The sequence below is a fragment of the Pinus tabuliformis genome, chromosome 5_2, assembly GCF_031772625.1.
Source record: "Pinus tabuliformis cultivar Carrire ecotype Pingquan chromosome 5_2, CPIR1, whole genome shotgun sequence".
NCBI classification, from domain to species: Eukaryota; Viridiplantae; Streptophyta; class Pinopsida; order Pinales; family Pinaceae; genus Pinus; species Pinus tabuliformis.
Window position 1 is genome coordinate 405,359,095 of NC_142306.1, and position 72,089 is coordinate 405,431,183.

A 72,089-nucleotide genomic window follows, 5' to 3' on the forward strand; every position below is an offset into this window, starting at 1 on the left:
ACACATTTCCTCCTTTTGCTGCAAAACATAAGTGACTTTTCATACACAATATGGTTGGATGCTAAGTAAAATTACAATTTTTGTCATTGCATTACATAAATCCTTCAAATGAGGTGAGGTGTCCCAGCAATTAGAGGACCAATTTGACAAAAGGCAGCCCCAATTGACCTAAGAATACAATGTTCCATCAAATAATGGCTTGACTTGTTTGAAAAAGTATCTTGAGTGCTTAGGAATTCAAACTTTCCACTTTTCTTGCACAACGTTACTTGATTGAGGGCTTGGACATTTGTAACGACTAGTATAATGTGGACAACCTGTTGAATTTTCCACGACGCTTAAGAATCAAGTTTGAGTCTAATATCACGATCACAAACACACTCAAATGCCACAACAAAAGCACTTTGCACAATGGAATAACAAATAACAATGAATCAAGTTGTACACAAGACAATTTTTCAGACTACAACTTGTTATATACAAACTTTAACACAACAATATTAGGGCTCCCATATGATGGATCACGACCCTAACATGGAAGCCTAATACAAGACACAAATAGGGCTTGGTGTCAACAACTATGACCACCAATCTTTCCCTGAACAACGTACACTTGACCTACTTGATCATAACAATTCTTTCAATCCACGTACCTTGAACACATCTAGCAGGTACTTTGCCTCCTCTTTTGCTGATCACTGCAACTTATGCAACATCAAAATGCTTGCATTTCCATCCGCCAATCTACTACTATCAACCACTCTTGGCTGCTGGAAGATGACTGAATTTGGCTTTGTGATCTTCCTACTAACAATGTCCTCTACTGCTCAAAAGGATCAAGTTCTTAGGGTCTTTACAATATGCCCTATTATGAATGATTTTTCCTTCCTGCAACCCACTGAACTAGGGCTCACAAATCTTCCTCCTAATAGTTCATTAGCTGCTCCAATGAACACTGTACATGATGTCTTCTAGGGCTCCATTAAACTACCCTCTTAATAGTACCAAGCTTGCACTTGTATCATTTTACTAGGGCTCCACAAAACAACCCTCTTAACTATCACACTTTTTCTTCTTGTTGATAGCACTAGGGAATCTCAAATTTGTGTTCCTAAGGCCTTTAGGACAATATTATCCAACCACTTCGGAGCAACTCTCCCTTCCAATGAATCTGCTCCACGTTAACCCTATTTTCCTTCATTGTATTAGCCCTATACTATGCGCATAGACTCGCACTTCTGTACAACAACCTGAGGTTGGATGTAGTCCACATCAGGAGAGTCATATGCATAGTATCTTTGCGCAATACACCCAGAATTTGCGGCCCAGATCACAGTCCATATGTCCTTCTTAGGGTCTCTTTCCTCTCTCCCATGTACAAAAAATTAGAGTGAAACTTATCATACTTCTGAGCAAACTCTTAAGGGCAACATACCATAATGGGAGGACTAACTAGGGCGCAAAGACTGTTGTTCAAAACCTTGAACAACCCTTCCATCACCTAACAACAAGTTATCTCCACAGATGTCAACCTTGTTTACAGCGCTACCACAGACCTAAACATCTCGGCCTCTCTGTATCACTTTAGTTACTTCATACAGACTGATGGCATCCCTGAAAACGACCAAACATACCTCTATTCTCCTACACTGGTAGCTGGGATAGGTCGACTCTTTCATGCAATAACACCCGCATTCATACTTGTAATCATGAACCCTTTCTTGTTTATACTTCTTTACTTCTTAATCAACTTGGGGAATTCCTCCTATATCCTCTCTTTTTGTTTCATTTATTTCCCCTTTCCTAGGTTACATCACCTCTAATGGGCCTCTCTAGGTCGTCTTCTCTGGTAGGGCACGATCTGGGATGGCTTCTCCTTAGATGGGACCAATCACCATGCCTCTCCTTTTCCAATTAGGGACTTTGGTCTTGGTGGTCGCATCCTGTAGACTGCAGCTATGGGATCGCATCTCCAACCATTGTTCCAGTGGTTGCTTCCACTCTTTTATTGCATTCCCTAGTTCAACACTAGCATTGCCAACTTTTTCTTCTTTCCTTCACTATTTGTGGTCTAGAGTTGTCAATTCTCACCTCTTTCATTTGTTATCTCAACTAGCGTTCCCACCTCTTACTTCTTGGCTTCAATTGTTCATATTTATTGTCTTCCCCTCTTGTGTATTTGGGTCAATTTTTTGGTCCTGGCTTCAGTAACTTTGATCTCTCTTTCCTCCACTCATTCATCCCTACTTTTGCCGCCTCTTCTTCCTTCTCCTCTTGTCACCTTCACTTGCTTCCCAGCATTCATTAATATTTTCTATTGTTATCACCTCCTTGTATGTGGCAAGCCATTTACTTTAATGTTGTAGGTTGTATTACCACACAATCTAGAAGGCCCTAAGGAAGGAAAGCCTAAGGGTCAAAGAGCTAGACTAAGAGATAACAATGGGACAATGTCCCACTGTCACCACAATAAGTATCCCCTTCTCTTTACGGACCTTCTCCGATGGGAGGATTCCCAGTAGATAAACAATCACCTTTAATTGATGTTCTAGGGTTTGAGGTACTATGTGATGAGGTAGGACTTCTTAAGGGAAGCTTTATGTGATGGTATGGCACTTTAAAAGGGTTTTCATTACCTATTAGAGACCTAGAAGAAATTTGCACAAGATCTAGGGTTTTGTGAATTATCGTGGTTAAAGGTACTCCCCAAGGTCAAGGCAAGGTGAAGAAAGGGCTTCTTATGATTTGTTCCAATGAACACAGCTCATAAAACCCTCGAAGAAGTCCCCAAGTCGAGGAAATGCAAACTAGGGTCTCCCTTCTAGGGCACACCCGGGGCAAGAGTTTTCGTGGATGAAAACACAACGGATGCTTGTCAAACATTGAGGAGGTGCGATAAGGCCCTAAGTCTTTTATCTCGGAATCCACCCTTTCACTCTAGAGAATTTCGCTCGATGCCCTAAGCTAGTCGTCCAAGAAGAGGTGACCAAAACTTCGGGAGAAGACAATATGGAGAAAGAAGTATTTGATCACGAAATGGTTTGGACCAGTGCTTTCTCCTTTGGGCTTATGGAATCCTTGATGCTTCAGATTTGCCATAATTGTCCTTAAAGAGGTCAAGAATTGATGCCCTAGCTACCAAACCTCAATAATTACCCACTGAAAATTTATGGAGTTTTATGGAGGAAAAACAAAATTTTATCCACAAGGAACATTCATCACATGTCATGCTATGAGTAGCATGTACAATTTCCAACCAAATGGCTTTCAAAATAAATCTTCAACAATTAGGGCATAATATAATACTAATCTAATTGCATAAATTTCATACATTAGACATTTTTCAAGATTGAAACTTCAACAATAGGCACTTACAAGATGACAATATGATATATCCATCCACAATTCAAGGGATAGCTCCAAAAAAAATCGAATTTCATCTCCAAATATCAAAATGCATCCAAGACATCCAATAGCTAATCCAAAGAAAAAGTTCGGATTTGCCAAGAAGGCCGAAGTTCCCAAGTGTGATGATGATCCAAAACAAATGAAGTTGAGTTTTATTTATATGAGACCTAGTAGGTCGAATTATTAGCCCAAGGCCCCTAACATTATAAAAATGTGCAAAATACATGCCTTGGTCACAAGCTGACCAAGTAACGTTTACAAATTATGAAATAACCATCCAACTGCTAGTCGAATTGATGACATCGTGTTGATGTAGGGCTGTTTGAGGGCCGCGTTGAGTCCTCTTGGTGCCAAAGTGTGTGAGAGGGCTCCATAAATTATGAACAAGGGGATGGCTCTTTACTCTCCATGCAATTCATCGTGTGGTCCCCAAAATTAGTTTGGGGCACAAAAGTTGGTCCCATGGGTCTCTTGATGATAAAATAACCTGTGATTCCCCAATAACGAGGGCTTCGACGATTGTGCTTGCCCTCCCATGTCTCAAGGGATGAGACAAACCTCTTCTGGGCCTTGGATCAACTACCATATAATGTTAACTTGGTCAAGGCACATTGGTCCAAGCATATCTTTTCGTGAATAATGTAGGGCAATGAGCAAACTGGTAAAGGTGTTGAGTGTTCCCATGGCATGGAATGATGCTCTATACATGATGAGAGTCTAATGGCTCTCAATCCTTCATCCATGGGTGTCAATATGATCCTCTGGTGGACCTGGGCCCCGCTTAAGTTTCCCAACCCATGATGAAACCACCTACCAATCACATATAATATCCAATGTGCATCCTCACAATTAAGTACAATAATTCATTAGTACATATAAGTGAATCAATATTATTTATCAAGGGCACATTGAGACTTCATAGTGGGCTTCCTTTCCAAATTAAGTGTTACCTCCATAGGTAGGAGTGGGTAATAAACAACCCTATTAGGTGTTCCCAGTCCCCAAGGGGAAAGACAGGTCACTGGTACATCATTTAATTGATAGGTGTCATGTGAATGATGATGAATGGATGGGGACATGGGGGTCACAAGGCCGAATGCCATGGGTTCAAGGATGGCAATGATGATTATTTGGGTGTATAGATGTAGGAGGGAGCAATCGTTGATGCATGAGTTAACTTGTACTTTGTTTTACCAACCTTCTTTACTATCCTTTTTCTATTCTTGATTTTTCTTTGTATTACTGATCCGGGCTCCAGGAAATGAGAGCATGTTGTGTATGATATAAGTAGTTATCGACCCCTTAAGGTAGAGTAGTTCATCACCCAGGGGTTGGGACGTTCATGGGTTCCTCAATGATTTGGGGGCACTCATAGGGCCCTAGGATCTAGGGTAATGACCATAATAAGGGGTAGAGCTCATGCTTGACTTTTTCCCATGTGCTATATTAAATGTCCCAACCATATTTTGCATTTTATAATATTTTTTCCTTTTGTTTCTTGCTTGTGGCTAGGACATGATTTTAACATTGTTTTAGTTGCATCAACATCTCAAGAAACATTTCCAGGCGTGACCTAGACATGTGGACAAGGGGAGTGGGGGTGTGAGTGCCTTGTGGACCCAGAGAAGGAATATGATGAAATAGGGGTTGTAATGTGCGGAGGGGAGGGAAAAATGTGGATGGAGAAAACGCGACCGCGCTACCAAAATCAAGGTTTCCCAAATAGTGCCCTTCCTAAAGCCACAGGCCAATAAGGGACATCACACAGGATTAGGATTGAGGATTAACCTACCCCATTTGAGGTGAGGGAACAAAACTATGGTCAAAACCCTTCATTTTTTCCAAGTCACTCAATAATCCATTCCCAGGATGCCCAAGGAAAAAAGGCATAAGCAACTGAGTGCACAATGAAGAACATAGCTTTTCTGTTGGATATCCCACCTTCAAAAATATGTTCTCTAAAGATGGGTGAGGGGACATATGGCTAATGCAGGGAGGGAAGATCAAATGGCACAATGTATTAGCTACATTGATGGTTGTCAGGGGCTATTAGCGATTTTCTGAAGAGAGATCTAGGAGAAATTTTTCTCATATGGGGTCACCCACTTTTGGTGGGTGACATGCATTTTTGGCATTGAGATTACCACACTCGCATACTTTCCGTATCTCAACAAGCTCCTACATCATCAACTACCATCAAGTACAAGTATGGATATTCTAATTCTTCTCGCTTTCCTTTCTATTTTCATTTATATTTTTGATATTTCACATTCTAGTTATGAATTTGTATTACCACCCAAACCCCCCCTTTAAATGACAATGCCTTATATATACATGTAAGAGCCTAGGGCTAATAAGAGGTACAAGATAGTCCTTAGGGATAATGGCAGAGTGATACCTAGTGTAACATTGGTATCTTCTTCACACGTTGTATGTAAATTGTTCTCTGACATAGGGGGAAATACATAAAAGAAACTAAGTCTAATGAATCATAATAATGTCAAAGTGTTGTAGACTTATGATTAATATGATTTGTGCTATTTCATGATCTATATTGCAAATTTATGCAAATAGAAAATAAAAGGATGGGATATTTTGTATTTGAGAGTGGTTGAAAGGAAACAATAATGTTTAAACTAGAATTATGATTATGGGGTCTAAAATCCAGATTTGGAGGGCTCCTTGTTTAAGAATGATTGGGACCAACAAAATTGCAAATTGCGTATTGTCTCCAACCCTTTCTTGTTTTCAATTGATGCAAAAAATTTCTTTGAAAGGGCATGTTACCACAAAATTTTTCAGGCCTAGTGCAAATCCTCACTAGGAATATCCAAACCTCGTGGCAACAGGAGAATGGCCACCACTGTCACCTAAACAACCTTTCCCCAGCTATATAGTGGTATATTGCACCACATGAAAGAATTCTCTGTATGTGTATCACCTAGAGTATATTTAACCTGGAATGCTTAAACGATGTGGCATGTTTTCATAGAAACGAGTCTAGAATCAAGATGTAATCGGTCAAATCTTATATAAACATAAAAGTGAAGAAATTCACTAGTTTACTTTTTATTTTTATGGTTACATTTTTCGATATATTATTTTATGTATATATTTTCCTCTTCTCAGGGCTTGTGGATTATGGCCAGAGTTGGAATCCCAAAAGTTAAATGAGCTCACGCTTAATCAAGAACAAGTTTTGAAACCAAGCCCTACTAGAAGGATTATACTTAGGGAAAATCCTTCAACAAATAGCTCTATTATGATGCAAAATAAACTGAAGCCCTTGGTGAGGAGCATGAGGGCATTGCCTAACAAGAAGAATTAAACTCTACCTTACACCAACAAGAGAGGTGTGAGAGTAAAACCCTAGACATTCCTAAGAAAGTGATAAATATTCCTTTCAAATGGATTGATCTAGTTAGTTTTTGTAGTATCCTTTAGTTATCCACAAAGCACCTTAAGAAATACCTGAAATTAACGAAGAAAGATAATTGATGATGAAATATGTGAAATCAAGCTCAAATCACCTTAAGAAATATGTGAAATCAACCACGAAAGATAATTCATGATGAACACCAAAGATTTCATGAAAATATTTCACATTATGGAAAAGCGATCTCAACAATTCACAACAATCTACAAAGGAGGGAGATTTCTCTTTTTTAGATTAGGATCTCAACATCTTTCCTCCTTTTGCTTTAAAAAACAAGCAACTTTTCATCCACAATATGCTTCACGATTAAGTCAAACTACAAGTTATTTCATTACATTACTTAAATCTTAAAATAGGTGAGACATCCCACCAATTAGAGGTTTGATTTGACAAAAGGAGGTTCTAATTGGTCTAAGGGTACAACGTTACATCAAGAAATAGCTTAACATTCCTTTAAAAATTAACCCGAGCGCTTAGGAAGTCAAAAATTCCATTTTGTTTGCACAATGTTGCTTGAATTAAGACGTTGGCCTTTCCAACGACTAGTTTAATGTGGACGACCTAACTTTCCTTGGTGCAAATGTTGAAGTTTTTAAGTTTACTTTGTTTAGAAGCCCTTCATGCAATTTTTTTGATTTATTCCTAGCTACTTGTTATTTTTCTTTAACATGTTATTTACAAAGTAAATACTGAAAATAAACACCAGTGCATGCTCAACATATTACATATTAACAACTAAAAGAAACAAGAACAAACACACCACATGACACCATTATTTTTGGACCAATGTCCCCGGAAAAACCCATTGCGGGAAAACCGGTGCAGCGATCTGAGGGTTTTCTTATTAAGCAATATCAGAGTACAGTCTGGGTGCCGAAATTGGCCTACCCAACAGAGAATTTCCTTAGCAGCTATACCTCAGAACTTCCTTCTCTGCCCGTGCTGGTGCTGCCTTAGTCTCGAAAGACTCTCAGAGTACAGTCTGGGTGCCGAAATTGGCGTGTGTGCGCTCATGGCACAGTCATCGTCTGTCAAAACTTCCTTCTCTGCCCGTGCTGGTGCTGCCTTAGTCTCGAAAGACTCTCAGAGTACAGTCTGGGTGCCGAAATTGGCCTACCCAACAGAGAATTTCCTTAGCAGCTATACCTCAGAGTTTGAGAGAAATCTCTTGGCTGAAACCTCGGAAATTCCTTCCGGCAGCTCTTCAGCACAAAACTATTGCTGCAACCCCAACATTTGCCCAATCTAGACTACGTCAGCCCCTTTTTGTCTCACGCTAGCCCTGCGTCAGCCCCAGGAGGCCCTGCGTTAGCTCTGGGAGCCTCTGTGTCAGTTGCGTTGGCCCCTTTGGTGCTCTGCGCAACACTTGGCTGCCTCTGCGTGGCCCTATGTGAGCCCTTGCTGGCTCTGCGTCATCCTCCTTGGTTGCTGCGTTGCTTACCCGACACAATCTTTGCCTTCTTTGTTTCTCTATACTCAGTGCCCCTCAGCTGCTCTCCCGATCACTGATTCTATCTCTCTTAGCAAACACCGCTCTAGAGAATAGAATGACTGATCATTTGGTGTACTCTCCAAGTGACCCTCAAGCCTCCTCTTATACTTTTCCTGTTGACATCACAACGACCGAGATTAAGTCCCTAATCAACGGCTAAGATTAGATCTGGCTTGATCCATTTCTTTTGGACCAACACAGATTCATATTAATAGACATTAATATTTTATTTTCCCTAAGTTTAGACTTAGGGACTCCATTAAAAATATTAATTATTTTAATATCTCCTGATCTGTTTAGAATTTGCCCAAACCCTTTCTATGTATTGGAGATCTCATGTGCCCCAACCTTTCCACCAAATTTCATGGCTAGAGCACATCCCATGCTACCCTAAATCAACACTCCCTCTTAGCGAGGACTGTGCTCTAGCAATACTCCTCACTGAGTATTACTTTGATCATACGACATCGATACTTGTGCTGATGCTAGGCCTTCCTGCCCAACATCCTCTGCACTGTTGCCTCCTGTACTTCTGCCCATGGTTCTGCCATTACCACTGGTGCATCTGTACGACAGTGCCCTTTGCACCCGTGTTGCTGCTGGTCCTTTCTCCTAGCACTGCATCTGCACTGCACCTCCTCTCATTATGCTGCATCATGCTGCCCACTGCTGCACTGCAACTCAGTTACTGAGAAGTAAGTAACTGATTTCCCAACTGACCTCCCTGTTGGGCTAGAAACACCCTCTGATGCTGAAGCTCCCTCTGCCGCTGACAAGTGCTCCCTCGCTGACCTCTGCACTGCTACAACAACTCCCTGCATCTCGCACCGTTGCACACCTCGCTACGCCTTCCTGCACTGGTGCAACACTTCTGTGCCTCTCGCATTACTGCAGCCTGCTAGCTCTGCGTTGTCTCGGGACTCCTGCACTGTATCTCTCTCTGCCGCTCCATCAGCATCCGTCTCTACCCACTCAGCTAGTCTTGCTACTCCTCGTTGGGGCTCCTGTAGCAAGGTCTAATCCAAGAGGCTGGGTACCTCAAGGATCCTGCCCCTCATTGCCTGTAGTCCACCTGACTACAACTCGATATCTCCCCACTTCCGCTCAAGTGGCGTGTGTGCACTCATGGCACAGTCATCGTCTGTCAAAACTTCCTTCTCTGCCCGTGCTGGTGCTGCCATAGTCTCGAAAGACTCTCCCTTACCCTTCTTCCTTGGGCACTCGGTCGCATAATGACCCATCTCCCCGCAGTGGAAGCACTTGATGTTGGAGACATATTTCTTCTTCCGCTTCTCCTGCTTTCGCTCAGATGCAAGGGCCACATCCTCCTCCTCCTGCTTGACCTTGATCCCTTTGCTGCTGCTACTTGTCTTCGACTGTTGTCTGATCTCTTCCTGGCGAAGCGTTGCCCACATCTCTTCCCAAGGTGGGAGAGTCTCTCTGCCCAGGATACTCTAGACAGACACTTTCCAATCTTCTGAGACAGCATTCAGGGCTGTCCTCCAATAAGATCCTGATCCGGTGTCACTCCTATAGCAGTAAACTAGTCTTGGATCTCATTCAGTCCTCCGAGGAAGGTGTGAATTGATTGACCCTTCTTCATCTGATACGACCTCATCTGGTTCTCGAGTAGCATTCTTCTTTGTACAAAAGTATGCTGGTACAGGTTCTTGAGAGCCTCCCACATCTGAACTTCCGTTTCCTTCTCAGCTATATGTGGTACCACATGATCTGTCAAGGATAATGCACTTGGCCCTCGCCATTGCCTATTTGTACTTGTCGTTATCATTGGGGTCGACTGGGATAGCTATAACCTTCAAGGCGGAGTTCTTGACACGATTCCTGTTAAACTCTGATAAGATATTGGCCTTCTAGACTGCAAAGTTCGATGCTTCGTCTAGTCTATCCTGGTCTCTTACCCCGTGTAGTGCCATGACGCTCCTCTACTTCCCTCTTGGAAGTTCTCTGTTCGACTCCTCTGAGTCTCTACTTCCCGTTTAGAAGTTCTCTTCTGGACTCACTCTGAGTCCTGATTTCCCTCCTGGAAATCCTTCTGCCACTTGTTGAGATGCCCCCTACTCTGATCGTCTTGTGCAACTGCACTACTGATCTAGGTTCCTCGGCTAGAAACCCTTGGTAACAACTCCTCTGGCCCTGCTCTGTCAGTGACTGTTCTGACTACAGTACCTCACCAACTTCACTCTGCAATATTTCTACAGCCTTCTAGACTCCAGCAAATGCCTCTCTGCGAACTGCGTCAGGCCCTCTATGCCTCACGCTAGCTCTGCGTCACCCCAGATGGGTCTTCGTCAGCCCTGGGATGCCCTGCGTCAACCCTCTGGCCCTCTGCGTCAGCAACGCTGGCCTCTCTGAAGCTCTGCGCAGCTCCTGACATCTTCTGGGTGGCTCTGCGTCACACTTATTGGCTTCTGTGCTACTAGAAACAACTTCTGTCACCTCGGGACAACTGTTTTCTACTGCTATTGCTCCGCTTGGCTGATGTCTTTTAGTCCTCCTGTGATCTGCAATCACGCTCTGATACCATGTTGAAGTTTCTAAGTTTACTTAGTTTAGAAATCCTTCATGCACTTTTTTTTATTTATTCCTACCTACTTGTTATTTTTCTTTAACAAGTTATTTACAAAGTAAATACTGAAAATAAACACCAGTGCATGCTCAACATATTACAGATCAACAACTAAAAGAAACAAGAACAAACACACCACATGACACCATTATTCTTGGACCAATGTCCTTGGAAAAACCCAATGCGGGAAAACCGGTGCAGCTATCTGAGGGTTTTCTTATTAAGCAATATCAGAGTGCAATTTGAGTGCCGAAACTAGCCTACCCAATAGAGAATCTCCTTAGCAACTATACCTCACAGTTTGAGAGAAATCTCCTGGCTGAAACCCTAGAAATTCCTTCTGGCAACTCTTCAGCACAAAACTGCTCCTGTAACCCCAGCGTCTGCCCAATCTGGATTGCGTCAGCCCCTCTCTGTCTCACACTGGCCCTGCGTGCACATTTCTTGGCCTGCGTTAGCCCCAGGAGGCGTGCGTCAGCATTGGGAGCCTCTGTGTCAGCTGCGCTGGCCCCTCTGGTGCTCAGCACATCACTTGTGTGCCTCTGCGTGGCCCTGCGTGAGCCCTTGCTGGCTCTACGTCACCCTCCTTGGCTGCTGCGCTACTCTCCCGACACAATCTCTGCCTTCTCTGTACTCAATGCCCCTCAGCTGCTCTCCCGATCACTGATTCTATCTCTCTTAGCAAACCTCCCTCTAGAGAATAGAATGGTTGATTATCTGGTCTACTTTCCAAGTGACCCTCAAGCCTCCTCTTATACTTTTCATGTTGACATCTCAACGGCCGAGATTAAGTCCCTAATCAACGGCTAAGATTAGATCTGGCTTGATCCATGTCTTTTGTACCATTCTAACACAGATTCATATTAATACACATTAATATTTTAGTTTCCCTAAGTTTAGACTTAGGGACTCCATTAAAAATATTAATTATTTTAATATCTCCTAATCTGTTTAGAATATGCCCAAACCCTTTCTGGGTATTGGAGATTTCATGTGCCCAATCCTCTCCACCAAATTTTGTGGCTAGAGCACATTCAATGCTACCCTAAATCAACAACAAAGATGATTCAAACCATGCTTTTAGGCTCCTTGCTTGTTTTTTACTTGAAATGTACTTTGGATTGCTTGGAGACCTATATGGCCTTATGTTTTTCCTCAACATTCCTCCAAATTGACCTTTACATGATCCAATGGGTAGAAAGGGTGGACGACACTCCTTGTCTAGGTCCATTTGCCCGATTTTTGTGTGGTTTAAGGCTTGAACTTTCCTGAACATGAGTTGTCCTTGGTCCATGATGTGTCCTTGACTTGCTTTGACATATTTCTTACTCAACACATTTGCCATGATAAGTATTTTAACCTCACGGTTCCACCAAAAGTAGAATTTGACTCGTTTTGAGGGTACCTCATCAATGCAAATGGGACATTAAAGGGGGTGTTAGTAGTGCCTTGACTTGGAGTTGATTACGCTTGAATTGGAGGTCACAAGAGATCTTTTCACTGCCTTGGAGGATGTGGGTCACTGCATTAGGGGGAGCCCAAATGTATCGCAAACGGTGAGACTTCAATGAAGAATGATGGTCATGGCCAAATAGGTGTGCATACATATGGATATGGTTGATTTGGGGAACAAAGAGTGCATTAAGATAATGGGAAATTGAGGGGAAAATTACAATAAGCGATCACCTTTATAGGGCTACTCGACAAGTGCACCATAAATCATCAGTCATAGTATATCCACCTCTTGAAGCTCGCATATCACCGTAGGAGATAAGAATGTTGCGTGATGCTTTCTTTCCTATACTATTTCTCTTTTCCTTACCCATCGAATGTTGAATGAAAACATTTCCTTCTAGTACTAACCTTTCTCTAGTGGCTTGTGAATTATGCTAGCCTCATAAGGTGTCGATAATTAATATGTTGTACCAAGTTGAGTGATGCTTTGTTTTTGGGAGGGTCCATTGTGAGAGAAACCTAGGCCTTATATGTTGAGGGTTTCTCAATAAATTAATAGCACCCCCATTCATACTTTTACTAATGAAGCCTTTTTCTTATATCCTCTCTCTCTCTGTTTGTTTTGCTTGCCCCTTTCCTACGCTGCATCACCACAAATGGGTCTCTCTGGGTCGTCTTCTTAGGTAGGGTCCGACCTGAGATGGCTTCTCCTTAGATGGGACCAATTTCCGTTCCTCTCCTTTGCCTATTAGGGAATTTGGTCTTGGTTGTCACATCCTATAGACTGCAGCTATGGGATCACATCTCCAACCATTGCTCCAATGCTTGCTTCCACTCATCTATTGCATTCTGCAGTTCAAAACTAGGATTGTCAACTTTTTCTTCTTTCCTTCACTATTTGTGCTACGCAGTTGTCAATTCTCACCTCTTTCATCCGCTATCTCAACTAGTGGTTCCATCTCTTACTTCTTGGCTTTAGTTTTTCATCTCTATTTTAGCCCCTTCTTGCTTATTTGGTTTAGTGTTTTGATTTTGGATTTAGTAACATTGATCTCTCTTTCCTCCACTAGTTCATCCCTACCTTTTCCACCTCTCCTTCCTTCTCCTTTTCTCATCTTCGCTCGCTTCTCACCCTCATTGAGATTTGCTATTGTTATTGCTTCCCTGTATGTGGAAAGACATTTACTTTTATGTTGTAGGTTTTGTTACCACAATCTAGCAGGCCTTAAGGAGGGAAAGCCTACGGGTCAAAGAGCTAAACTAAGTGATAACAATGGGATAATGTCCCATTGTCACCACAACCTGTGTCCGCTGCTCTTTATGGAATTTCACCAATAGGAGGAGTCCCGGTAGATAAGAAATCATATTTTATTGATGTTCTAGGGTTTGAGGTACTAGGTGATGAGGTAGGACTTCTTAAGGGAAGCTCTATGTGATAATATTGAACTTCAAAAGGGTTTTTGCTCCCTATTAGAGACTTAGAAAAAAGTTGCACGAGATCTATGATTTTGTGAATTATTGTGTTTAAAGGTATTCCTGAGATCAAGGCAAGGAGAAGAAAGGGCTTCTTATGATTTATTCCAGTGAATATTAATCTCATACAACCATCGAAGAAGTCCCCAAGTCAAGGAATTTCAAACTAGGGTTTTCGTTCTAGGGCACACGTCTAGTGTGCTTTTTACTTTTTCATCATAATGATTTTTATTTTGGGTGCATAACTTAAGGGTTAGAGCTTGCTCTTATTATTTAGTATTCGATTTTACCCTTTTAGACGAGATAATTTATTGCTCATTAGGGTTGGGACATAAAAGGTTTCCTTTTAATGAAATGGAGTATCAAGTGCTCAGGAACTGGGGTGATGACTAATGAGGAGGGTAGAGCTCATGTTAAGATTTTTCCCATGTGCTAACTTCTATCCTAACCTTCTTTTACATTTTGATTTTCTTCTTTTTCTTTCATTTTGACCATAATATGCTTTTCCATTCTTTTAGTTGCATTAACCTCGAGGACAACATTTCTCCTACTATAGGAGTGTGGACAAGAGTGTGCCAAATCTCAATGAACCAATGACAAGTTAGACCCAAAGAATGGAGGTGGTATAAGGGGCTTGTAATGTGGTATGGAAAGTGGGAAGTATGATGTAGGGAAAGATGAACATGCTATTTCAATCCGTATTTCCCAAGTGCCCCTCCGACAACCCTAAGGCCTTAAGGGAGGTCCCACTAGACTGGGGCTAAAGATTAACTCCCCTAGTAAGGTGAGAGAACAAATTTATAGTCAAGATCGATCAATTTTCTAAATCACCCATTTATCAATACTAAATGCACAAAGCAAAATGATCAAAGTACATTTTGAATAGAAGCTCACTTTCATCCAAGAGGAAATGTTGGATGGCGAGAGGTATGTGGTTGATGCAGATGGCAAAGGTATATGGCATATAATCATCAAGAAATGGATATAAAAGGTTGATGGCTAGTTGGTTGTCTGAATGGCTATCAAATGTTGGAGAAAAGTTTTCTCCTATGGGGTTACGTTTTTCGGTGGGTAACAGACACATTATCAAATATTTCAACGCCCAAGATTTCAAGCTCAACATTTCAGCATATGGAGGATCATCAATAGGTGCAATATCACGTGGAAGTTGCTCAAATCCCAACGATCATCTCTGTTGGGGCAACAAGGTTAGATTGTTTTGGTTTTCCTCTCTTTCATATCTAGCACTTAGGTTAGTTATCTCATCAAAGGAGATTGATGAGATAACCCCATGTTAGTTTGGTTTCGTTTTTTAATTGGTTGTTATGTACATATTGTGAGTTGTAATTAATCTATGGCACTAGACATTTAATGAAGGATAAAATCCTAGTGGACCTATTAACATTCCCATTTCTTGTTCGCTTCCTCTTTTCTTTACTTAATTTTCTCTAAAATCGAGTTGTAACACCTCTATCCTTCTTCCCTGTGTTTGCATATTGCCTCACTTTTACAATCATGCCACATTTTGCTCATTTTACTAATGAGTTGTCATTAACTCTTCTATATCCCAACTGGCCCCCAACACAATGATTGTGACTCATCTTGAATCACTCTGTTGGTGCGGTGATCTTTGCATGGAGCCCCTCCAATTGGTCCCATACTGCCCGGAGGTCTGCGACGCACTGTTCTGCGATTTGCTGGACCTGTTGCATGCGCTCTTTCGATGCTTCTTTGTGAGGATCCGCTATCTGCCTTAGCGCATATAGATCCTGAATCTGTGCGAGCTTTCCCTCAATCTCGGCCGTAATGGTGAAGGCCTCATCAATTTAAGGTTGCCTCATCAATCCAAGGCTGGACGTGCGCTTTGAGAAGTACCTCTTTCTATCTTACAACATCCACTTGTTCCTTCAGTGCCCTTGCTTGCTGTATCTTTGCCAGCCGTTGGGTGAGGACGACTGTCTGCACAATTCCCCTTACACTGTCATACTGCTCCTGTAATTCGCGCGCCTCTGTTTCCAGGTGCTGTATGTTGGGGTCCTCCTGCAAGGATGTGAGGACGTTAAAAGCTTGGTCCAACATACCGATACAATCTTGCACGGCTCGTCCAATTTCTTCCAGTCCTGTTTGAATCGTGCTAACACGCTGTTCTTTAACTTTCGGAGGAGTGGAAGGTTGCGCTTTCAACCGCAACTCAACAATCTAGAGGTTCAGCTCCAGCTGCACTCGTGTTGTTTCCTCACGCGAACTTCAGACTCCACTTGACAGACAATGGATCTGCATCTTTGTGGGTAGGTCTGCGGCGATGGACAATTCTGGAATGCACCAGCATGCTTCATCAATTGTTTGCACGATTTGCTAGTTCTGTGACACTAATTCGTCACGCTGTAGGCTGAGCTGTTCGATGTTGATCTTTTGCTCACTCCTTACCTGGATCACGCGGCCCTCCTTGGCGCGGAGCTCTGCTATTATGCCATCCTGCAGCTGGTACAGTTTGTCTCGCAGAAGGGCAGCCAAATTAAGGCCCATTCCCTTAATCTTGCTTACTGCGGCTCTGTCATCCTCGTTCTCCGCTGTTGGCGCTCCTCCCGGTAGCGCTATGGTGTTGGCCATCTTTGCACGCAGCAGCTGCTCCGCTGCTGATGTACCTGCAGCGTCGTAGGCAGCCACTGCTCCTTCCTGTGGGGCCGCACCTGAAGTTCCTGCAGCTGCGCCCTTAGGGCCGATGTTGTAGAGGTCGCCTTCTGTTAGTGTAATCGGTTTGATGTCCGATTTGGATGCCTTGACCTTTTTTCGTGGACCTGATCTCTCTGTGACGCGCAGCCGTTTTAGCTGGGTGGACGTTGTGCTTGGGTTTGCGCCTTCTGCTGTGTCCTCTGCTCCCTGTCCTGTAGACAAGTTCTGGTCCCCTTCCTCCTGCGTCGTGGTGGCTCTTGTTGCCTGCACTGCTGTTGCTTTTTCGGCGGCCTTTGCTTGCTCTGCGGCTGCTTTCGCTACCTCGCGGATAGCCCTTACCTCCACGGCCGCTTGTTCGTTGCGCTTTTGCTGGGCCAACTGGGTGATACGCAACTTGGTTGCAGCGTTCTGCTTTTGTGCTGCTGTTCTATGATTCTATCCTTCTCCGCCCGATCCACGGCGTGCCACTTGTGAGGCCATGATTCCAGCACTGAGAAGATCACATCATCAATGGCGATAAAGGGGAGCTTGGTCCATGTCTGCGCCGGATCCTTACGCGCCTTGATATACACATTATGCATGTTTGCCTTGAAGTTTGCAAAGCTCCACAGACTGTTGTACATTGTGGGGGACAGGCACGGCCTCCTGTTGATCCACATCCGGATGCTCACCTCCATGAGCACCCAGAAGATCTTTGTTTCGCGGATCCACATGGCGTCCTTAGTAGCCTAGAGCGACGCATACTTTGCGGCCTCTGGTAAGTCCTGTTCAATATTAGGGAACTGACTGTCCTCAGGCAGTTCCCCTGTTACCAGTAAAATAGACAAGAGAAACCACGCGTAGTGGAAGGTCTTGCCCTGCTCCTGGGCTTCCTTGCAGTTAGTTAGGAACTCCTCGCAGAGGAACTCGGCCCAGTTGAATTGGACCCCCTCGGCGCATTGTTCTGCCAGCACAACTACTGGTGCTGGTACCTCATCTCCACGGCATTTTCGCATTACCTTCCCGGCCAGGAGTTGGGTGGCTACACACACCCCTTTATCTTTAATGCTGCTGATTGCGTAACCCCTCTTCTTCTTTTCCAGTTTGTATTTCTTCTTCATGGCCTCTACGAGCACCAAATCTTCGCTTTTTTCAGCTATCTCCGCGGGGTCCTTTCCCTTATAGGGGAGCTGGGAAATCTTGTGGATAAGATCCGCCGTGATGGGAATAAGCTTCTCCAGCCATAAGTACCCATCGGGCAGCAGGCAAAGTAGCTGCCTGATGACGAAAATTGTGATAGGTGCAGAATGAAACTGTGGAATCCATAGTAGCTTAAGTAGTCCGACCTTCTCCACACCGTAGCCATTTCTGTGGCTCTAGTGTTGTAACGGACCCCTCCGTGCTCTGCTTCATGAGGTTCTCAGTCTCTAAATGTGGGAACTTCTCGCTGTCTGTGAGGTCCCACTCTTCAAACTTCATTGTGGGCACGCGGCCCAGGGCCGAGCCCTCAAACACAATTCCATCTGGGAGGAGTGGGGTTTGGAGTGCGCTCTTAGCGACATCCAAATCTTTGGGTATCTTAGCTTTCCCTTTCCTCAGAGGGACGTACTTGGGCAATTTCGCTGCAGCGTGCACTGGCTGGATGTCTTCCTCCATGTCTTCGGTTGCCTTTATCTCATCGACGAGAGCCTACAGGTCCTCCTCCTCATCGTTTGTCTCAATGGTGACAACCTTGCCCTTTTATTCCACGGAGAGTTTACCGAATTGCGGATTCCGTGGGGACATGCGGATTGGTCCGCCGCTTGTTTATCTTTCTTAGGCCTTGACGTCCGAGGTGATTTCGGGATTTCTGGTGTGACCCTAGTGTCTCCGGGAACATCATGCACCATGGGGTTCTGCGCGGCCTCGTCGGTGGTTCCTTCGGCATAGCCCAAACCTCTCCTGGTAGTTGTCATCTTGCTTGAGCTGTCTGTGGTTGTTCGCGAACTTCGGGGCTCAAATCTCGCTTGGCGCTCAACACTCTGTGCTCTACATAATTGCTCAAATCTCAAATGAACAAGTGTTGTCTCGTGGCTAGCCCTTGGAGTTTTATAGCGCCTTTTGAATTCAAATCCGACCGTTCCCCCCAATTCTGAGCCATCAATGCTTTCTTGGCGGCAGATTGCCCTAAATCTAGCTCTTAATTCGTGTCTTAAATGCCCGCCGCCTGCTCCCTTTTGCCTTAAATTGGACATCTCGTCATGAATAGTGACACCAACGGTTACTTCCCAGCCTACCTGCGCGGCAGCGCAACCCCCCCGTGCACGGGCGCGAACCTTGTGTCCTGCTGATTCTACGCGCATGTCCCTCATCACGCAGCCCCCAAACAGACTCTTTTAGAGTCCCGTGCTCTCTTTCAATTGTCTGGAGCACTGAGACTGTACTCTCTACGGCTGGTCAGGTGGTCGCATCACCTGTGCGAGGCTTCAACTCGCCTTCCAGCATAGTCTGCGGAAACTCCTCAATTGTCTGTGCGACCGCTGGCGCCACGCGTTCTACTGTATGTAGTGCACTCCCCTGGTTACTGCGTTTGGTGAGGTGCGGTCGTAGCCATGGTAGCAGAGTCATAAATTCTCGGCGACACTCTTCTAATGTAGTGGTATGATCATCTGTATCTTGCCTTGTCATCCTTGGTTTATCGATGAGACATGCCTGCGTGATCTTGTTTTCCAGCCTCTTGATCTCAGCGTCCATCAAAATATTTTTCTTCCTTAATCTTACCCGGTCCTTTTTGAGTTCGCGAAGTCTAAGGTTCTCTTACTGGATGGCCTCCTGAATCCTTAGATGTTCGTCCTCGCGTAGATGTGTGATTTCTTCCTCCTTGCCATTGCGCACTATCACCACTACAGGGTCCAGTACGTGCGGATTCCTTTTTGTATTTTCTTCAGTAATTATGGTCTCCACTCTGTTCCGCACCTTTGGGATCGTCTCCGCGTTTAGGGTTTTGCACATGGTCTAGTAGGCCCATCAAACCACTGGCATGCGCAGGTCCCAATCAGTCCGTTTTGCCTGGTCAACCTTGTTTAGTACCCTGCACACCCTATCAAATGCTTCAACGTGGATACTTGGTAGCGCACATTGCCTTTCCTGCTGCTGCGATTTGTTCCGATTCTCTATTTTGGGGTTGGTGTGCACTTGTGTGGGCTTTACAGCATATGTCTGTACCCATCGAGAAAGGTGGGCGTGCAAGTTGTTTCGCCCCTGCTGATTGGCTTTCGTTCGGAACTGGGGTTTTCCAAAACGTAGGCACATCATCCTTCTGCATCCGTGCCAATCCTCAAAATTTCCTTGATGCGTACCCCACCATCGTGCAAGTGTTGTGCACAGTGCTCACTTCAACGCATCGAACCGCTGCTGTTCTGGTACTGTGCTTTCAAATTTGCTTAGAAATTAATCCAACACTGACAATCCATCATATGTCGGCAGCTCCCTTGCCTCTATTGTCACGCAACATAGTGATCTAACCATCATGTTGCAATTAAGCGTTGTTATTTCGTGCAGCTGATTCTGCCATCGCTCTATCTCTTCGTCTGAATCCAAAATGCAGGAGCTTTTGCACTCCCACGAAATCCTTCCATCTGCAGTTGGATTCACCCAATCTTCTCCTTGCGCAGTTATCTTGTAGATACAGTCGAGATCGTCATCACTATCGTCGTCGCGCACCGGTTCGGTGTATCCCGCTCCTTCGGCTGGATCTAGCGGTACTACCACACAGTGACTTTTTCTCAAAGATCATTTTGCATTTCTTCAGATTTATGACTCTGTTCATATCGGTAGCCCAGTCTATTCGCAGTAGCGCGGGATAGGGATTACTGTCATCGACAATCTCTATCACTTCAAAATCCGCTTGCGCGCTTGCATGTTCAATATCGAGTGTTACCCCTTGTGATCTCCCCATGGGCAAAATCTTCTGTTGGTTCACCATTCGTAACTGAATAGGGGACCATTGTAGCATGGGTCTGCCCATGCGTTCCCATGTTTGCTTTGGTAGTACATTCGCGTCCGAACCCAGATCCAGGATTACCTGATCCATTTCGTACTCACCTATTTGCGCAGTCAACCTCATTTCCCTTCCTGTGCGCAATGCATGCTTTCCAAGTTTCCGAACCATGCGCGGTTCTCCTGACCCCGTGCACCTAGTGATAAGTTCCTGTAGTCCTTTGACTGCCTTGCTGTTGCGCAACAGTTTCATGCATGTCTCTAGAAAGGTAGTGAGCATTGAAGGATCCATCCCTGGTTCTAGTTGATCCTTACTACCTGAAGTGGAGGCCTCCGTGAAGCTCTTCTTAGCTTCCATGAATGTCTCCTTCGCGTGTTCTAAATCAAACTCAGGTTCCTTTGTAGGAGCCTTGCAAACCCACGCACTTTCTTCTGGTTGCTTCCCTTTATCATCTCTCGTGATCGTACCGCTCCTGAGCATCATGTTTACATTCGGGTCTTTTTCGCGCGACTCAGACGTCATCATTTGTAATTTATGGGTCGGAGGGGGCTGGAGTACCCCCTTTTCACGCATCCTCGCTATCAACGAAGGGCAGTCTTTTGCCTTACCTTATGATCAAACTGAGTACAATACCAACATGATATTCTTGTCGGGTTTGTACAATCGTGGGCATAATGCCCTAGCCTTCCGCAATTGTAACAAATTATTTGTCCGTGACCCCTTCCTGGTCCCATTCCTCCTCGACCCCGACCGCGCCCCTAAAACCCAGCTCGCGCCATCCTTGCATTTGGGTCGAGGGCTCGCATTTCGGCTTGCACCCTGTAGGCAATAGTCCAATCCATCATTAGTTCATAGCTTCGGCAGGTGCGTTCGTCATGGCCTACCAACCTGCAGAAATTGCAAAACAATTGCTGGGACATCTGCGTATACTTCTACAACAGATGACAATTGTCCGTAGTGTGTTTTCCCTCTATCTGGCAAATCGCGCACCATAATGCAGATGCTGTGCTCAGCCCTGCCTGTGCCTCCGGCCTTAACGGCATTGGCCCCCTCCTGCCAAGTAGTTCGTGAATACTGGACAGTGGTCCTTGTCGTGCCCTTGGCCTTTGCATTTTATGCACCATACTTCCTCGCACACCTCCGGCCAAGGTGTCCTGTCCTGTTTCAAACTTTGCATTTCCAGACACAGATTCTGCAGTTGTGCGTGGATTTGTTGGACTCCCAACCCAGGGTCTTGTATAGGGGTCTCATGCAATCTCATTGCCATCTCCAATGCTTCGGCCTGGGTGGAAAGTTTTTGCTGTGACAGCGCTGTCCTTAAGTGTGGTGTAAGTGAGGCCACAAACCATGCGCGATGCTGTGCATCTGTTAACGTCATATTGGCTTCATGGATCGTACTCTTCAGTCTTTGGTCCAGATCCTAGGGGGTCTCGCCCAGGAGCATCGCGATCTCCTTAAACCCGATGATTGATTGTGTTTCTGATTTTGGCCTGCTAAATTCCCTGTTCAGTGCGGCCTGGATCTCTACAATTCCTGCGTTCGGGTGGTCATTAGAATGCTTGATATACCACGTTAATGCGTGATCCTGCAGCGCGCTCACCAGCGTAGCCTTTTTAATATTGTCATCCATGACACACTTTGCTTCCCATACTGCTCTTACCACGAACCAAAATTGGTTCGAATCTTCGTTCCCTACTCCTCTGAACACCGGTAGTTTGATCACACTCGCCATACTGAACTGTGGTGGTGGCCGAGGCAGAGGTGAAGTGGGTGGAGATGGAGGTGGTAAACGCGGAATTCGTTGTCTTATCAAATTGACTGTGCTTCTTGGAGAAACCTTCGCGAGTTCTTCCTCGCTGTCCCACGAGGGTGAAATTAAGGAACTGGTTGCTAACTCTTCGCTACTTCTGCTTTTGTAGATCTTCCCGCTCCGCGTAGTCCCAAACATTAATTTATTTGCATAACCCGCTTTTCACACAATAGCATCTTAATCCAAGTGTTCAAAGATTTAATATACTTACCTTGCGGTCCCTTGAGAAAACGTCGCTCTGCCTCACTGTAGCTAACAGTCATGTCTACTACAAACTCAGTGATAAATCCTCCTATTATCCGATCGAGCCAATGGTCCACAGCTCGTGCGATCTTATCTTCTGATGCTTCCAGTCTGCGCACTAATTTCGGAGTCCACAGTATTGGTTTGTCGAGCCTACACCTTCCCTGGCTGTCTGCTAACTTCACGATCCATTCATACAGCTCAGAAGGAAAGGATGCAAAGAAAATTTCATGGATTTCCGTATACAAGTAACACTCCAACCACTATTCCTTAGATACTCGCAGATTTCTGTTCTCCTGCACCGTGAACTCGTGAATCTTCTTGTCCAACCACTCTTCAATTTCTTTCTTTGTTGGATTCTAGTGGCACGACATCAGACATCCTTTATGTAGATCCTAGTCTCGGCAACAGAACCATTTGTTGGCTTGTGTGGGCCTGACCCAGGTTCAGAGGTGATTTAGCTAAGAAAATCCCGGTACTACTGGCCCTTTCGGCAACAGTCCGCGGAGCGCAGACTGAGGTCTCACCTGAAGTAGTATGGGAGGGTGCTAGAACTAGGTTTCCGCACCTTGGGGATGTCTGATGGGCTTCTGGAGGTTCGTGGTTTGACCCTGTGCGCACGTCGCTACACGCACTTGTTATTCCTTCGCAACCTGTGCTGTTGTTTCTGCGCAGCCCTACTCGGGGCGCGACCCATATAATACCCAAGTTCCTTGCTAATTACCTGATTACTTAACTTGTGTGTGTAAGATTAATGGTTATTACAGCATATTCAGCAATCATATCAGTGCGTGCGATACATAAACCAATATAAACATAAAGAAGGCAATGTATAGCAAATACACAGAAATAAGAATCAACTTCTCTTTATTAATCTTCAATCCTGATTACAGACTTGACACCGCCCTGCGCACTCAGCTACAGGGGTCTGCGCACTCAGCTGCGGACTCTACTAGGCCTCTGCGCACTTAGCTGCAGAGCCTCTTCCTACTACTACGACCCAATACACTTCGAATCCTACTCTAAGGTCGAACCATTCGTACTCTTCTCTCTTATTTCTCCGCTCTCTTTACAACTTAGAGCCTCGCTCTATTTATACAGTCCCATGGTCCGCGAACCATGGGTAGGCCGACACGACTTTACATTACATTACAATATTTTAGGGTGGATAACTCTATGACTTAACCTATACTTCGCGCTTTGCGCCCGCTTTGAGCCCCAAAACATGCTGTGGGGGGATTCCATGCCCAACATCAAGTGTGATGATGATCCAAAACAAATGAAGTTGAGTTTTATTTATATGAGACCTAGTAGGTCAAATTATTATCCCAAGGCCCCTAACATTATAAAAATGTGCAAAATACATGCCTTGGTCACAAGCCAACCAAGTAGCGTTTACAAATTATGAAATAATCGTCCAGCTGCTAGCCAAATTGATGACATCATGCTGATGTAGGGCTGTTTGAGGGCCATGTTGAGTCCTCTTGGTCCTAAAGTGTATGAGAGGGCTCCATAAATCATGAAGAACGGGATGGCTCCTTACTCTCCATGCAAGTCATCATGTGGACCCCCAAAGTGAGTTTGGGGCACAAAAGCTTGTCTCATTTGTCTCCTGATGATATAATAGCCTGTTATGCTCCAATACCGAGGGCTACGACGATGGTGCTTTCCCTCGAATGTGTCAAGGCATCAGAAAAACCTCCTCTGGGCCTTGGATCAACTTCCATATAATGTTAAGTTTGTCGGGGCACAGTGGTGTAAGCACATCATCTCGTGAATAATGTAGGGCAATGAGCAGATTGCTGAAGGTGTTGAGCGTGCCCATGGCATGGAATGATGCTCTATGCATGATGAGAGTTTAATGGTTCTCAATGCTTCACCCTGGGGTGTCAGTATGATCCTCTGGTGGACCTAGTCCCCACTTAAGTTGCCCAACCCATGATGAAACCACCTACCAATCACATATAATATCTAATTTGAATTCTCACAATTAGGTACAATAACTCATTGGTACATCTAAGTGAACCAAGATTGTTTATCAAGGGCACATGGAGACTTTATAGTGGGCTTCCTTTCCAAATTTAGTGTTACCTCCCTAGGTAGGAGTCGGTAATAAACAACCCTATTAGGTGTTCGCAGTCCCTAAGGGGGGGAAGACAGGTCCATGGTGCATCCTTTAATTGATAGGTGTCATGTGAATGATGATGAATGGATGGGGAGACAGGGGTCTCAAGGCCAAATGCCATGGGTTCAAGAATGGGAATCATGATTATTTTGGTGTATAGATGTAGGAGGGAGCAATCGTGGATACATGAGTTACCCCGTCCTTTGTTTTACGGTTTACCAACCTTCTTTACTTTCCTTTTTCTTTTTCTTGATTTTTCTTTGTATTACTGGTCTGGACTCCAGGAAACGAGAGCATGTTGTGTACGATATAAGTAGTTATTAACCCCTTAGGTTGGGGCAATTCATTGCCCACCAGGGGTTGGGACGTGCATGCTTTCGTCAATGATATGGAGGCACTGATAGGGCCCTAGGAACTAGGGTGATGGCCATAATAAGGGGTAGAACTCATGCTTGACTTTTTCCCTTGTGCTATATTAAATGTCCCAACCATCTTTTGCATTTTCTAATATTCTTTTTATTTTGTTTCTTGCTTGTGGCCATGATATTCTTTTAACACTCTTTTAACTACATCAACCTTTGGGGCAAGATTTCCAGGCCCGACGTAGACATGTGGGCAAGGGGAGGGGGTGTGCGAGTGCCTTGTGGACCTAGAGAAGCAATATGATGAAATAAGGGTTGTAATGTGTGGAGGGGAGGGAAAAATGTGGATGGCAAAAACGGGACCATGATACCAAAATCAAGATTTCCCAAGTATTGCCTTTCCTAAAGCCATAGGCCAATAGGGGATATCCCATGGGACTAGGATTGAGGATTAACCTGCCCCATTTGAGTTGAGGGAACAAAACTATGCTCACTCAATAATCCATTTCCAGGATGCCCAATGAAAAACAACCATAATCATCCAATTGCACAATGAAGAACGTACCTTTTGGTTTGAATAACCCACCTTCAAACATATGCTCTCTAAAGATGGGCGAGGGGGCATATCACTATGCAGGGAGCAAATATCAAATGGCACAATGTATCAGCTACATTGTGTCAAAATTTGCTGCAATAATTGATTTATTTCTCCTACTTATTTATGATAAGTTATTTACCAATATTTCAGTAAATACCAAAATAAATTCAGTTGCATACTTCACAAACTAGAATTGAAAATTAAACGGCAAGAGAAACATCAACGTACGAACAATCACATTAACACACTTGTTTTTGGACAATCGTCCTCGGAAAAACCCAATGTGGGAAAACCGGTGCAACAGTTCTGATGGTCTTTTGTTATGCAGGAGAAATATCTGAATACAAATCTACGATGCTCATCTAGCAACCCTTTACAGTGAAAATACTGGTGGAAAATCTGAGTGAGTTTTATCTCACTTCACTTGGCAGAATTCCGGCTGATTAGGCACAAGACTGGCTAACCCTGACTATTTCTGCGTTGGCTTTGCGTCAACCCTGCGTCACCTTCTATGACCTTTGCATCAGCTCTCCCGGCAGTTCTGGTAGTTCCCAGCAGTTCCAGTAGTTTCCTGCAGTTACGGTAGTTCTCGACAGTTCAGGTTGTTCCGGCAGTTCTGGATTCTGCGTGACAGGCAACTTTTCTGCTCTGTACTGGCTCTGTGGGCTCTACTTCAAGACTGTGTGTTCCCAGACTGGCTTAGCATTAGCTCTCCCGACTATTGTGTTGCTTCTTTGCAAGCTCTTTCCGCCTCTCTGTTCTGTATTTTCCGGAAAGTCCTCCCGGATTCTCTCTTCCCCTCAGCTGCAAGATATCCCCAATCGATTTTCCTCCTGAGAACTTCTCACCTCAGAAAATCAATTTCCTCAATCTCTTTGTGTGTTTACAAATGAACCCCAAGCCTTCATTTTATACTTTTCCCGTTGAGTCTTCAACAACCGAGATTAAGTCTCTAATCAATTTCTAAGATTAAAACATGACTTGATCCGCCTTCTAGATCATTCTCAGCCATATTTTGATTGATACCCATTAATATTTTAATTTCACTAAGTTTAGACTTAGGAACTCCATTAAAAATATTAATTATTTTAATAAAATACTATCCGGGTGGAATTTCACCAAACGGTTTCTGAGTTCTTTAGAACTCATGTGTGTTAGTCTCTCCACCAATTTTCAAGGCTAGATCACTTCCGATGCTACCAAAAACTAGCACACTAGTGGTTGTAAGGGGCTATTGGCTCTTCACTAAAGAGAGACCTAGGATAAATTTTTCTCCTATGGGTTCACCCACTTTTGGTGGGTAACATGCATTTTTGGCACTGAGATTACCACACTCGCATCTTTTGCGTGTCTCAACAAGAGCCTACATCATGAACTACCATCAAGTACAAATATGGATATTCTAATTCTTCTTTCTTTTCTTTCATTGTTATGAAACTAGCTCACAAAAAGATAGGAAAGATAGATCAACGCCTTAGAAATAAACCTCTTCGAGGGGGCAACCTCCTTTACATTACACAAATGAATAATTCTTAGATGATTCAAATGACAAAACCTCCTTTCTATATATAAGAGTCTAAGGGGTCACAATATAACCAAAGCCGACCTAACAATAATAATATAAAGACACAAAAATAATAATAGTGGGATTCGATGGGGCACAATAATAACAATATGGGGACAATAGGGGCACAACAATAACAATAAGGGATACAACGACAATAGTAATGGGGGAATCACTAGTATTATAGGGACCTAACATGCCCCTCTCCTTCAAAAAAGTGTTGTCCTCAACGCTTTAGTAGTTTTGAATGCTTTTATATAAAATTGTCATCCTCCCATGTGGAATCTTCAACGGGTAAGTTCTTCCACTTGATGAAATACTCTAAAATTGATTGATTTCGTAGCTGTCGAGTTCTTGTTTCTTTGATTGCTTTAGGATCCAATATGATTTTTCCTTCCCCATCAAGTTTTGGCAATATTGTTTGAATTGAAAGCTTGTCACCTATAACCTTCTTTAAGCATGAAACATGGAAAACTGGGTGCACTCGGGAAGTTGCAGGAAGCTCCAATTTGTACGCTAGAGTACCTATCTTTTGCAACACCTTGTACGGACCATAATACTTTGGTGATAATTTATTATCCTTCTTAGCTTGCTTGAGCGACATTGTTTATATGGTTGTAGCCATAGGAATATCAAATCACCTACATCAAAACTTCTTTTGCTGCGATGTTGATTTGCTTGCTGTTTCATTCTATTCTGCGCCAAGGTGAGGTTATCCTTTAAGAGTTGGAGAACTTGTTGCTGATGCTCGATGTGATCTTCCACTGCTTGAACCTTAGAATTTTCTCTTAAATATGATGTGATGGATGGTGGATGATATCCATAAAGTGCCATAAATGGGGTCATTTTTGTTGCAGTATGGAAGGAAGTGTTATACCACCATTCAGCGAGAGGCAACCATTTGACCCATTGTGTCTGTTTATCAGATACTTGGTAAGTTTGTCAACTACCACCATGATAACACTCTTTCCTTTAGACTTGGGTAAACCTGTGATAAAATCCATTGAAACCTCATCCCAATGTTGGCTTGGAATGGATAAAGGTTGTAATAGTCCTGGGGTCTTATTTGTTTCAACTTTATTTTGTTGGCAAACCAAACATTCCGCCACAAACTTTTGAATATTCGATTTAAAGCCATCCCAAAAAAATCCTTCTTAACCCTGTGGTAGGTTTTTAGAAATCCTGAGTGCCCTCCTAAGAATCTTTTGTTTGAGTTGGGAATTCTTACATATGTATAACCAATCCTTGTACCATAACGAATCATTTTTCCAGCTAAATGTATCAGATGTACTAGGATCTTGTTGTATCTTTTGAATGAGTGCCCACACTTCATCGTCATTCTTCCATTCCTCCCTTGCTTTGTTTATCCAATCTAGTTGGATAATAGAAATGGCGCAAAGAAATGCTTCCACATCTTCATCCTTTCTTGAGAGTGCATTTGCCACAACATTTTGCTTCCCTTTTTTGTAGACGATTTCAAAGTCATAACCCAACATCTTTGTGACCCATTTTTGCTGCTCTTCTGAAGATAATCTTTTTTATAAAAAGTATTTAAGATTATCATGATCTGTTTTTACCTTGAAGTGTCTTTCCATTAGGTAGGGTCACCATTTCTTAAGTGCATGTAGTATTGCCAACATTTCCTTCTCATAAATAGCTTTGTGTAAATACTTTCCTTTGATTGGACGACTTTCGTAAGCAATGGGTCTTTCTTCTTGCATTAAACAGCACCAATTCCATTTCCTGAGGCATCACATTCCACAATAAAGGTTTTTGTGGAGTCCAGTGTAGCTAAGACTGGTGCTTGGCACACTGCCTCTTTGAGATGTTCAAAGGCCTCGTTGCTTCCGAAGTCCATGAAAATGCATCTTTCTTAAATAATGTTGTTAGAGGTACTGCTATTCTCCCATAGTTCTTAACAAACTTGTGATAATACCCTGTCAACCCGAGAAATCCTCGTAGATGTTTTATGGATGTGGGGATTTTCCATTTCTTAATGGTGTTAATTTTGCTAGGGTCTACCTTAACACCTTCATGAGATACAATATGACCCAGATATTCGACCTCTTGTACTCCAAAGAAACATTTGGAGATTTTTTCATATAATTGTTTCTCCTCCAATAGTTTGAGCACCATGGCAACATGTTGGACATGATTCTTCGAAGACTTGTTGTAGATTAGTATATCATCAAAAAATACTAACACAAATTTTCTAAGGGTGGGTTTGAAAATGGAATTCATCAAACCTTGAAATGTAGAAGTTGCATTAGTAAGGCCAAAAGGCATGACCAAAAATTCATAATGACCCTCATGAGTTCTAAATGCTATTTTTGGAATGTCTTCAGTCTTCATTCTGAATTGATGATATCCTGAATGAAGATCCAACTTGGTGAAGTAAATTGATCCATGCAATTCATCCAATAATTCATCAATGACAAAAATGGGAAATTTATCTTTAATAGTGAGCTTGTTGAGCTCCCTATAATCTGGACACATGCACCATGATCCATCCTTTTTGTGAACCAATACTACTGGAGCAAAGAAACTTTGACTAGCTTGAATTATATCAGCCTCTAGCATTTCTGCAACCATACGTTCAATTTCACTATTTTGGACATAGGGATATCTGTAAGGCCTGATGTTTGGAGGAACACTTCCTGGAATCAAATTAATAGCATGATTATGATCATGAATAGGTGGGAGGCCTTTGGGAGTCTCAGATACCTAGGAATGATTCTCCAAGACTTTTTGGAGCTCTGGAGAAATGGACGATTTTGATGTGGGGACCTCTAGTGAACATAATTGTGCGATTATACCTCATTGTTCTTTCTTTAGAAGCTTTGTCATTCCGTTAGAGCTGATTAACTTTCTCGGTTTCCCTGAAGAGAATTTCATGAAAAGTTCTTGAAAATTAAAAGCTATTCTACCCAAGGATTGTCGCCATTGGAATCCTAGTACATCATCATCACCACCCATTGGAATGGAAAGCATTGGGCTATTCAATACATATTCTCCCATGGATAGCTTGATATTATGGCACTTTCTTGAGCAATTTATGGTTCCTCCACTTGCAACCATCACTTGACACTCTGGTGCTAGATATAGGAAGCAATTCAATTCCTTGGCTATCTTAAAATGAATAAAATTATGGGTACTTCCCGAATCAATCAACACTATTACCTTTTTTTTCTTGATATGCGCTTCTATCTTGATAGTTTGAGCAGTGTTAATTCCATCCAATGCATTACAAGATATGGTCGGATTCATTTCTTCTTTTTCTAAGGTTTGTTCCTAGTGTATATCTTTTTCTTTTGACGTTTCTTGTTCTTTTTCTTCCTCCTCTTCACAATCTATGTAAAATAATTTCTTCTCGGCACACTTATGACCTTTAGTGTATTTGCTATCACAACTATAACAAATCCCTTTTGCTCTTTTTTCTTCCAATTTTTGTGGTGTCAAACTTGTAGGTTGTAGATGGCTAGGGGCAACAACACTTCCATCTTTATGATTGTGAGTGGTAGGTTTCATTGTTGCCATAATTTTGCTTTCCATTTTTCTTGCCAACTTGAATGCCTTCTACAATGCATCTGGTTCCCAATGGTGAACCTCATGTTGGATGTTATTTTTTAAAGTCCCTATGAACACATCAATCATATGCTCCTCTGGAATATCTTTTACCTTATATTCAATTTTTGGAAGTCTTCAATGTGCTCCATCATTGAACCCTTTTGTTTGAGATTTATCAATTGGCTAAAATAAGTGTTTCTTTTTTGTATCCTCATAATGTGCTATCATTTCATCCGTAAAAATAGCCCAAGTGACAATTTGTTTACGAGAGAAAAGCCATCGATACCATACAAACTAATTTGATTCCAAATATAAAGTTGCAATGCGTACCTTTTGTGTCTAATGCACATTATGGAGATTGAAAAATTGCTCGATCTGTAGTATCCATGTTCCGGGATCCTTGCCATCAAAGTTCCTCATATCGATTTTTGGAACATGGTGGTTCTTCGATCCAACGTTAGAGTCTATGAAATCATTATTAATATTTATTTTGTTCTCATCATGAGTTTCCTTTACTACCCTTTCGCCACTCGTAAGCATTTCTTGTAGAAACTTTGTCAAATCTGTCTTCAAATCTTCCATGTCTTTCTTTAAATCATCCATCTTAGCTTCCACGCCATCCATATTAGCTTCCACGTCATTCATCTTAGCTTCTTCTGTTACTTTTTGTGCGAGTGAAATTTGTTGCACTTGGTCTTGTAATTTTGATATATCATGTTGCATTTCTTCCTCTTCTTCATGAGTCATGCTAGAGCTTCTAGGCTGCTTACTAGGCGTTTCCATTTTCTTTCTTCAAGGCATCAATTATCGATAATAATGCTTCACTCTGCCCTTTGAATTCCTTCAAACTAATTTTTCAAACCAAGCTTATACAAAAATTTTAAAAAACTACACACCTTTTTTTTTTCACTTTGTAGGAGCTCGATATTGAATCTGATGTATATCTGTAATTTTGGATCTCAAAGGTCTTAAATTTATTCCTGTAGTAACCCTCTGATTAATCTTTCTAACCCCATAAGTCTGATCAAGATTGGATTCTCCAATGAAGAGTTATGCCAAATCTCCCATGATGACGTGAGTATGTAATGGTTCAGTAGAGCGAAATTGTACGACGTGCCGCGGGTCACTGTTTCAACCTTAGGTTCTGAAAATTATACCCAAAAAACTACAGTCCATCCTCTTTTTGTAACTTCTTATGAAAATTCAATCTGATGCTCAGAGCGAAAGTTATGACGATTTTCCCAAGGTCACCTATTTGGAATGTAATTTAGGGGTCTGCAAAAACCCTAACTTCCTCAGATTATATCTCCGAAAATATAGCGAGACAAGATCTGAAATTTGGGTCCGAGGTTCAGACCGATTCTGTCTCAAATGGGATTTTTTTTTAGCTTCTGAAACTTTGTAGCGAAAACGTTATAGCGAAAATGCCACGATAACCTGTTTGGAGTCGCGAAACCCTAGAATCGAAAGCTCTGATACCAAATGTTATGAAACCAGCTCACAAAAAGATAGAAAAAATAGATCAACGCCTTAGAAATAAGCCTCTTCGAGGGGGCAACCTCCTTTACATTACACAAATGAACAATTATTAAATGATTCAAATGACAAAACCTCCTTTCTATATATAGGAGTCTAAGGGGTCACAATATAACCAAAGGCGACCTAACAATAATAATATAAAGACACAAAAATAACAATAGTGGGATTCTATGGGGCACAATAATAACAATATGGGGACAATAGTGGCACAACAATAACAATAATGGATACAACAACAATAGTGATGGGGGGATCACAAGTATTATAGGGACCTAACAAACTTCATTTATATTTTTGATATTTCACATTCCTTATGTGGATCACTTAGAGTATATTCAACAAGTAAGGTTTAAACGATGTGGCATGTTTTCATAGAAACGAGTTTAAAATAAAAATGTAATTGGTCAAAACTTGTATAAACATAAAAGTGAAGAAATTCATTGGTTTACTTTTTACTTTTGATGGTTATATTTTTCTATATGTTATTTTATGTATATATTTTTCTATTCTAAGGCCTTTTTGAATAATAACAATTAAGGAAAATTGCTTAATGTTGTAAAAAGAGATGGTTGTTTGGTGGAATAAGGAGTGTGCCATGTTGAGTTGGTTGATCAATGCTTGTGGATTATGGCCGGAGGTGGAATCACAGAAGTTAAATGAGCTCACACTTAATCAAGAACAAGTTTTGAAACCAAGGCCTACTAGAAAGGATTATACTTAGGGAAAATCCTTCAACAAATAGCTCTATTATGATGCAAAATAAACTGAAGCTCCTGGTGAGGAGCACTAGGGCATGGCCCAACAAGAATAAATAAACTATATCTTACACCAACAAGAGAGATGTGCGTGTAAAACCCTAGACATCCCTAAGAAAGTGACAAAGATTCATTTCAAATGGATTGATCTAGTTAGTTTTTATAGTATTCTTTAGTTATTCACAAATCGCCTTGAGAAATATGAGAAATCAACCAATAAATATAATTCATGATGAACACCAAAGATTTCATGAAAATGTTTCACATGATGGAAAAATGATCTCAACAATTCACAGTGATATACATAGAAGGGAGATTTTTCTGTTTATAGATTAGGATCTCAACATATTTCCTCCTTTTCCTTGACCAAACAAGAGACTTTTCATCCACAATATGCTTCACGATTAATTCAAACCCCAATTTGTTTCATTACATTACTTAAATTCAAAATAGGTGAGACATCCCACCAATTCGAGGTTTGATTTGACAAAAGGAGGTCGTAATTGATCTAAGGGTACAACGTTCCATCAAGAAATTGCTTGACATTCCTTGAAAAATTAACTTTGTTTGCACAATGTTGCTTGAATGAAGACGTTGGCCTTTCCAAGGGCTAGTATAATGTGAATGACCTCGCTTTCCTTGGTGCAAAGATGATTCAAACCATGCTTTTAGGCTCCTTGCCTGATTTTGAATTGAAATGTACCTTGGATTGCTTGGAGACCTATATGGCCTTATGATTTTCCTCAACATTCCTCCAAATTGACCTTTACATGTCCAATGGGTAGAAAGGGTGGACAACATTCCTTGTCTAGGTCCATTTGCCCGTGTTTTGTGTGGCTTGAACTTTCCTGAACATGAGTTGTCCTTGGTCCATGATGTGTCCTTGACTTGCTTTGACATATTGCTTACTCAACACATCTACCATGATACCTCTTTTAACCTTATGGTTGCACCAAAAGTAGAAGTTGACTCGTTTTGAAGATACCTCATCGATGCAAATGGGACATTAAAGGGGGCGTTAGTAGTGCCTTGACTTGGAGTTGATTATGCTTGACTTGGAGGTCACAAGAGATATTTTCACTGCCTTGGAGGATGTGGGTAACTGCATTAGGGAGCCCAAATGTATCGCAAACTGTGAGACTTCAATGAAGAATGATGGTCATGGCCAAATAGGTGTGCATACATATGGATACGGTTGATTTGGGGAACAAAGAGTGCATTGAGATAATGCGAAACTGAGGCGAAAGGTACAACAAGGGATCACCTTTATAGGGCTACTCAACAAGTGTACCCATAAATCATTAGTCCTAGTAGATCCACCTCCTGAAGCTCGCATATCACCGCAGGAGATAAGAATGTTACATGATGCTTTCTTTCCCATACTATTCTTCTCTTTAACTTACCCATGAGATGGCTTGTCCTTAGATGTGACCAATCACTATTCCTCTCCTTTGCCTATGAGCTAAACTAAGTGATAATAATGGGACAATGTCCCACAGTCACCACAGCTAGTGTCCCTTGCTCTTTATGGAATTTCACTGATGGGTGGAGTCCCGGTAGATAAAAAATCATATTTAATTGATGTTCTAGGGTTTGAGGTACTAGGTGATGATGTAGGACTTCTTAAGGCAAGCACCATGTGATAATATGGCACTTCAAAAGGGTTTTTGCTCCCTATAAGAGACCTAGAAGAAACTTGCATGAGATCTGTGGTTTTGTGAATTATTGTGGTTAAAGTCTTCTTATGATTTATTCCAATGAATACTAAGCTCATACAACCCTTGAAGCAGTCCCCAAGTGAACGAAATTCAAACTAGGGTTTCCCTTCTATGACACACCTCAGGCAAAAGTTTTTATGGATGAAAACACAAGGGATGCTTGTCAAACTTTGAGGTCTTGTAGCTAAGACCCTAAGCTTGAAGTCTATGATCTTGGAATACACCCTTTCACTCTCTAGAGAATTTCGCGCTATGCCCTAACCTAGCCATCCTAGAAGAGGGGACCAAAACATTGGGAGAAGAATATATGGAGAAAGAAGGATTTGATCACGAAATGGCTTGGACTAGTGCCTTCTCCTCTGGGCTTGTGGAGTCCTAGATGCTTCAGATTTGCTATAGTCATCTTTAAGGAGGTAAAAAATTGATGCCCTAGCTACCAACCTCAACAATTACCCAATCAAAATTTATGGAGTTTTATGGAGGAAAATCAAAATTTCACCCACTATGAACATTCATCACATGTCATGCTATGAGTAACATGTGCAATGGCCAACCAAATAGCTTTCAAAATAAATATTCAACAATTAGAGCACAATGTAGCATTAATCTAGTTGCAACAGTTCCATACATTAGACATTTTTCAGGAATAAAACTTCAACAAGGGGCACTTACAAGATAACAATACGATATATCCATCAACAAATCAAGAGATAACTCCAACGAAAATCAAATTTCAGCTCCAAATATTAAAATGCATCCAAGATATCCAATAGTTAATCCAAAGAAAAAGTGTGGATTTTCCAAGAGAGCCGAAATTCCCAAGTGTGATAATGATCCAATACAAATGAAGTTGAGTTTTATTTATATGAGACCTACTAAATGGAATTATTAGCCCAAGGCCCCTAACATTATAAAAATGTGCAAAATGTTGATTTTGGGTAGCATCGAATGTGCTATAGCTCCAAAATTTTGTGGAGGGGCTAGAACACATGAGATCTCCAAGACCCATAAATTGTTTGATGAAATTCCACCCGGATTGTGTTTTATTAAAATAATTAATATTTTTAATGGGGTTCCTAAGTCTAAACTTAGGAAAATAAAAATATTAATGGGTATTAATGAAAATATGGGTGAGAAGCTTCTAAGAGACGAGGATCAAATCTAATTTAATATTAGCCATTGATTAGGGACTTAATCTCAACCGTTGATTCATCAACAGGGAAAGTATAAGAGGAGGCCTGAGGGTCAGTGGGAGATACACCAAGTTGATCATCAGTTTGATTTTTCTGGGGTGTGGTTTGCTGAGAAAATCGAACTAGTGATCTGAGTTGTAGTGAGGGGCAGAAGCAGAGATTTGGATTGGAGAGGAGTTCTGAGCCAAAGAATACGTGGCAAAGAGGCAACAATAGTAGCAAAGAGGCAACGCAGAGATCTACGCAACCTAGGAGGGGCTCACACAGGGCTGATGCAGGCTAGGAGGGTCTCTTGCAATGGCAGTGCAGAGTATTCGTCAGAAGTCCACGACTTTGCTGGAGAAGTGAGGTTTTGAGCCGGGAGGGTTGAACAACAGTCTTCCTCCAGCAAATCGATCCAGCAAAAGGGGTGACGCAGTCTCCTAGAGGCAAGACGCTGGCCCAAGCAGTGATTTCTCAGGGATTTCGCAGTGTTGGCTAGGAATCAGTTCACTCATTGGATTAGCTGTGACTTGCAGAACGAGGTAAACCCTTGTATGTATTTCTTGCTACTGTGATTTCTCTGAAAGGTTAGCCAGTGTGAGAGGCAACCTGTTGTACATTGTTTCTGCTTGCTTAATAATACAAACCTTCTATTTGCTGCATCAGATTTCCTGCATTGGATTTTTTTCGGGGACGTGTTGTCCAAAAATAACAGTGTCCCTTTTGTGTTTGTCTCATTTATCCTTTCAGTTTATGATCTGTATGTCAATGTAGTTTGCAGTAGTGTTTTTCATCACTGTTTATAAATTAAATAACTTGTTGAATGAAATAACAAGTAGGAGATGTTAAACCAGTAACTGCGGTAGGATTTCTGTTTGTAAAGATTTAGAAGGTCACAAGCCGACCAAGAATCTTTTTAAAACTATGAAATAATCATCTGAATGTTCGCCGAATTGATGATGTCATGATGATGTAGGGTCGTTTGAGGGCCATGTTGGGTCCTCTTGGTGTCAAAGTGTGTGAGAGGGTGCCATAAATCATGAACAAGGGGATGGACCCTTAGTCTCCATGCAAGTCATCATGTGGGGCCACAAAGTGATTTTGGGGCATGGAAACTAGTATCATGGGTCTCTTGATGATAGAATAGCAGTTGATGCTCCAATACTAAGGGCTCTAATGATGGAGCTTGCCCTCCCATGTCTCAAGGGATGAGACAAACCTCCTCTGGGCACTGAGATGACCAGGGCACCCTGTTCCAAGCGCATCATCTCGTGAATAATGTAGGGAAATGAGCAGATAGCTGAAGGTTTTGAGGTTGCCCATGGCACAGAATGATGCTCTAGACTTGATGGGAGTCCAATGGCTCTCAATCCTCTTCCACCGAGGGTGTCAATATGATCCTGAAAATAGATGTGCAAGTAAAACCCTGAACATCCCTCAACAAATGAAAAAGTTTCCTTTCAGATGGATTGATCTAGTTAGCTTTTGTAGTATTCTTTAGCTATCCACAAATCGCCTTAAGAAATATGTGAAATCAACCAAGAAAAATAATTCATGATGAACCCCAAATATTTCATGAAAATCTTTCACATTATGGAGAAATGATCTCAACAATTTATAATGATCTGCAAAGGAGGGAGATTTCTCTATTTATAGATTAGGATCTCAACATCTTTCCTCCTTTTGCTCGAAAACATAAGCAACTTTTCATCCACAATATGCTTCATGACTATGTCAAACTAAGAGTTATTTCATTACATTACTTAAAATTCTCAAAATAAGTGACATGTCCCGCCAATTAGTGGTTTTATTTTGCCAAAGGAGGTCTGAATTGACCTAAGGGTACTGTTACTACACAATCTGGTAGGGCCCTTGGGAAGGGAAACCTAAGGGACAACTACTAGACTAAGTGACAACAATGGGACAATGACCCACTATCACCTTAGTCATGGTCCCCTACTTTTTACGGACTTTCACCGATGGGAGTCATCCTGGTAGGAAGCGAATCACTTGGAATGAATAGGTCAATGATTTAGGTGTTAAGTGATTCCACTAAGCCCATTCAAGGAGAGATACAATAATGGTTCGATGCCTTAAGGAAGCAAAAATTACGCAATCAAAATTTATGGAGTTTTATGGAGAAAAAAAAATTTCATCCACTATGAACATTCATCACATGTCATGCTATGAGTAACATGTGAAATTTCCAACCAAATAGCTTTGAAAATAAATCTTCAACAATTAGGGCACAATGTAGCATTAATTTAGTTGCAAGAATTCCATACATAGATATTTTCAAGAATAAAACTTCAACAAGGGGCACTTACAAGATAACAATATGATATATCCATGCACAAATCAAGAGATAAGTCCAAAAAAAATCGAATTTCAGCTCCATTTTGTCACCATCATGTACAATAATTCATTAATGCATCAAAGTGAACCAAGTTTACTAATCAAGGGCACACATGAGACTTCATAATGGGCTTCCCTTCCAAATTTGGGGCTTTAAGCATGTAATAGTGTTACCTCCCTATGTAGGAGTGGCTAATAAACAACCCTATTAGGTATTCCCAGGCGCTAAGTGTTGATTTGGGATAGCATCGGATGTGCTCTAGCCATGAAAATTGGTGGAGAGGCTAAAGCACATGAGATATCCAAGACCCAAAAATGGTTTGCACATATTGTATCCGGTTTGGGAGATATTAAAATAATTAATATTTTTAATGGAGTTCCTAAGTCTAAACTTAGGAAAAATAAAATATTAATGGGTATTAATATAAAACTGGGTTAGGAGGTTTCAAAAGTCGTGGATCAAGCCAAATCTAATCTTAACCATTGATTAGAGATTTAACCTTGGTCGTTGATGGACCAACGAGAAAAGTATAAGGAGGCTTGAGGGTGAGTTGGAGAACACACCAGAGTGATCAGTCATTCATTTTGCTAGAGCGGGGTTGATAAGCAAAAGTGAATCAGTGATCAACAATGAGGGGTAGTGATTACTGGATAGAGAGGCAAAGATAGTGCAGAGAGACCAGCGCAAAAGCAGGGAGAGCGAGAGCAACAGCCAATTCAGGCCACACAGAGCCCAACAAAGACAATGCAGAGGCCAGAGGGAGTACGTCATCCACGCAGAGGTTGCTGGAGTGATGCAGAGGGTCCCAGAGGCTGCGCAGTGCCTCAGAGGGCTGACACAGAGGGTCCTGGGGTTGACTCAAAGGTCAAAAGGGCCAGCGCTGAGCTTCAGTTGTGCTAGAGAGGGTTTCGTGGGACAGGTTTTCTGAATACCCGTTTCCGAATAGAGAGGTGTTGCTGCCGTGTATATTTCTCTGTCGGGTGAGCCGGTTAGGCACTCAGTTGTACTCAAGGAAATACTGCATAATAATAAACCCTTAGAATAGCTGCATCGATTTTCCCGCATTGGGTTTTTCGGGGACATTTGTCCAAAAATAACGGTGTCACTTGTGTGCTTGTTTTCTTTCAGTTGATGATCTGTAGATGTTGTGACTGTATTGTGTTTATTTCGGTATTTAAATGTTTTAAATAACTTGTTCATAATTTACAAGTAGAAGAAATAAACCAGCACAGTACAAATTAATTTTCTAACGGATAGACTTAGAAAATTCAACATGGTATTAGAGGGTAGCTGTAGATCACAGGAGAGCTGAAGGCATCAGCTAAGCAGAGCATTTGTAGCAGAATCAGCTATCTCGAGTGACAGTAGTTGGTCCTTGTAGAAGCACCAGAGGAAGGGTTGGCACAGAGGGACTGCGTCATCAGTCCGGGCCAGAGAGAGGCCAGCGTAGAGGTTGAGGAGGATGGAGAAAGGCTCACCCAGAGCCATTCAGAGACTAGGAGGGTTGATGTAGTGGCTGAGGGAGCTATTTTTGCTATAGCCGGGATTGGCAGAGCGTAGAGGCTCGGTCCTTCAGTTGCTGGGGCGAAGGAAGCTGTGGGCAGTTTGCGGGAGCGAAGCTGGTGGGATACTATGGTCAGGACTCAGAACAATACCTAACAAGGAAAGACCAAGGTAGAGGAAGTTGCTGCCAAGGCGGATTTCTAGCCAAGGAATCCGGATCAGTGTTGCAGTTGCACAGACGATTGGAGAGGGGCAACTTGACGGTTGGCAAAAGGATTTCCAGGAGGGAAATTGGGACTCGGAGGGAGTCCAGAAGAGAACTTCCAGACGGGAAGTAGAGAGACTCGGAGGAGTCAACAGAAAAGAGTAGAGAGATGGCCATGAATGGGTTGAGAGATCAGGACAGGCTGTATGGAGCGTCTAACTTTGTGGTTTGGACGGCCAGGATCTTGTCCATTCTAGACAAACATCGTATCAAGGGCTATCCCAGTTGACCCGGTAGCTAATGAAAGGTACGAGGAGGCAATGGCTAAGGCAAAGTGCATCATTCTTGATGGGGTCAAGGATCATGTGGTCCAACATATTTCCAAAAAGGAAACGACAAAGGAGATGTGGGATACTTTGAAGACTTTGTACCAGCATACTTCCGTGCAGAGGAAGATGCTCTTGGAGAATCAGCTAAGGTCATACCAGATGCAGAAGGGAGAGAAGATAGATCTCTTCCTTGGTTGGTTGAAGGAGATCCGTGATTAAATGACTTCCATAGGGGCCATGCCAGATCAGGAGTTGATGGTGAGGACCGCACTTAACGTAGTCTCTGAGGAGTGGGAGACATTTGTCCAAAGCATGCTGGGCAAGGCGAGTCTTCCAGATTGGGAAGAATTGCGGGCATTTCTTCGTTAAGAAGAGATTAAATGGTTGACCAAGACGGGAAGTAGCAGCAAATGGGTTAGGATCAAGAAGGAAGAGGAAGAGGATGCGGCTCTGGCATAAGAGGAAGAAGAAGGACTTCTCCAAGGTCGAGTGCTTCCATTGTGGGGAACTGGGTCACTATGTGAATCAGTGTCCGAGGAAGAAGAGTAAGGGAGAGGCTTCTTACTCTAAGGTAGCGCTAGCGAAGGTGGAGAAAGAAGTCGCGGAGGATGACGATTGTGCTATGAGTGCTCATGTGCCACTAGAGAAGAAGTGGGGAGACATCGAGCTGTAGTTAGGAGGACTACAGGCGATGAGGGGCAGGATCCTTGAGGTACCCAACCTCTTGGATTATACCTTGTTATAGGAGCCCCGAAGAGTAGTACCAAGACTGGTGGATGTCGGTAGAGACGAATGCAGATGAAGCGACGAAGAGTGCGACAGTGCAGGAGTCCTCGGGCAACGCGAGGTTAGCAAGCTGCAATAGTGCAATAGGCATGGGAGTGTTGCAAAGGTGCGAGATGGCACAAAGAGGTTTTGCAACAGTGCGAGACGCAGGGAGTTGTTGTAGTAGCACAGAGGTCAGTAGAGGGAGCACTTGTTAGCGGTAGAGAGAGCTTCAGCATCCGGAGTGTTTTTAGCCTGACAGGGATGTCAGAAGTTGGGTGGATTAGTTACTTCTCAGTAATTGAGTTGTAGTGCAGTAGCATTATGCAGTAGCACGATGCAACATGATGAGAGGGGGATGTAGTGCACATGCAGTGTTGGGAGGATGCACCAACAACAGCATAGATGCAGAAGGAGATGCCGTACGGATGCAGCAGTGGTAGTTGCAGGGCCATGGGTAGTAGTACAGGATGCAGCAGTGCAAAGGATGTTGGGTGGGTTGGTCTAGCATCAGCACAGGTACCAGTGTCGGATGATCAGTGTGATGCTTAATGTGGAGTATTACTAGAGCATAGTCCTCGCTAAGAGGGAGTGTTGATTTGGGGTAGCATAGGATGTGCTATAGCCATGAAAATTGGTGGAGAGGCTAAAGCACATGGGATCTCCAAGACCTAGCAACGGTTTGGACAGATTGCACCCGGTTTGGGAGATATTAAAATAATTAATATTTTTAATGGAGTTCCTAAGTGTAAACTTAGGAAAAATAAAATATTAATGGGTATTAATATAAACTGGGTTAGAACATTCCAAAAGTCATGAATCAAGCCAAATCTAATCTTAGCCGTTGATTAGAGATTTAATCTCGGCTATTGAAGGACCGACGAGAAAAGTATAAGAAGAGGCTTAAGGGTGAGTTGGAGAACACACCAGAGTGATCAGTCATTCATTTTGCTAGAGCAAGGTTGCTAAGAAAAAGTCAATCAGTGATTAGCAGCCAGGGGCAGTGAGTACTAGACAAAGAGGTAGAGACAATACTGAGAGACCAATGCAAAAGCAGGGAGAGTGAGAACAACAGCCAGTTCAGGCCACGCAGAGCCCAACAGAGACAATGCAGAGGCCAAAGGGACTGCGTCATCTACGCAGAGGCCATTGGAGTGACACAGATGGTCCCAGAGGCTGCGTAGTTCCTAAGAGGGTTGACGTAGAGGGTCCTAGGGCTGATGTAGGTCAGCAGGAGGCTGATACAAGGGCCAGAAGGGCCAGCGTTGAGCTTTAGTTGTGCCAGAGAGGGTTTCGTGGGACAGGTTTTCTCAATATCTGTTTTCGAATAGAGAGGTATTGCTGCCATGTATTTTTCTTTGTCGGGTGAGCCGGTTAGACACCCAGTTATATTCGAGGAAATACTGCATAATAATAAACCCTTAGAATCGCTGCACTGGTTTTCTTGCATTGGGTTTTTCCGGGGACATTTGTCCAAAAATAATGGTGTCACTTGTGTGCTTGTTTTTTTCAGTGGATGATCTGTAGATGTTGTGACTGTATTGTGTTTATTTTGGTATTTAAATGTTTTAAATAACTTGTTCATAATTTACAAGTAGAAGAAATAAACCAACATAATACAGATTAATTTTGTAACGGATAGACTTAGAAAATTCAACACTAAGGGAAATATAGGTCCAAGGTACATCCTTGAATTGATATGGGCCATGTGAATAATGATGAGATGGATAGGGACACGGGGGTCTCAAAGCCAAATGCCATGGTTTCAAGGATGGTAATGATGAGGGATGTCCACATATTTAGGTGTATAAATGTAGGGGGGAGCAATCGTGGATACATGAGTTACCCCAACCTTTGTTTTTCCACCATTTTTCATTTGCCTTTTACCTTTTCTTGATTTTTCTTTGTATTATTGCTTGGGTTTCTAAGAGATGAGAGCATGTTGTGTATGATATAAGTAGCTATTCCCCCCTTAAGGTGAGTTAGTTCATTGCCCACCAGGGGTTGGGACATGCATGGGTTCATTAATGATGTGGTGGCACTCATGGGGCCCTAGGAACCAATGTGATGGCCATAATGAAGGGGTAGATCTCGTGTTTGGCTTTTTGTCAAGCGCTCATATATTGTCCCAACCATCTTTTGCCTTTTATAATATTCTTTCCTTTTGTTTCTTACTTGTGGCCAAGGTTACTTGGGAGCAGGAGCGAATACAAGGAGCGGGAGTGGCACTTTTAGAAGCTCCTGGTTTGGGAACGATTACGAGAGCATTTTTTATATAATATATATTTTTTTATATTATTTATATTCTGATGCATATATGTCAACAAAAGCATGTAGAATGATGAATTAGATATAAAAAAACATAAAAAACATAGATTGAACTGTATAACAACAATCATCTAGAAGTTATAATCTTCATCAACCACGTCCACAAGTTAGTAACATAGTAAGATATAACATATTGAGTCTCATGATTCATCAATCTTAAAGTTTCAAGCTTTCAAAATTTAATGTATAACATTTATCATCATTAATCACCAAAGTTGTACTTGTAAGGTAAGTTTAACCATTACAACAAATAATATCTAAGATGAAATGAAATGTTATAAAATGAAATGAAATGAAACAACTTTCAATTTTCGCGAAGCATCATATTCATAATTCATTACTAATGAGTTATAATTGCCAACTTCAAACTTCAAACTTAAATTGTCATATATTGTTTACAAAAAATCATAATAAATATGAAAGAGTCAATAGTTATAAAAACTACTAGAAACTAGAAAAGACAAGTAAATCTATTATCTATTGCTAATTCTTTGGCCTCTTGCCTCCATGAGAAATGTCTAATTTTTTAGTCTTGTTGGAAAATAAAGATATTTTTCATTAATATCACCCTTTAAGCATTAATATCTAGAGGTATCTTTGTCATTACCTTTGGATCTGTATGGGGATCTTTGTCATTAATATCACCCTCTAAGCATTAACATAAGATAGAAAAATCATAGCATGTCAAGTCGAGATTTTGTTTGAGTGATGCATTTATTTTTAGGAGGGTCATGATAGAGGAGTTCGACAACCAATGTCACTAACATCAAGGTACATAGAGGGATTGGTGCTCTTGATTAAATACGAGTTCCATACCCTAATACTTGACAAAATCCAATGGAAACATTGCAATCCCCTCAATCTTGAAATCCTGAAAAACTGATAAGTCTGCTGGATTTTGAATGAAACTTAAAATTCTACTTTCTCCAGATGAAATCCAATGAGGTCGGAACTACTCTCAAACATCCTGAGCCATTTCATGGTAATGTTAAAAATTTAAGTAAAATGATGAAAATGAAGATTTAACATTACCAAGAATCGCATCTCAATACTAGGGCCATAGGCTTGATCATTAAGCTGCCCTACTAAAAAATTATTTGTTTCTTTGAAAAAAAATTGCATTTGGAATGTTACTGATTTTTTTTTTTGCAAAAAAGACTAAACACTCCCGAAAAACAAGGGAGTGTTTTTTTGGTTGGGAGCGTGCTCTCGACTAACTCTTGAGTTGCTTCTACCCAGAGCGCGAATTGGGAGAAGGGGCATGAAGGGGGGGCCGATCCCCCGCAACCCTGCTTGTGGCCATGATATGCTTTTAAATTTATTTATTTTCGCTACATCATCCTCTAGGGCATAATTTCCAGGTCTGACCCAGAGAGGGAAGATGATTAGGCAGGGCTTGTAATGCATGGAGGGGAGTGAAAAATGTGAAATGTGAAAACAAGACCACGCTACCAAGATTGAGCTTTCCCAAGTAGTGCCCTTCCTGAAGCTATAAGCCAATAGGGGAGATCCCATGGGACTATGATTGAGTATTAACCCTCGATTTAAGCTGAGGGAAGAAAATTACAATCAAAACTTGTCCTCCTTCCAAGTCACCTAATAATCTATGGCCAATGTGCCCAAGGAAAAGCAAGCATCAACATTTGATTGCACAGTGAAAAACATATCTTTAGGGTCTGATCAATGGATGGCCCACCTTCAAATATATGGTCTCAACAAATGGGTGAGGGGATAGATGATTGGCTTAGGGAGCGGAGATCAAATGGCACAATACATCGTCTACATTGGTGGTTGTTAGGGGCTGCTGGCTACCGGTTGAAGACAAATCATAGGAGAAAAACTTTCCTATGGGGTCACCCACTTTTGGTGGGTAAACAAGTACAATGTCCATGAAGGAATGGCTTGACATTCCTTGAAAAATTAACTTGAGTTCTTAGAAAGTCAAAAATTATACTTTGTTTGCACAATGTTGCTTGAATGAGGATTTTGGCCTTTACAATGACTAGTATAATGTGTACAACCTCCCTTTGCTTGGTCCAAAGATGATTCAAACGATACTTTTAGGCTCTTGCTTGCATGATTTTGACTTGAAATGTCCCTTGGATTACTTGGAGACCTAAATGACCTGCTCTTTTGCCTCAAAATTCCTCCAAATTGATCTTTACATGATCCAACGGGAAGAAATGGTGGACAAAACTCTTTGTCTTGGCCCATTTGCATGCTTTTTGTGTGATTTAAGGCTTGCACTTTGATGAACATGAGTTATCCTTGGTCCATGATGTATCCTTGACTTGCTTTGTCATCTTTCTTACTCAACACATTTACCATGTTACCTCTTTTAACCTCATGCCTACCCCAAAAGGAGAAGTCGCCCCGTTTTGAAGGTACCTCAATGATGGAAAAGGGACTTTAAAGGGGGCGTTAAGAGTGCCTTGACTTGGAGTGGATTAATCTTGATTTGGAGGTTGGAAGAGATCATTTCACTTTTTTGGAGGATGTGGGACACTGCCTTAGGGAGCCTAAATGCATCACAAGCAGTGAGACTTCCATGAAGAATGATGGCCATGGCATACATAGGGATATGGTTGATTTGGGGAACGAAGAGTGGATTGAGATAATGGGAAAGTGAGGGGAAAAGTACAATAAGCGATCCCCGTTATAGGGCTACTCAACAAGTGCTCCCATAAATTATCAGTCGTAGTAGATCCACTCCCTAATGCTCGCATATCATTTCAGCTCCAAATATCAAAATGCATCCAAGGCATCCAATAACTAATCCAAAGAAAAAGTTCAGATTTGCTTCGTAGGTTGAAATTCCCAAGTGTGATGATGATCCAATACAAATGAAGTTGAATTTTATTTATATGAGACCTAGTAGGTCGAATTATTGGCCCAAGGGGTCCCAAATCTAGTTGGGATGTCACCACATCATCCTCATGGGTCTCGAATGGTCAATGCGAGGCCTCTTGTCTCTAGCACTAGGGCTTCGTTAGGTGCAACAAGTCCTCCCTAATCATCTCATGGAAGACCATCCTCATTTAGGCTTCGAATCATGGCCTACCCATCAGTTAGTGTCAAGGCCATGCTGGGGGATTGTTGGGTCTAGTGTTGCAATCATCAAGAATCCTTTGTGCTGGGTCAAAGAAGATCAATGTCCTAGGTCTTGGGGGTGCTCTGGGACATGTATCATCGACTCAAGACATCATAATGACCAACGCTTTGAGGTAAGTGAGCAATGTTGCATCTACTAAATCATTAATCTCTCTAGAACGCTTGGGGTACCTATGGAGTGGGTGCTCTCAAGGCCTATGCTACTGTGGACCACCTAACTAGACTTACATGAACTCAAATGAAAGCAACCAGTCAGTAGATACTAAGATCATATTGAGCAGCTAAGTGGACAAAACTTGTATGTTAAGGGCATATTAATACTTCAAACCTGGAACACCTTCTGATATCTAACGATACTAAGACCCGTAAAGGTGTTCCCTACCTTGATAGAGGTGGCTAATGGTCAACCCAAGAGGAGGTGGCATTTCCAAGGTCAGGCTCTCAATCAATAGGTGTTAGTGTAGATGAGTGGGAACAAAGGGGAAAATCCTTCATGGGCAAGTGCCATGGTAAAGGGGGCTAGCTGATGAGGGAGAATTGTAGGGACTTGAGTTGCCCTGCTCGGCCTACTTTGTCCACCCCTCTAGTGTGCCTTTTACTTTTTCATCATAATGCTTTTTATTTTAGGTGCATAACTTAAGGGTTAGAGCTTGCTCTTATGATTTAGCATTTGATTTTATCCCTTGAGATGAGACAATCTATCACTCATCAGGGTTGGGACATAAAAGGGTTCCTTTTAATGAAATGGTATATCACGTGCTCAGGAACTGGGTGATGGCCAATGAAGAGGGTAGAGCTCATGCTAAGAATTTTCCCATGCACTAACTTCTACCTTGACCATCTTTTACATTTTGGTTTTCTTCTTTTTCTTTCATTGTGGCCATAATATGCTTCTCCATTCTATTAATTGCATTAACCTCCAAGGCAATGTTTCTTGTACTCAAGGAGTGTGGACAAGAGAGTGCCAAATCCCAATGAACCAATGACAAGTTAGACTCGAAGAATGGAGGTGGTATACGGGGCTTGTAATGTGGTATGGAAAGTGAGAAGTATGATGTAGGGAAAGATGAACATGCTATTTCAATCCATATTTCCCAAGTGCCCCTCCTACAACTCTAAGGCCTTAAGGGAGGTCCCACAAGACTGGGGCGAAAGATTAACTCCCCTATTAAGGTTAGATTACAATGAAGATCGATTAATCTTCTAAATCATCCCTTCATCGATACTAAATGCAAAAAATAAACAAGTATAAGCACTCGATTGCAAAATGATCAAAGCACATTTTGAATAGAAGCTCACTTTCATCCAAGAGGAAAAGCTAGATAGGGAGAGGTATGTGGTTGATGAAAATGGCAAAGGCACATGGCATATCATCATATGGAAATGGATTATCAAATGCAGGAGAAAAGTTTTCTCCTATGGGGTTACCCATTTTGGTGGGTAACAGGCACATCATCAAAAATTCCAATGCCCAAGATTTCAAGTTCAACATTTCAGCATTTGGAGGATCATCAATAGGTGCAATATCATGTGGCAGTTGCTCAAGGCCCAATGATCATCTCTGTTGGGGAAACAAGGTTAGATTGTTTTGGTTTTCCACTCTTTCATATCTAGCACTTAGGTCAATTATCTCATCAAAGGAGATTTATGAGATAACCCCATGTTAGTTTGGTTTTGTTTTTGAATTGGTTGTTATCTACTTCTTGTGAATTGTAATTAATCTATGGCACTAGGCATTTAATGAAGGGTAAAATCCTAATGGACCTATTAGCATTCCCCTTTCTCATTCACTTCCTCTTAGTTTCTCTTAATTTTCTCTAAAATCGAGTTGTAAGACCTCTCTCCTTCTTCCCTTTGGTAACATATTGCCTCACTTTAACTATCACGCGACATTTTGCTAACTTTACTAAGGAGTTGTCATTAACTCTTCTATATCTCAAATGAAGTCTCTCTAATTCTTTTTGGTGGAGGGGGGAATTTTAAATTTACTAAAGCCCTACCCTAGAGACCTATTACCACTTATATTAGCAGGCTTATAAAGGCTTGGTCAATATTCCAAATGGTAAGCACACATGAGATGCACCTAATGTCACCTAAGCACACTTTCCTCTCACTTTTGGCCAACTCCTAAAATTCCATAGGGGGTATTCCAAACTACACAAGCATCACCAAAAGTATTAGGATGACCACAACCTACAAACAGTCAAATGATGAAGGGTAGGATTGCTGAAGGTTTTGAGGGTGCCCATGGCATGGAATGATTCTCTACACATGATGGGAGTCCAATGGCTCTCAATCTTCTTCCCTTGCAGGGGTCAATATGATCTTGAAGATAGATGTCCAAGTAAAACCTTGGACATCCCTCAACAAGTGACAAAGTTTCCTTTCAAATGGATTGATCTAGTTAGTTTTTATAGTATTCTTTATTTATCCACAAATCGCCTTAAGAGATATGCGAAATCAACCAAGAAAAATAATTCATGATGAACCCCAAAGATTTCATGAAAATGTTTCACATTATGGAGAAATGATCTCAACAATTTATAATGATCTGCAAAGGAGGGATATTTCTCTCTTTGTAGATTAGGATCTCAACATCTTTCCTCCTTTTGCTTGAAGAAATAAGCGAATTTTCATCCACAATATGCTTCATGACTAAATCAAGCAACAAGTTATTTCATTACATCACTTAACATTCTCAAAATAAGTGACATGTCCCACCAATTAGTGGTTTGATTTTACCAAAGGAGGTTCGAATTGACCTAAGGTTACTATTACCACACAATCTAGTAGGACCGTTGGAAGGGAAACCTTAGGGACAACTACTAGACTAAGTGACAACAATGGGACAATGACCCACTATCACCTCAGTCAAGGTCCCCTTCTTTTTACGAACTTTCACCAATGGGAGTCATCCCAGTAGGAAGCAAATCACTAGGAATGAATAGGTCAATGATTTAGATGTTAAGTAATTCCACTAAGCCCATTCAAGGAGAGATACAATAATGGTTCAATGCCTCAAGGAAGCTAAAGGCTCTCCAAGAAAGACCTAGGAAGAGATGATGATTTAGGGCTTGATATTTGCAATGATAATAGTTATGCCCAAGGCCAAAATTCTAGAAGATTAGGTGGGACCTCTCAAGAAGCTTTATGTGATGATTTGACACTTTGAAAAGGCTCTTCGCTCCTCTTGAGAGACCTAAGAAAGACTTGCGCTAGACCTAGGGTTTTATGAATAACGTGGGAAGAAATTCTTCCAAGGCACTTACTAGGTCAAGGCAAGGGAGGAGAAAGTGTTTTCTATGATTTATTCCATCGAATACAATGATCATACCACCCTCAAGAAAGTTAGTTATCCAAGGAAATACAAACTAGGTTTCCCTTCTGGGGCACACCTAGGGCACAAGAATTTATGGATGAATCACTGTGAGAAATCAACCAAAATTGGACATCCTCAAGACAAGACCTCAAGGAAGAGTCTTTTCTGAACAGAATCCAAAAAATCCTCCTCTTTAGGATTTTGCTTGATTCCCTAGCTAGCCGTCTAACGAAAGAGGGGCCGAAACTTTGGGAGGAGAAAAGAAGGAAGAAAGAGAAGTTGATCATCAAACGACTTAGGCCAGTGCTTTCTCCTTTGGGTTTATGGAGTCCTAGATGCATTAGATAAGCAAAATTTGTCTTCAAGGAGGCTAAAAGATGATGCCCTAGCTACCACCTTTCAACAATTACCTACCATTAGAATATGGAGTTTCATGAAGAAAATAACATTTTATCACTAGGAAGATTCATTGCATGCTATACCATGAATAACATATGCAAGAGCCAACCAAATAACTTTCAAAATGATCTTCAACAAAATTAGGGTACAATAGCATTTACTCTAGTTACAACAATTAAATACATTAGACAATTTGAAAAGCAATACTCGATCAACAAGAGAACATACAAACTAATCGTGCAATATGTCCATCCATATTCAAGGGGCAGCTCGAAGACAATACAAAAAATTAGCTCCAAATATCGTAGTGCATCCAATATACTCCAAAGATTCCAAGAGAAAAAGTGTGAATTGCCTAAGAAGGAAAAATTTCCAATTGATGATGACGAGTTCGCACAAATGAGACTCACTTCTATTTATATGAGTCTCTCTAAATCGAATTAGTCTAATGATCCCTCACAAATGGGACTCACTTATGTTTATACGAGTCTCTCTAAATCGAATTAGCCTAATGAGCCCCCAAAATTGTAAAATAATGTGCTAAAAACAAGTCTTGGTCACAAGCCGACCAACTAGCTATCATAAGTTATGAAAAGGCCATCCATATGCAAGCTGAGTTGTTGACATCATGATGATACAAGGTCGTTGGAGGGCCACGTTGAGTCCTCTAAGTGCCATGATGAGAGAGAGGACTCTAATAAAGATGAATTAGGGGATGGCCCCCAATTTTCCATGCATGTCATCATGTGGTACCCCATAGTGTGTTTGGTGCACAAATGTTAGTCTCATGGGTCTCCTGATGAAAGATAAGCTTGTAGATTGTTCCCAATGAGGGCTCTGATGATGGTGCCTTGCCTCCCAAGTCACAAAGGTGAAACAAAAAACCTCTTGGCCATGGATCAACTGCACTGATCATACTAAGTCGGCTAGGTGATGTTGGTCCAAGTGCGTCATCTTGCGAATAATGTGGGCAACGAACAAGCTGTTGAAGGTGCTGAGAGTGCCTATGGCATGAAATGTTGCTCAAACACATGATGTAGTGCCATGGATTTCAATGCATCCCCTATAAATGTCAATATGATCCTCTGATGGTCTTGAGCCCCAGTTAAGTTGCCTAGGCCATGAGGAAGCCACCTGCCAATTACATATAAGATCGAATGTGCTTCCTCACTATCAGGTACAATAATTCATTAGTGCATGCAAGTGAATTGAGTTTATTAATCAAGGGCACAAATGAGACTTCATAATGGAATTCCCTTCCAAATTTGGGGCTTTAAGCATGTAATAGTGTTACCTCCCTATGTAGGAGTGGCTAATAAAAAACCCTATTAGGTGTTCCCAGGCACTAAGGGGAAAGATAGGTCCAAGGTACATCCTTGAATTGATATGGGTCATGTGAATAATGTTGAGATGGATAGGGACACGGGTCTCAAAGCCAAATTCCATGGGTTCAAGGATGGTAATGATGAGGGATGTCCACATATTTAGGTGTATAAATGTAGGTTGGAGCAATCGTGGATACATCAGTTACACCAACATTTTTTTCCCACCCTTTTTCATTTGCTTTTTGCCTTTTCTTGATTTTTTCTTTATATTATTGCTTGGGGCTCCAAGAGATGAGAGCATGTTGTGTATGATATAAGTAGTTATTACCCCCTTAAGGTGGGGTAGTTCATCTCCCACCAGGGTTTGGGACGTGTATGGGTTCCTTAATGATGTGTGTGGGCACTCATGGGGCCCTAGGAACCAACGTGATGGCCATAATGAAGGGGTAGATCTCATATATGGTTTTTTCCCACACGCTCATATAATGTCCCGACCATCTTTTGCATTTTATAATATTCTTTCCTTTTGTTTCTTACTTGTGGCCTTGATATGATTTTAATTTTTTTTCGCTACATCATCCTCTAGGGCAATATTTCTAGGCCCGACCAAAACATGTCGACAAGGGAAGGAGGTGTACCAGTGCCTTGTGGACCCAGTGGTCATGTGTACCCAAAGAGGGAAGATGATTAGATGGGGCTTGTAATGCACGGAGGGGAGTGAAAAGTGTGAAATGGGAAAACAAGATCATGCTACCAAGATCGAGGTTTCTCAAGTAGTTCCCTTACTAAAGATATAAGCCAATAGGGGAGATCCCACAGGACTATGATTGTGTATTAATCCCCCATTTACGGTGAGGGAAATTAATTACACTCAAAAGTCGTCCTCCTTCCGAGTCACCCCATAATCTATGGCTAATGTGCCCAAGGAAAAGCAAGCATAAGCACTCAATTACACAATGAAAAACATATCTTTAGGGTTGGATCAGTGGATGGCCCACCTTCAAATATATGTGCTCGATAGATAGGTGAAGGGACATTTAATTGGCTTAGGAAGCGGAGATCAAATGGCACAATACATCGTCTACACTGGTGACTGTTAGGGGTTGTTAGCTGCCAATGAATAAAAATCATAGGAGAAAAATTCTCCTATGGGGTAACTCACTTTTGGTGGGTAACAAGTACAATGTTGCATGAAGGAATGGCTTGACATTCCTTGAAAAATTAACTTGAGTTCTTAGGAAGTCAAAAATTCCACTTTGTTTGCACAACGTTGCCTGAATGAGGATGTTGGCCTTTACAATGGCTAGTATAATGTGAACGACCTCCCTTTGCTTGGTCGAAAGATGATTCAAACCATACTTTTAGGCTCCTCCATGCTTGATTTTGACTTGAAATGTCCCTTGGATTGCTTGGAGACCTAAATGGCCTTCTCTTTTGCCTCGACATTCCTCCAAATTGACCTTTACAAGATCCAATGGGTAGAAATGGTGGACGACACTCCTTGTCTTGGCCCATTTGCTTGCTTTTTGTGTGATTTAAGGCTTGAAATTTGTTGAACATGAGTTGTCCCTGGTCCATGATGTATCCTTGACTTGCTTTGACATCTTTCTTATTAAACACATTTATCATGTTACCTCTTTTAACCTCATGCCTACCTGAAAAGAAGAGGTCGCCATATTTTGATGTTTCCTCAAAGATGGAAAAGGGACTTTAAAATGGGCGTTAAGAGTGCCTTGGCTTGGAGCTAATTAATCTTGGCTTGGAGGTCGCAAGAGATCATTTCAATTTTTTGGAGGACGTGGGACACTTCTCGGGGAGCCTAAATGCATCGCAAACAGTGAGACTTCCATGAAGAATGATGGCCATGGCCAAAGCGGTGTTCATACATAGGGATATGGTTGATTTGGGGAACAAAGAGTGCATTGAGATAATGGTAAAGTGAGGGGAAAAGTACAATAAGTGATCACCGTTGAGTGATGCTCTGTTTTTGGGAGGGAACATTATGAGAGAAACCTAGGTCCCATATATTGAGGGTTTCTCAAAAAATTGATAGCACCCCAATTCATACTTTTACTCATGAACCCTTTCTCCTTTATACTTCTTTACTTCCTAATCAACTTGGGGAAGACCTCCTCCTATATCCTCTCACTCTGTTTCTTTTGTTTGCCCCTTTCCTAGGTTACATCACCACTAATGGGTCTCTCTAGGTCATCATCTCAGGTAGGGCCTGACTTGCGATGTCTTCTCCTTAGATGGGACCAATTACCATGCCTCTCCTTTTCCTATTAGGGACTTTGGTCTTAGTTGTCGCATCCTATAGACTGCAGCTATGGGATAATATCTCCAACCATTGCTCCAATCCTTTCTTCCACTTGTTTATTGCATTCCCCAGTTCAACACTAGAAATTTCAATTTTTGCTTCTTTCCTTCACTATTTGTGGTCCAGAGTTCTCAAATCTCATCTCTTTCATTTGCTATTTGAACTATTCTTTCCGCCTCCTACTTCGTGGCTTTAGTTGTTCATCTCAATTATTGTCCCTTCTTGTGTATTTGGTTTATTTTTTTGGTCCTGGCTTCAGTAAATTTGATCTCTCTTTCCTCCACTAGTTCATCCCTACCTTTGTCGCCTCTCCTTCCTTCTCCTCTTCTCACTTTCACTCGCTTCTCTTCCTTCATTGAGATTTTCTCTTGTTATCGCCTCCTTGTATGTGGTAAGCCATTTACTTTTATGTTGTAGGTTGTGTTACCCACTGTTTTAAAATTCGGCCGAATCGAATCTGAAATCGCTGAGTTGATCCGAGTCATTGAAGAATTTTATGACCCGACAGAAAAACTAGTTCGGGAGGTTGAGTCCTGACTGACTTGGCCGAGTTATTGCATGACTCGGTCAAGTCAGTCATGACTTTGTCAACTCGGCCGTTTCCACATCTACTCGGCTGAGTCATTAAATCCGGCCAGTAACCCAAAAAAAAACGATTTTTCTAATTTTTTTTTAACTTTTTAACATTTAGCTGATTGTTGGGCACTCCAAGGTGTTTTCTAAATTGGTTAAGTGCTATTTGGGGTCCATTCCCCTCTCCTAGTATTGATATGCTATTCAAATTTCATGGTAATGTTAAATTCTTAAAGTAAAAGTGACATTCTCCTTAATCTTCATTTTCATCCTTTTAATTAATTTTTTAACATTACCATGAAATGACTCAGGATGTTTGAGAGTGGTTCCGGCCTCATTGGATTTCATATGGAGAAAGTAGAATTTTGGATTTCATTCAAAATCTAGCAGACTTATCAGTTTTTCAGGATTTCAGGATTGGAGGATTGCAATGTTTCCATTTAATTTTGTCATGTATTAGGGTATGGAACTCGTATTTAATCAAGAGCCCCAATCCATCTATGTACCTCGATGTTAGTGACATTGGTTGTCGAACTCCTCTGGGATTCGCTCCCAAACCAGGAGCTTCTGAAAATGTCGCTGCCGCTCCCGTTTTCACTCTCGCTCCCCACTTTTGGTCCCGCTCCTGTTTTCGCTCTCGCTCCCCACTTTCACTCCCGCTCCCAAGTAACACTGAGCCAGATGATGTTGGCAACTCTAGTAGTAGCCAGTAGTACTGGTCACAAACTTTTGTTGTAGAGGCCATTTATAGCCTCCTTGGTTATGTGTTTTTGTTTTGATCTCTATATCATCATCGTGTATGTATTGGACAGTGCACTGGGTGCCATTTTGATATAATGGATATATTCATGAGCCTACTTTGATCATATGTTGTTTTCTATCTATATTCTAATGTTGTGTGTTTGGAAACATGAATGAAAATCTTTAAAATTATGTGTTTTTATAAAAAATAGATATTTAATGTATTTTTTACAACGACAAAGTCATTGAAATCGAGCTGGCCGAGTCGATACCGAGTCGGAGTCGACCCTCGACCGAGTCGGAGTCGGAGTTGGAGTTTTAAAACATTGGTGTTACCATACAATATAGAAGGCCATAAAGAGGGAAAGCCTAAAAGTCAAAGAGCTAGACTAAGTGATAACAATGGGACTATGTTCGACTGTCACCACAACGAGTGTCCCCTTCTCTTTACAGACTTTCGCCGATGATAGGAGTCTTAGTAGATAAACAATCACCATTAATTGATGTTCTAGGGTTTGAGGTACTAAGTGATGAGGTAGAACTTCTTAAGGGAAGCTCTATGTGATAGTATGGGACCTCAAAAGGGTTTTCGCTCCCTATTAGAGACCTAGAAGAAACTTGCACGAAATCTAGGGTTTTGTGAATTATCTTAGTTAAAGGCTCTCTCGAGATCAAGAAAAGGAGAAGAAAGGGCTTCTTATGATTGGTTCCAATGAATACTAAGCTCATACAACCCTTGAAGAAGTCCCAATATAAGGAAATGCAAACTAGGGTGTCCATTCTAGGGCACAGCTCGGGCAAGAGTTTTTATGGATGAACACAAAAGGGATGCTTGTCAAACTTTGAGGACTTGTCAGTAAGCCCATAAGGTTGAAGTCTATGATCCCGGAATCCACCCTTTCACTCTCTAGAGAATTTCGCTCTATGCCCTAAGCTAGCAATCCAAGAAGAAGGGACCAGAAATTTGGGAGAAGAAAATATGGAGAAGGAAGGATATTAACACGAAATGGTTTAGACAAGTTCCTTCTCCTTTGGGTTTATGGAGTCCTAGATGCTTCAGATTTTCCATAATTGTCTTTAAGGAGGTCAGGAATTGATGCCCTAGCTACCAACCCTTAACAATTACCCACTCAAAATTTATGGAGTTTTATGGAGGAAAAACAAAATTTCATCCTCTAGGAACATTCATCACATGTCATGCTATGAGTAACGTGCAATTTCCAACCAAATTGCTTTCAAAATAAATCTTCTACAATTAGGGCACAATATAACATTAATCTAGTTCCAACAATTCCATACATTAGACATTTTTCAAGAATGAAACTTCAACAAGAGGCACTTACAAGATGAAAATATGATATATCCATCCACAAATCAAGAGATAGATCCAAAGAAAATCGAATTACAACTCCAAATATCAAAATGCATCCAAGGCATCCAATCGCTGATCCAAAGGAAAAGTTCAGATTTGCTAAGAATGCTGAAATTCCCAAGTGTGGTGATCATCCAATGCAAATGAAGTTGATTTTTATTTATATGAGACCTAGTAGGTTGAATGATTAGCCTAAGGGACCCCAAATCCAGTTGGGATGTCCCCACATCATCCCCATGGGTCTCCAATGGTCAATACAAGGCCTCTTTTCTCCAGCACTAGGGCTCCGTTAGGTGCAACAAGTCCTCCCCAATCATCTCATGGAAGACCATCCTCATATGGGCTTCAAATCATGGCCTGCCCATCAGGTAGTGTCAAGGCCATCCTATGGGCTTGCTGGGTCTAGTGGTGCAATTATCAAGAATCCTTTATGCCGGGTCAAAGAATATCAATGTCCTAGGTGTTGGGGGTGCTCTGGGACATGTATCATCTGCTCAAGTCATCATAATGCCTAACGCTTTGAAGTAAGTGGGCAATGTTACAGCTGCTAAATCATCAATCTCTCTTGAGCGCCTAGGTACCAATGGAGTGGGTGCTCTCAAGGCTTATCCTGCTGTGGACCACCAAACAAGACTTACGTGAACTAAAATGAAAGCAACCATTCATTAGAGACTAAGATCATATGAGCATCTAAGACCCGTAAATGTGTTCCCTACCTTGATAGAGGAGGCTAATGATCAACCCAAGGGGAGATGACATTTCCAAGGTTGAGCTCTCAATCAATAGGTGTTAGTGTAGACTATGTCACAGGGTTTGACGAACCTGAAGGTTCAAGTTCGAAATTCGGCGAACCTGAAAAAAAAAATTGAAATTCGTTCAGGTTCGCCGAACCTGAAATTCGAACCTCAAGTCGAACCTGAACGAACTCGAACCTAAACGAACCTCAACGAACCTGAACGAACCTGAAGGCGAACTTTAACGAATTTTTTAAGGTTCGATTTTTTTAATGATGCACTGAGAACTTCATTATGACAGCCATGATAGCTGTTTTATCCTACCTTCACCACTGTACTCTAGACCATCATGTTGACTGTGATCATGCAAGAGTGTATTCCATTACTACAGGATCATTGTGATCTTTCTTACACCAAGACAGTGAGATCATGTAAAGATAGTGAGGGATCCGAAGATCTTTCCATTACATATATATACATTGACTGTTAAGAAATAGATCCACCGAGATGAGATACTATTCCTCACTATACTGAGGTCCTTACTGTCTCATTTATTTCGAGACTGTAATGGTTACTGTGGCTCTTTATTATGCAGGGATTGTATCCTCCGAGAATGATCATTTCTATGGCTTTGTTATTGTGCCACAATTGTAGTATATATATATGTGTGTGTGTGTGTGTGTGTGTGTGTGATTGAGACAACCTCTAACATCAATCTTATTAGGCCGAGAGAGAGGTTCTATCACTGCTGTTCTTTGTCTAGAATCTAGACTTCTACAGGAGTATCACTGAGGCCTTGATGCCAAGACTGCTATGCGAGATCCATTGACACTGTGCCTTTGTCCTAGATCTTTGCTACTCCATTTAGCTGAGATCCTCACAGGTATATCGAGATCACTAGCTGTGCAATTGTGATATGTCTAGGTAGATTTGTATGCTAAAACAGATATGCCGAGAATGTCTAATCCTTCAATCTTTGCAACATCCATTATACAAGGTTATTCCTGCTCCATTAGACCGAGGTCATATATATATATAATGAAAAATATGTATAGTCGAACCTAATGCCGAACCTCATTCAAACCTGATCAGAAAATTCGAATTCGAATTGAACTTAATCGTTATCGAACTCGAATTCAAACTCGAACCATGTGACATAGAGTGTAGATGAGTGGCAACAGAGGGAAAAAGCCTTGATGGGCAAGTGCCATGGTCAAGGGGACAAGCTGATGGGGAGTCCACATCTTGGTTGTATAGATGTAAATGGAGGGAGAAATTGTGGAGACATGAGTTTCCCTACTCAACCTACTTTTTTCACCCCTTTAGTGTGCCTTTTACTTTTCCATCATAATTATTTTTATTTTGGGTGCATAACTTAAGGGTTAGATCTTGCTCTGATGATTTAGCATTTGATTTTACCCCTTGAGATGAGACAATTTATCGCTCATCAGGGTTAGGACATAAAATGGTTCCTTTTAATGAAATGGAGTATCAAGTGCTCAGGAACCAGGTGATGGCCAATGAGGAGGGTATAGCTCATGCTAATATTTTTCCCATGCACTAACTTCTATCATGACCATATTTTACATCTTGATTTTTTTTCTTTTTGTTTCATTGTGGCCATAATATGATTTTCCATTGTTTTAGCCGCATTAAGCTCGAGGGCAATGTTTCTCCTACTCAAGGAGTGTCGACAAGTGTTAAAATTGGCAACTAGGGCCAAACTCCATGTGGGTTATCTTATTTATGGCAACTGATATTTTTCTTGGATCCCTCTCATCGAGAGGTGTAGGATTGATCTAAAGATCATCCGATTCCGATAAGTATTCATGGAGTTATGAATTTATTTGCATTATAAGACAATTCGTCAAGGTTGGCCAACAACCGAATAAACCCCACATGTGCTCAACATTTTAGTATAAATAGAGGTGGCCTTCAAGTCATTTCAACACACTTGGGATCTCTTCCTCTCTCTACTTGCCTTTGGGTTTTAGTAAGAGGAGAGATCCTAAGGAATAACGTTGCCCTGATCTAGAGGGCAGAAAGCCGGAACTGTCGGAAAAGCCAGAACTGCCGGAAAAGCCAGAAAAGTTTGAAAACCCAGAACTGCAGGAAAAGTCGGAACTGCTGGAAAAGCCAGAACCGCTGAAACTGCCGGAAAAGCTGGAAAAGTCGGAACTGCCGGAAAAGTTGATTGCCGGAACTGCCGGAAATGTCGGAACTGTCGAAAAAGCCGGAATTGCCGAAAAAGCCAGAACTGCTAGAAAATCCGGAAAAGCCGGAAATGCCAGAAAAGCCGGAAAAGCCGGAAATGCCTGAACTGCCGGAAAAGCTGGAACTGCCCGAAAAGCCAGAACTACTGGGACTGCTAGAACTGCCGGAAAAGCTGGAACTGCCGGGACTACTGGAACTGCCGGGAACAACCGGAACTACCAGAACTGCCGAGAACTACCGGAACTGCCAGAACTGCCAGAGCATCTGTCTCTGAAGGAGAGTAGCATGCAAGGGACAACTAACTAACATTGGGACAGTTGTATGGTACTTAGCAGCAAATACACCAAGCATGCAATATTACAGCTAGCATGCAAAGGACAACTAGCATGCAACAACAAGCATGCTAAGGACAACAAGCATGCTATGGACAGCAAGCCAGCAAGGGACATCAAGCAAGCAAGGCGCAACCAACACATAGGTCAAGATGGCAACATGGTGCAGCAATGGCACATAATGTAGTACAATTATGGGTACAGTCATGATTAATGAAGCGTGATGAGATGCAGCATAGTGATGATGGGTGCAACATGGTGTAGCGCGGTGAGGTGCAACATGATGACGAAATGCAACACAACGATAGGTGAAGGAGTCACCTTGGAGAATTAGTTGAAGCAACATGTCTTCAACTGATTTCATGTATCATCTTCTTAGAGATGATCTATGCTCTTATTTAGATAAGTCAAAGTGTTGACTTCTGTTGTAAATGTACTATCTCCCTCTCTCTCTCTCTGCTGAACTATTGAAGAACATATAAGAAGAATTGATCAAGGGTTTTCCCACATTAGGGTTTCGCCACATCTTGTGTCCTCTTGTCTTGGCTTGTCTTCTGCGATTTATGTTTTATGTTCTATCTGCAGTTTACTTTAATGCTGATGTGATTGCTAATCTGGAAAAGATATGGAGCTAACTGTGAAAATTGAAATAAATTGGTCTAAGCATAGAACACACCTAAAATTAACATGGTATCAGAGCTGAGGTGAAGACAATGCCCAAGCAAGAGTGAAAGAGCAATCACCAAAGATAGTTGGGAAAGGACAAAAGGATCAGTGGATTCCTCATCCCTCTTCAAATTCACCAAGGGTGAAGTCGAAGCAGAGAATATTATCATAATGGTGCTGTGGAATATAGCCTACCTAAAGATCACTTCATTGCAAGACCGGAGCTCAGGGTGGAAGGAAAGGCAGATAACTAGTTTGTCCATTATGCGAAGGAGTGTCTGAATGGCAGGGACACATCACTTGATGATGATAACAATCATTCCAGGGACATTTTCAATGATCAAAGGAATGACAGGTAATGCAGGTCATCAAGGAAATGGCCGACTCTTCATAGAAAGCAAAGAACCCCAGGTATGAAGAATCAAATGTTGTTTGTGATAAGATAAAGAAGGGTTATCTTGTATTGGCCCTCTCCTTCAGATTCTTTGGGAATCTGGCTTATTGATTGTAGTGCTTCAAGGCACTTCATTGGATAGAAGGGTGCACTCTCTAATTTGGTAGAGATGGAGACAATCGTGGGATTATACTTGGAGCCGATGCCACCTATCCCGAAAAGGGTGTAGGGAATGTTAACTCTCAATTGAATAAGGGTAACTCGATTCATTTATAGAATCTCTTTTATGTACCTGATCGCAAGAAGAACCTGGTGTCCATCCTGGAAATGGAAGTCAAAGGTTTTAGGGTGGCATTCATGAATGGAAAGGTACGTCTTAAAAAATATAATTTTCAAAGATGTTTTTTCTCATGGGTTCAGGGTCGGCAATTTGTATCAAGTTGCAGGATGGTCCATTGGGGATCATGTCAATTGACATATCGCATCTGTAACACTGGAGGTCTACCATGGGGCCCTACCTGATGTGAGTGAAATGGTGATAAGGATGTCTAAATTCAAGTAGAGCATGAAGGTACATGTCTGAGATGTACCGAAGGAAAATCTTGTAAGGGGACCATTCCCCTCACGCAGCAGGTCCACAGGTTTGGAACAACCCGAGGAGTTTGAGATTCATGATCGGGAATCTCATGTATACAGGTGGAAGAAAGCCCTCTATGGCTTGAAGCAAAACATTGCGGGCGTAGTATGAGAGGATTGATAGTTGTCTGATGAAGTTGAGATTCACTAGGAGTGAATCCGATCCAAACCATTACCCGAAGGTTGTGGATGATAGACCTCTCATACTGGCACCTTATGAGGACGACCTATTTCTCACAGTTGTAGACCCTCTCATTTGCAGAAGTAAGAGGGAGTTGGATTCCGGATGTGGAATGATAAACTGCAAGCCTGTGACTACCTCGAGGATCTTAACTTTCAAAGTTTATATGGTAGTGATGTTGGACCAGATTTGGTAAATGCCTCTGATTTCATAAACTCATTCGTGTTGATGTTCTTGGTGAACTTCCATCCGGACATATGTTTTGCACTTAGCATGGTGAGCTCATATTTGGTTGAGCCTCACTGGATTGGTGCCAAGAATCTTCTGAGTTATCTTCGGGGCACAATCTCTCATGGATTGAGATACACTGTCAGAAATAGGAAACTGCATGATTATTCGAATGCTGACTGGGCAGGCAGTGTGGAGGATCACTAGAGCACTTCTCAGTGTTGGTTGTCTTTGGATTCTTCTTCGATACCATGGATGAGCAGGAAGCAGAAGTCAGTTGGTATAAGCACCGCCGAGACCAAATACTTTGCTACGAGTATGATCTCGTGTGAAGCTGCATGGTTGCAGAAGCTCTTAAGTGAGCTGTTTGTACACATGATGAATACCACTGTGATTCTCTGTGACAACCAGAGGGCGGATTCTATTATTGAGGAAACTCGTATTCGATGATTGCTCTAGCAAATAGACATCAGATACAACCTTATCTGCGATATGGTAAGTCGATGAGCGAGGAGGCTCCATCGCATTGAGACTGATGTACAGGTCGCAGACATTTTGTCAAAGCCCTGGGGAAAGGTCAAATCTATGACTTTCCCGAACGACTTGGAGTTGTTGAGAGACCTTCTTATAAGGGTCCTGCATGTTGCGTGCATTGAGCTCTGGGAGCTCTGGGAGGCTTGGGGTACTTACTGGAGCAACATACGACCATAGGGCGACTCACCCTCCCCTGGTGGTGCGCTATGAACAGGATGATTAGTTCTTCTGTGGGCCGTGATGATTAGTTCGACCGTGGCAACTGTGGAACAGGATGATTAGTTCTCCTATGGGCTGGGATGATTAGTTCTCCTGTGGCAACTGTGGAACAGGATGATTAGTTCTCCTATGGGCCAGGATGATTTGTTCTCTGTGGCGACTATGGAACATGATGATTAGTTCTCCTGTGGGCCAGGATGATTTGTTCTCCGTGGCGACTATGGAACAGGATGATTAGTTCTCCTGTGGGCTAGGATGATTAGTTCTCCATGGCATTCACTGACAGGATGATTCGTTCTCCTGTGGACAGGATGATTTGTTCTCCTGTCGAGGCATCCTACCCATGCAGTTTGGTACTCATGGGAAGTACCTCTCATCTGATCAATGAGCAGGGAAATGAGGATAGGGACCATAGTAGTACTATCGATGGACGCATCGCTATATCTACCGTACTCCCTATGCTAGGATGACCTCCATTGATCTGGGATCAATGAAACTAATTTGGGATCAGTATGAGTGGTTTGAGACACTCTCTTGTGACATTGATCTGGGATCAATGAAACTGATCTGGGATCAGTATGAGTGGTTTGAGACACTCTCTTGTGATATTGATCTGGGATCAATAAAATTGACTTCGGGTCAGTAAGAGTGATGTGACACACTCTCTTCAGATGAAACTGACTTCGGGTCAGTAGAGAATGGTATGAGACATTCTCGATCAATTCTTCTTCTTCATGGTTCAGCAGAGCAGAGTAGAGCAGAGCTCAGCAGATCAAAGCAGAGCAGAGCTCAGCAGATCAGAGTAGAGCAGAGTAGTGCAAGGCACTGATGGTAGAGATAGTACAGTCGGACATATGGATCAACGGATGGAGTTCTCCCTAATTGAGAAGGAGTGTTAAAATTGGCAACTAGGCCAAAACTCCATGTGGGTCATCTTATTTATGGCAGCTGATATTTTTCTTGGATCCCTCTCATCGAGAGGTGTAGGATTGATCTAAAGATCATCCGACTCCGATAAGTATTCATGGAGTTATGAATTTATTTGCGTTATAAGACAATTCATCAAGGTCGGCCAGCAACCAAATAAACCCCACATGTGCTCAATGTTTTAGTATAAATAGAGATGGCCTTCAAGTCATTTCAACACACTTGGGATCTCTTCCTCTTTCTACTTGTCTTTGGGTTTTAGTAGGAGGAGAGATCCTAAGGAATAACGTTGCCCTGATCCAGAGGGCAGAAAGCCGGAACTGCCGGAACTGTTGGAAAAGCCGGGACTATCGGAAAAGCCGGAAAAGTCGGGCTGTAAGAAAAGTCGGAACTGCCGGAAAAGCCGGAATTGCCGGAAAAGCCGAAACTGCTGGAAATGCCCGAAAAGCCGGAACTGCCGGAAAAGCCAGAACTGCCAGAAAAGTCGGAACTGCCGGAACTGTTGGAAAAGCTGGAACTGCCGAAAAAGTCGGAACTGTTGGAAAAGCTGGAACTGCCGGAACTACCGTGAACAGTCGGAATTGCCGGGAACTGCCAAAACAGCCGGAGTATCTGTCTCCGAAGGAGAGCAACATGTAAGGGACAACTAACTAACATTGGGACAATTGTATGGTACTTAGCAGCAAATACACCAAGCATGCAATGTTACAGCTAGCATGCAAGGGACAACTAGCATGCAACAACAAGCATGCTAAGGACAACAAGAATGCTAGGGACAACAAGCAAGCAAGGTGCAGCCAACACATAGGTCAGGATGGCAACATGGTGCAACAATGGCACATAATGCAGTATAGTGATGGGTACAGTCATGATTAATGAAGCGTGATGAGATGTAGCATAGTGATGATGGGTGCAGCATGGTGCAGCGCGGTGAGGTGCAGCATGATGACGAAATGCAGCACAACGATAGGTGAAGGAGTCACCTTGGAGAATGATCTATGCTCTTATCTAGATAAGTCAAAGTGTTGACTTTTGTTGTAAACGTACTATCTCTCTCTCTCTCTGCTGAACTATTGAAGAACATATAAGAAGAATTGATCAAGGGTTTCCCCACATTGGGGTTTGTCCCTGGCTAGCGCCACATCTTGTGTCCTCTTGTCTTGGCTTGTCTTGTGCGGTTTATATTTTATGTTCTATCTGCAGTTTACTTTAATGCTGATGTGATTGCTAATCTGGAAAAGATATGGAGCTAACTGTGAAAATTGAAATGAATTGATCTAAACATAGAACATACCTAAAATTAACAACAAGAGAGTGCCAAATCCCAATGAACCAATGACAGGTTAGACCCGAAGAATGGAGGTGGTATAAGGGGCTTGTAATGTGGTATGGAAAGTGAGAAGTATTATGTAGGTAAATATGAACCTTCTATTTCAATTCGTATTTCCCAAGTTCCCCTCCTACAAGGCTACAACCCTAACGCCTTAAGGGAGGTCGTAGTAGACTGGGGCTAAAGATTAACTCCCCTAGTAAGGTGAGAGAATAGATTTACAGTCAAGATCGATCAATCTTCTAAGTCACCCCTTTAACAATACTAAATGCACAAAATAAACAAGTATAAGCACTCAATTACAAAATGAAGAAAAGTTCATTTTTAATAGAAGCTCACTTTCATCCAATAGGAAATGCCAGATGGGGAGAGGTATGTGCTTGATGCAGATGGCAAAGTCACATGACATATCATCATTAAGAAATGGATATAAAAGGTTGATGGTTGGCTGGTTGTCCGACTAGATATCAAATGCAGGAGAAAAGTTTTCTCCTATGGGGTTACCCATTTTGTTGGGTAACAAGCAGATCATCAAAAATTTCAACACCCAAGATTTCAAGCTTAAGATTTCAGCATCTGGAGGATCCAGTGTTGCAGGAAGCGCCCCCCCCCCCGGATCCTAGGCCGGAATCGCGTCCCGTACGGAAGCGTTCCGGAAGCGCCCTAGGAAGCGCGATTCCATTTTTTCCGAAGCGCGATTCCAAAATTTTAATGCGCTTCCTGGTTTTTGAGAATGCGGATTGCAATGGAGACAGTTCTGTTATGTATTACAGTGACTCAATGTTATTCCTATCACAGTTTCGATGCTACCTTGTTATTCCTATCACAGTTTCGATGCTACCTTGATTTCGATGCTATTACAGTGATCACACTTCGGTGATATTACAGTGATCACACTTCAGTGCAGTGATGCAGTCACAGAAACTCGAATTATCTCTGAAATAAAATTTGGGTACCACAGTAAGGTAATGCAGATTAAAGGTTTTGTGCTACCACAGTCTTGGTGCCTCAAGAGTCAACAGTAAGAACAGTCATCAATAGATTTTGGTATAACTACAGTGATACAAATTTGGTATCACAACAGTGAGAAAGTTTTCATCACAATAAGAAGATCTTGGTACCTAACACAGTCTCAATGATAAGGGTTCGGTGAGAAGGTTTCACTGTCAAAGTCTTGACGCATAACAATGATATTACAAGGATAAGGACTTTGCATCACATACATAGAAATTCGATCAAGGCACTTCAGAGTTTCGATGATATTATGTAATGCTTAAATCAAAATTTTCCCATTTAATTTTACAATTGAATTGCTAAATTCATGTAATGCCCAAAACAGAATATAATATCCAAATTAAATTTCGAATTTGTTCTAAAATTTACTAACTACAATTTAAGCAAGAAATTTATCAATTTTAATGCACAGACGCCTACAGTGGCTCACTTGCTAGATAAATCATAATATGCTCTATGTTTTATGTTTTATAATATGCTTAAATGTTTTATGTTTTATAATATGCTTAAAAATTTGATGTATGTTTGTAATAGCTAGATGCCATATCTATCTTGATTTATGCAAAAATATGCATGTTTTCATGTCTTCTACAATTAATTTGGTATTTGGGATGTTTGTTTTGAGTATAAATGCAAAAAAAAAAATAAAAAAATATATATATAGCAGACGCTTCCGCGGACGCTTCGCTTCCTAGATTTTTGGAAAATGACGCTTCCGCGCTCCGCGCTTCCGCTTCGCTCCCGCTTCGTGCAACATTGGGAGGATCATCAATAGGTGCAATATCATGCCATAAGGGGTATTTCAAACTACATAAGCATCACCAAAAGTGTTATGATGACCAGAGCCTACAAACAATCAAATGATGAAGGTTAGGATTTAAAGAGAAAATAGATTTGATCTGATGTATGATATTTTACTGTAGAAAACACAAACCAATGAATGAAGTAACTTTGACAAAAGTGCCACAATTGATTATGAAGGCCCTCAACAATGTTGGGATTTAAACCATAAAATGATGATTTACCTTGCATTTACACACCTGTAAACATTAAGTTTTGTAGAAACCAACAAAGGAAAGCCGACTCTAGGGCCTCTCATAAGCCCAAAAATGCTATAGAAACTTACGACTATGAATTCAAGATGATATTATAATGAAATATAATGAAAATAAACATACTAGCACTTCAAAATATTGATTATTCAGAAAGTTACTCAAATCTGTAAATTGTTACTCAGTTTTGGGGGACCAATTTCCGGGGTTTGAATAATGAAAGTGTCCCAATTAGTATTAAACCTGTTGCAATTGTTAGGACAACTGAAAACACTTCCAAAAGTGAGTGATATTCAATTAAAAAACTTTAGAAATGTTGTTGGGGATTAGAAGGGTTAGAATCAACTTTTCATTTATCTTAAGGGAAGGGATTTTACCAATACTTGAGCTATAATTACTGAAGATAAAATCAGATTTCTGAATTCTCCTTCAAAACCCTTCCACATTTGTTAGATCAAACACTAAATGCAAAAAAGGAGAGGGGGCACTAGCTTTCTTATAAATTCAATGTGGCACACTGTTCTAAAAAATGAGTCTAGAAGCAAAATGTAATCAGTCAACTCTATTTAGACATAAACGTAAAGAAATTCTCTAGATCAATTTTTATCTATGATTTATATTTTTCTATATTTTATTTTTTATGTATGTTTTTCTATTCTTGAGGCTTTTTAAATAATAAAAATTAAGGGCAATCGCAAAATTTAGTAAAAAGAGATGAGGAGTGTGACTTATTTCCTCTAGGGCTATGAGGTCAAATGTAGGCCCATCTTAAGTTGGTTGATCCATGCCTGTGGATTATGGCTAGAGGTGGAACACTAGAAGTTAAATCACCTCAAGCCTAATCAAGAAAAAGTTTTGAAATCAAGCCATACTAGAAAGGATTCTACTTAGGGGAAATCTGTCAACCAATAGCTCAACTATGATGCAAAATAAATTGAAACCCTTGGTGGGGAGCACTAGGGCATGGCCCAACAAAGAGAACCAAACTCTACCTTACACCAACAGGAGAGCTGTGCGAATAAAACCCTAGACACCCCTTTACAAGTGACAGAGTTGCTCTTCAAATTGATTAATCTAATTAGTCTGTGTAGTATTCTTTAGTTATTTGCAAATTTCCTTAGGAATATTTGAAATCAACCAAAAAGTATAAACTTCAAGATGAACACCAAAGATTTCATGAAAATAATTACTGAAGATAAAATCAGATTTCTGAATTCTCCTTCAAAACCCTTCCACATTTGTTAGATCAAACACTAAATGCAAAAAAGGAGAGGGGGCACTAGCTTTCTTATAAATTCAATGTGGCACACTGTTCTAAAAAATGAGTCTAGAAGCAAAATGTAATCAGTCAACTCTATTTAGACATAAACGTAAAGAAATTCTCTAGATCAATTTTTATCTATGATTTATATTTTTCTATATTTTATTTTTTATGTATGTTTTTCTATTCTTGAGGCTTTTTAAATAATAAAAATTAAGGGCAATCGCAAAATTTAGTAAAAAGAGATGAGGAGTGTGACTTATTTCCTCTAGGGCTATGAGGTCAAATGTAGGCCCATCTTAAGTTGGTTGATCCATGCCTGTGGATTATGGCTAGAGGTGGAACACTAGAAGTTAAATCACCTCAAGCCTAATCAAGAAAAAGTTTTGAAATCAAGCCATACTAGAAAGGATTCTACTTAGGGGAAATCTGTCAACCAATAGCTCAACTATGATGCAAAATAAATTGAAACCCTTGGTGGGGAGCACTAGGGCATGGCCCAACAAAGAGAACCAAACTCTACCTTACACCAACAGGAGAGCTGTGCGAATAAAACCCTAGACACCCCTTTACAAGTGACAGAGTTGCTCTTCAAATTGATTAATCTAATTAGTCTGTGTAGTATTCTTTAGTTATTTGCAAATTTCCTTAGGAATATTTGAAATCAACCAAAAAGTATAAACTTCAAGATGAACACCAAAGATTTCATGAAAATCTTTCACATTATGGCAAAATGATCTAAAAAATTCACAATGATTTGAAAGGAGAGAGAGCTCTCTATTTATAAATAAGGCTCTCAACATATTTCTTTCTTTTGCTTCAAAATAGAAGTGGCTTTTCATCCACAATATGCTTGGAGACTAAGTAAAGTTACAATTTTTGTCATTGCATTACTTAAATCCATCAAATGAGGTGAGATGCCCCACCAATTAGAGGTTCAATTTGAAAATAGGAGGCCCGAATTGAACTAATCATACAATGTTCCTTCAAAGAATGGCTTGGCTTATTTGAAAAATTATCTTGAGTGCTTAGGAATTCAAAATTTCCATTTTTCTTGCACAACGTTACTTGAATGAGGGCTTGGACATTTCCAACGGCTAGTATAATGTGGACAACTTGTTGATTTTTCCACGACATTTAAGAATCAGGTTTGATTCTAAGATCACGACCACAAACACAGTCAAATGCCATAGCACAAGCACTTTGCACAGTGGAATAACAAATAACAATGAATCAACTAGTACACAAGACAATTTTTCAACCCACAACTTAATATATACAAACTTTAATACAACAATATTAGGGCTCCCATATGATGGATCATGTCCCTTACATATAACCCTTATAAAAGACACAACTAGATCTTGGTGTCAACAACTATGACTACTAATATTTCCCTGAACAAAGTACACTTGATCTGCTTACTGAAGGTGTACATAACATTCCTTTCAATCCACATAACTTGAACTCATCTAGAAGGTACTTTGCCTCATTTCTGCTGATCTCTACAACTTCTGCAACATTAGAATGCTTGCATCTCGAGTCATCAATCTTCTACTATCAACCACTCTTGGCTTCTCCAAGATGAATGAACGTTGGCTTTGTGATCTTCCCACTAACAATGTCCTCTACTGTGTGAAAATTCCTTAAACTCGGAAATCCCTACTGCAACAACTGATGATATTTCTCCTACTTGTTAGATTTAGATGAACAAGTTATTTGCAGTTTCCTACGACAAACATCGAAATACATACACTATAGCCTATACCATTTAAATAATATGCCAAAACAAGAAATTGAACAATAGAGAAAGATACAACACAAATGACAATTATTTTTGGACAAAATGTTCCCGGAGAAACCCAATGCGGGAAAATCGGTGCAACAAATTTGAGGGTTTTTATTATTAAGCTGAAGTATTTATGAATACAGCCTCTGGATGCCTTGTTGGCAATCCAGTACGGAGAATATCACTTGGTAGAAGAAATGAGTGAGGTTACTTCCTCACTCTACACTACATGTCCCAGCTGATCTGGCAGCTGAACCAACGAGTTCCCCGACTACTTTTGCGCTGCCCCTGCATCAACCTCTAAGTCCCTGCGTCACCTTTGTTGGGAATTGATTTTCCCTCTGGCGCTGATTCCAGCCCTCTCGTCTCAGAAACATCAGCCTCAACAAGTTCAGACTTCTTTGTGGATGGCTTATGTGCTGCTTTGTGTGGGGCCTACGTGGGCCTTTCGTGGTTCTGCATCACCCTCATTGGCCTCTGCGCTGCTTCCTTTGTCTGTCTCTCTGCATCTCTGCTGACTATTCTTAGCTCCGGAGAAGATCCTCCAGCCAAAACTCCCTATGCCCCTCTCTGCGTGATCACTACAAATTATTGCATTGCCTCTAGCTTCACCAATTCGATCTCATTGATCAACTCTTTGTGTGTCTTCCAAACGACCCTCAAGCCTTCTTAAATAATCTCCTCGTTGACATTCAATGACCCAGATTAAAAACTAATCAATGACCAAGATAATTTATGCTTGATTCTCGTCTTCTTCTAGAAGTTACACCCACAGTTAGATTAATACCCATTAATTAATCTAACCGTGGGTGTAACTTCTAGAAGAAGACGAGAATCAAGCATAAATTAAAAATAATTAATTATTTTAATAAAACTGTCTCTAGGTGGAATTTCCAAAAACGCTTTTTGGGTTCTTTTGAATACATGTGCCCAAGCCTCCCTGCAAAATTTGAGACTTAGAGCACATCCGATGCTGCCAGAAATCAACACTCTCTCTTAGCGAGGAATGTGCTCTAGCATTGCCTTCCATTGAAGCATCACTCTGACTTCATAACATCGTCCTTTGCGTTGTTGATGTTTGACATGTTGTCCACCAACTAATGCGCTACTGCTGCTGACACAACCACTGTCAACACTGCATCTGCACTACATCCCCCTCTCAAGTGTTGCATCTGTGCCATGGCTAGCACCGCCACCGCCAACTACCCCTTCACTGTAAACTGTCAACATCGGAAAAACATTCCAAATTACTGAACAAGTGTTCATTATGATGCATCTCGTTGTTGGAGTCCGACTACTGCTAGTCTCTACGCTGACCCTCTAAATCCTCTGCGCTGTTGCTGACCTCTACTCTGTTGAGTTGGGGTGGCATCAGATGTGCTCTAGCCATGAAATTTGGTGGAGAGGTTGGGGCACATGAGATCTCCAATACACAGAAAGTGTTTGGGCAGATTCTAAACAGATCAGGAGATATTAAAATAATTAATATTTTTAATGGAGTTTAATGTATATTAATATGAATCTATTTTAGAATGGTCCAAAAAACATGGATCAAGCCAAATCTAATCTTAGTTGTTGATTAGGGACTTAATCTCAGCCATTGATATGTCAACAAGAAAAATATAAAAGGAGGCTTGAGGGTCACTTGGAGAAGACACGAGAGTGATTAGTCATTCTATTCTCTAGAGTAGGGTTTGCTAAGAGAGATAGAATTAGTGATCGGGAGATGTAGCTGAGGGGCATTTGAATACAAAGAGACAGAGAGGCAGAGATAGTGCTGGGAGAGTAGCGCAGCAGCCGGGGAGAGTGACGCAGAGCCAGCCAGGGCTCACGCAGGGCCACGCAGAGGTAGCCGGGAGCTGCGCAGAGCCTCAGAGAGGCCAGCGTTGCTGACTTAGAGGGTTAGAGGGCTGATGCAGGGCCTCCTAAGGATGACGCAGAGCCATCCGGGGTGACGTAGGGCCAAGGTGGGACAGAGAGGGGCTAACGCAGAC